Source organism: Petromyzon marinus, unplaced genomic scaffold, assembly GCF_048934315.1.
Source record: "Petromyzon marinus isolate PM22_M1 ecotype Great Lakes invasive population unplaced genomic scaffold, UKy_Petmar_22M1.pri1.0 PM_Scaffold_7, whole genome shotgun sequence".
In the NCBI taxonomy this organism is placed as follows: Eukaryota; Metazoa; Chordata; class Hyperoartia; order Petromyzontiformes; family Petromyzontidae; genus Petromyzon; species Petromyzon marinus.
Window position 1 is genome coordinate 3,209,405 of NW_027423677.1, and position 69,524 is coordinate 3,278,928.

At 46.4% G+C, this 69,524-nt stretch overlaps 1 long non-coding RNA gene across 1 annotated transcript; it reads right to left on the reverse strand.

Moving 5' to 3' along the window:
• Positions 1 to 3,250: 3,250 nt before the first annotated feature.
• Positions 3,251 to 52,217, reverse strand: LOC142923764 (uncharacterized). The gene is made up of 3 exons (XR_012940827.1): positions 52,142 to 52,217; positions 40,984 to 41,089; positions 3,251 to 4,348 (listed from the first exon to the last, which is right to left on the reverse strand). It is a non-coding gene; the product is annotated as an uncharacterized LOC142923764 (long non-coding RNA).
• Between the last annotated feature and the right edge of the window lie 17,307 nt (positions 52,218 to 69,524).

Consider the following 69,524-nt stretch of genomic DNA (forward strand, 5'->3'; position numbering starts at 1 on the left):
TTTATCTCAGAGCAGTACGGCCATCCGTGTTAGAGAACGTTCCACAAAAGCGGATATCATAGAGCTACCTCTAGAGTTTCACCCTTCCGTCTCTGCTTTTTGGTAAATATGCCACGTTATAAATCTAGGATTTATTTGATTGATTGACCATTGATGGTGAGGATGAGACGTTCTAAACGGGAGCTGTTTAACACGTGTTCTTTTGCGACCAATATTATCCATAATAAAGGTTTTTTGGGTAAGAGCGCGTAAATGTGCGTAGTTAACCCGGCACAGACAATTAGTAAGGTTTGTTACGTAAAACAAAACGTGTCAATTAGTTACTACTGCAGCACGCCAGTGTATTGGAGAGTAAACCCACAACACTTACAAATCGAGTATATCGTTTCCCTGGCGATTACAACCAGCGAAACGTCGTACTCAGCGCAAGGCAAGTGTCCCTTTCTTCAGTGAGGCAGCTGGATGCAACGCGGAAGTGAGGGGTCGGACAAGGGTACAGGCCCGCACCATAAATATGAGGGGGGGGCAGAGCTGATGCATGCATACGGAGTCTCACCTGCTCCGAGGCCAGTGCCAGACGGTCAATCAACTCAGGGTTGTCCAGCAAGCTGCGCACGTATTCCTCCACTGGGGGTACACAGACACGCGCAGATAAACGCAGAAATTATAATTGGCGACACGATTTACCGGACGATTTAGAGTGCCACCCAAAATGTAAATTTGTTACTTTTCAAGTCATGCCTGCTGGATTTATTAATTTTCCTGTTTAACTGAAGCACTGTTTAACAAGAGGCACTACAGACTTGATTCAAAGCTTTCGTGACTGCAGGAATTACTCTGTTTTTTTTCGGTAAAGTCACGTATAAATAAGAAATAATAAAATAACATAATAGCGTACGACGTTTCGGTTGCAACACAAGCAGCCATCATCAGGTACAGAAGAGCTAAATTTACGAGAGAGAGGAAACACATAACCCCAGATGTATATACAGACACCCAAGTAGGGGGGAACTAACACAGATACAACAGGGGACACAGAGACAGAAGCATACCAAACAAACAGGGTTTAGGAAAATTTGGAAACCATATAAAGCAACAGATGGTCGGTCAAAACACAATTAACGCATATTATTGGAAACAGACACATTTTGTGAACGTAACACTTAACATTTAAGGGTGAAAACGTATTCATTGCAAGTGTTCAGATCATCTCCCCATGTAAAGGGCCAGGAGTCAGTGCCAAGTCTTTTTTTTATTGCTGAGAGTGAGGGCCAGAAATGAAAGAGGCTTAATTTAAACAAGATAAGCAGCAGCAGTCAAGCAACAACATCTATTTTTTATCTGTATATATATTTTAAAATATATATTGGTAAATAAAGTCATGGTTTGTCAGTAGAGCAGAAAACAATAAGATCTATTTATATCTGCCAACCGTACACTCGTTGAGCACACGTTTGGCTGATTTATACACCAGTTCTCTTCATTGCAATTTAACTAAATCACCGAGGCGATACAAAATTTAGATAACAGCATATGAGGATCTATGCACTTGATGTTGCCCATTAAAGTGAATTGTTCTCGTCTTCAAATGAGCAATGAGTGTCAGCCTCCGATCAGTAGAACTACAGGTAGGCATCACCTCAACTGAGCATATCAACAAGATTATGGAGGAGTGTGATATCACCTGGCTATGGGGTCAGCCTACAGCTGCGTGCCAGCTCATCTGGCTGGACATCCACGTTTATATGGGGCATTGTTCCCGAGCATGTCCAGTCACATTATAATCGAGCTGAATTTGTTTCACCACAATGCCAAATGACACGTGTGTACGACACCATCTGGCCAGCCACAAATCTCTTACATGCTCTTCGTTGTGGTCGTGAGGTCATGGGTGTTTGCAAAGAGATAGCCCTCACCCTAATAGAGAGCGGGGATCACAACACCTTCACGTGGCCTTATCAAATGCACAGTCATTTATTCTAGGACTGTATATCGTTTCCCTGGCGATTACAACCAGCGATTTTGCTAAACCCTGTTTGTTTGGTATGCTTCTCTCTGTGTCCCCTGTTGTATCTGTGTTAGTTCCCCCCTACTTGGGTGTCTGTATATACATCTGGGGTTATGTGTTTCTTCTCTCTCGTAAATTTAGCTCTTCTGTACCTGATGATGGCTGCTTGTGTTGCAACCGAAACGTCGTACGCTATTATGTTATTTTATTATTTCTTATTTATACGTGACTTTACCGAAAAAAAACAAAGAGTAAGAGGCACTACATTTACCACTGTTAAAGAGAGGGATCCTTAAATGGGATCACGGCCCCGAGCCGTGGTATTCATTTAATCGTGAAGCTGGGGGGCAAATCGTTCTTTCCGAGGCTCCCATCTACTCGGATATTATCATCGTATTGTTGTCATGCCATTGGAGTATTATAAAGCAGCCTTTGGTAAAGTCGACCGCAGCAGATTGTTATAGGCTGTGGTGGGCAGCATATGGCGGTGAAGCAATGTCCATTGTTTTGTTCCGCGCTATCATCGTCACCAACCCGCACTGACCAAAGGTTGTGAGATACAGCAAGTCCTCGCTTAACACGGGGGTTGCGTTCCTGACAATTGCTAAGTGAAACTAATCTGCGTTCAGCGGGAGTAATGTTCCCATAACAAATAACGGTAAAGGTGGGGGTGCCGTTCCAGCCCGCAATTTAATTGTTTTTGATAGCACAGTACACTGTTTTACATGTTTATTTTAAAATGTGTTGTGTTTATATAGTATCTCTATCAATATGCTAAGTATGACACTCCTTTAATTAAATCTCAAGTGAGAGATATGGTGAGTGAAAAATATAATGGAGCAAGATGATGCTCCGCGCACAAAGATCCTGCTGGAACAAAGACCGAGGAAGAGGAAGGTACGCTGGGTATCACAGCATACATCAGTACTACAGCTTCTAGCATCATCCAACAACACTGCTAACACCGACGCCGCTCAGAAAAGTAGTCCGTGACCACGCGCTATACTTGCAATGTAGCGAGCGCGGTTGAGCGTTAAAATCTAGAAACTTTCCATAAAAAGGTAAAACCGTGTTAAAGCCAAAACGCGTAGTGTGAACGCGCATTCAACGGGGATCTACCGTACGGTCAAACAACCTTGCACAACCTCGCACAGAACGAGGCCCACACCCAGCAGTGGATTCAAAAAGAGGGCTGTTACATGTGAAAAGCAGTGTGACAAGATTTGAAGCTTTCGTGACTGCAAGGATTCATACTCTTTGGTTTTATTCGGTAAAGTCACGTAGATAAAATAAAAAATAAAAGAAAACAATTCAATCACGACGTTTTGGAGGCAACACAAGCTTCCGTCTTCAGGTGGAATAGTCAACGCAGAATATCGGATGGCTCGGTCGTTACGGTCATTGGAAGGATCCCCCTTCTTCTGCTCCACGTACGTGTCTCTGAGACACACGACAATCAAGTTACGGCGCTGTTAGACAATCACACTGGGCGTTGCTGTGTAATCACTTGCACGCGAGTCACAGTAACAAAGTTGTGGAGTTGAAATGGTGCTTAAGAGGTCGACTAGGAAATTTGTACCTCTTCTGGGGCAGTAAAATCAGCACAGCTCTGCGAGAAGTGTAAATCATGTAGTCCTGTGAGTTGTTAGGCATAATGTCAGAGGTTTCCCTCCGAGTGCTGCAAACGCCTTCAGGAATCCAGTTTTAATGACAAGAAATGTATTTAATAATCATGAATTACATTTATAAAACGCCTTTCTGCTCAGTAACTCAAGCCACGGGGGCGTTCAGTCCCACGAGCCGAATCAGATGCACAGTTTATTATCTCAACTGTACGTAGCACAGTTGGCTATGTACTGTGTGAAGGAAGTTCAACATACATACAATTCAAACCCCACCCCACAGAGTGCCAAAATTCAATAAAGGGAGTGCAATTAATTTCAGCCCTGGCGAAAAAATCAGCTACCAATCCTTGGCCATCTGGACAGGGGCAGCCTTATGCACAACGCCACTACGCCACCAACTCTGCTGGCCCTCATGGCACTGGGAAACAGTCCCAACGAGACTTTGCGCCACCAACCGCCACCGTGTGCCACAGTTCAGAAGTAAAGAGGCGTCAATTCGTGTGCCGTGCACACTGGATTGGCGAGATGGCTAGGACCGTTTGGAGAGCTGCGCCTACCGATGGTGCTCATTGGTGAAGGCGTAGAAGTGTTTCTGCGGAGTGGAGATGATGTCGCGAAGTCTCTTGTAGACAGGAGCGGAGCGATGGCGGATCTCCTGCAACACCGTCTATAGAATCACCACGTTAAGCAGGCACGGGTCCTCCAGCAGGTCAATCTGAGAAGCAAGCACACACGCAAACATACACACGAGGGGAGCATTCATTAGCCGGGCGGCGGTAGTGCACGCCTGTAATCCAGCACCGTTGAGGCGAGGATTCATGGATCACGCAAATGTTGCGAAACTTCTTTCCCGTGAGCATGCAGGAAGTGCCATACCCTGGATATGCCAAAAGGCAGCAGAGCAAAATGTGGACTAATATTATCTGTCCCTTGTGTATGGGATAAAGTGTTGCCCCCCCACGTGAATAAACACGCATACATTGGCTGGAATATATTGGTATATAGAGCTTGGGCAATTGTTGGTGCTGGCTCACCGCTTGGCTGCAGTGACATTGTTCATGCAATTTGCATGAACGGCGCTCCACCTAAAACGAAACATTATATCATATGATCGTAATGTGGGTATGTGTCTCAAGAGGTCTGAGCGCTGAGCTGGTACAGCTTTGCCTGTCAGTCGACACAACTCCCCACATTCGGCTTGCAGCTGAAGAAAACACTCAGCACTGCCATCCCCTGGTCACCTGACAGTCACACGTCTGTAGCTCAGGGCAAGCCCAGGCTTAACTCTGCTTAGCATCGGAGATCAGATGAGAACTAAGGTGATAAAGTTGTAGCAGGGGTATAACGCATTGTGGTGGGTCCACACACTAATCATAATAATAATAGGTAACAGTAGAAATGAGTAACACTGGTCAGGTATAGTGGCTGCTGTAATAGATGTGACCTTGGTAAATAAATAAAAAATACATTTTGATTTAAAGCTTTCGTGACTGCAGGGATTCATATTCTTGGTTCTTTCGGTAAAGTCATGTAGAAGCGATGATGATTGCTTGTGTTGCAGTCGAAACGTCGTGATAATTGTATTGTTTTATATTTTTATCATTTCCCTTCTTCTATTTTTAAATAAAAAATAGTTTAGTATTTTTTTTTATCATTGGTGTGGTCCCCTTATGCACCACAGGTCACACCTGATTGGGCTCTCACCTAGTTAAGGAGCAATGATTTTCCTACCTTATCAGTTGAGGTGAGGAAGGTGAAGTGAGAAGTAAAATTGCCCGACCTCACCTGGTAGAGGAGGACAAATCTGTCTCTCACCTGATTCAGGAACCCCTCATCCAAATGATGAAGTGGTGCTGGACACCTGTGAAAAAGAGCTTTATAGCTCATCGGATTGATCCAGGAAAAATATTCAGATTATGATGCTGCCATAATGTGACGGTTATCACACTGGGCTTGGCAACCCAAATGCCGCCGGTTCATCCTCCAAGCGCGGCAGGTGATTGAACCGTTTCTTAAATCCCCCCTCACTGGCCCTGCCGTTGTCCACTCAGCACTGTCAATGGGTAGTCCATCGGCAGGTCGTGTGTGGTGGGGTAAAATGTGGGTTACTCCCAACTCTTCCAAACGTCTGGCTCAACAACATATCCTCCAAAAGGGAGCTTGCAGTGGCGCGAGCCAATATATTTTCAGGGCTGCCTGCACCTTAACCTTCAACCTTTTAGAGTGAGATGGTGGTTTGAGTGAGATGGTGGTTTGAGTGAGATGGTGGTTTGAGTGAGATGGTGGTTTGAGTGAGTTTGGTGGTTTGAGTGAGTTGGTGGTTTGAGTGAGTTTGGTGGTTTGAGTGAGTTGGTGGTTTGAGTGAGATGGTGGTTTGAGTGAGATGGTGGTTTGAGTGAGATGGTGGTGGTTTGAGTGAGTTGGTGGTTTGAGTGAGTTGGTGGTTTGAGTGAGTTGGTGGTTTGAGAGAGTTGGTGGTTTGAGTGAGATGGTGGTTTGAGTGAGTTGGTGGTTTGAGTGAGTTGGTGATTTGAGTGAGATGGTGGTGGTTTGAGTGAAATGGTGGTTTGAGTGAGTTGGTGGTTTGAGTGAGATCGTGGTTTGAATGAGATGGTGGTTTGAGTGACATGGTGGTTTGAATGAGATGGTGGTTTGAGTGAGTTGGTGGTTTGAGTGAGTTGGTGGTTTGAGTGAGTTGGTGGTTTGAGTGAGATGGTGGTTTGAGTGAGTTGATGGTTTGAGTGAGATGGTGGTTTGAATGAGATGGTGGTTTGAGTGAGATGGTGGTTTGAGTGAGTTGGTGGTTTGAGTGAGATGGTGGTGGTTTGAGTGAGTTGGTGGTTTGAGTGAGTTGGTGGTTTGAGTGAGATGGTGGTGGTTTGAGTGAGATGGTGGTTTGAGTGAGTTGGTGGTTTGAGTGAGTTGGAGGTTTGAGTGAGATGGTGGTGGTTTGAGTGAGATGGTGGTTTGAGTGAGTTGGTGGTTTGAGTGAGTTGGAGGTTTGAGTGAGATGGTGGTGGTTTGAGTGAGATGGTGGTTTGAGTGAGTTGGTGGTTTGAGTGAGTTGGAGGTTTGAGTGAGATGGTGGTTGAGTGAGATGGTGGTTGAGTGAGATGGTGATTTGAGTGAGTTGGTGGTTTGAGTGAGATGGTGGTTTGAGTGAGTTGATGGTTCGAGTGAGATGGTGGTTTGAGTGAGATGGTGGTTTGAGTGAGATGGTGGTTGAGTGAGTTGGTGGTTTGAGTGAGTTGGTGGTTGAGTGAGTTGGTGGTTTGAGTGAGATGGTGGTTTGAGTGAGTTGGTGGTTTGAGTGAGTTGGTGGTTTGAGTGAGATGGTGGTTTGAGTGAGTTGGTGGTTTGAGTGAGTTGATGGTTTGAGTGAGTTCGTGGTTTGAGTGAGTTGGTGGTTTGAGTGAGATGGTGGTTTTAGTGAGTTGGTGGTTTGAGTGAGTTGATGGTTTGAGTGAGTTGGTGGTTTGAGTGAGTTGGTGGTTTGAGTGAGATGGTGGTTTGAGTGAGTTGGTGGTTTGAGTGAGATGGTGGTTTGAGTGAGTTGATGGTTTGAGTGAGTTGGTGGTTTCAGTGAGTTGATGGTTGAGTGAGATGGTGGTTTGAGTGAGTTGGTGGTTTGAGTGAGTTGGTGGTTTGAGTGAGATGGTGGGTTGAGTGAGTTGATGGTTGAGTGAGTTGGTGGTTTGAGTGAGAGTGAGTTGGTGGTTTGAGTGAGTTGGTAGTTTGAGTGAGTTGGTGGTTTGAGTGAGAGTGAGTTGGTGGTTTGAGTGAGTTGATGGTTTGAGTGAGATGGTGGTTTGAGTGAGATGGTGGTTTGAGTGAGATGGTGGTTTGAGTGAGATGGTGGTTTGAGTGAGATGGTGGTTTGAGTGAGATGGTGGTTTGAGTGAGTTGGTGGTTTGAGTGAGATGGTGGTTTGAGTGAGTTGATGGTTTGAGTGAGATGGTGGTTTGAATGAGATGGTGGTTTGAGTGAGATGGTGGTTTGAGTGAGTTGGTGGTTTGAGTGAGATGGTGGTGGTTTGAGTGAGTTGGTGGTTTGAGTGAGTTGGTGGTTTGAGTGAGATGGTGGTGGTTTGAGTGAGATGGTGGTTTGAGTGAGTTGGTGGTTTGAGTGAGTTGGAGGTTTGAGTGAGATGGTGGTGGTTTGAGTGAGATGGTGGTTTGAGTGAGTTGGTGGTTTGAGTGAGTTGGAGGTTTGAGTGAGATGGTGGTTGAGTGAGATGGTGGTTGAGTGAGATGGTGATTTGAGTGAGTTGGTGGTTTGAGTGAGATGGTGGTTTGAGTGAGTTGATGGTTCGAGTGAGATGGTGGTTTGAGTGAGATGGTGGTTTGAGTGAGATGGTGGTTGAGTGAGTTGGTGGTTTGAGTGAGTTGGTGGTTGAGTGAGTTGGTGGTTTGAGTGAGATGGTGGTTTGAGTGAGTTGGTGGTTTGAGTGAGTTGGTGGTTTGAGTGAGTTGGTGGTTTGAGTGAGTTGGTGGTTTGAGTGAGTTGATGGTTTGAGTGAGTTCGTGGTTTGAGTGAGTTGGTGGTTTGAGTGAGATGGTGGTTTTAGTGAGTTGGTGGTTTGAGTGAGATGGTGGTTTGAGTGAGTTGGTGGTTTGAGTGAGATGGTGGTTTGAGTGAGTTGATGGTTTGAGTGAGTTGGTGGTTTGAGTGAGTTGGTGGTTTGAGTGAGATGGTGGTTTGAGTGAGTTGGTGGTTTGAGTGAGATGGTGGTTTGAGTGAGTTGGTGGTTTGAGTGAGATGGTGGTTTGAGTGAGTTGATGGTTTGAGTGAGTTGGTGTTTTCAGTGAGTTGATGGTTGAGTGAGATGGTGGTTTGAGTGAGTTGGTGGTTTGAGTGAGTTGGTGGTTTGAGTGAGATGGTGGGTTGAGTGAGTTGATGGTTGAGTGAGTTGGTGGTTTGAGTGAGTTGGTGGTTTGAGTGAGTTGGTAGTTTGAGTGAGTTGGTGGTTTGAGTGAGAGTGAGTTGGTGGTTTGAGTGAGTTGATGGTTTGAGTGAGATGGTGGTTTGAGTGAGATGGTGGTTTGAGTGAGATGGTGGTTTGAGTGAGATGGTGGTTTGAGTGAGATGGTGGTTTGAGTGAGATGGTGGTTTGAGTGAGTTGGTGGTTTGAGTGAGATGGTGGTTTGAGTGAGATGGTGGTTTGAGTGAGTTGGTGGTTTGAGTGAGATGGTGGTTTGAGTGAGTTGTTGGTTTGAGTGAGATGGTGGTTTGAGTGAGTTGATGGTTCGAGTGAGATGGTGGTTTGAGTGAAATGGTGGTTTGAGTGAGTTGGTGGCTTGAGTGAGTTGGTGGTTGAGTGAGTTGGTGGTTTGAGTGAGTTGGAGGTTTGAGTGAGATGGTGGTTGAGTGAGATGGTGGTTGAGTGAGATGGTGATTTGAGTGAGTTGGTGGTTTGAGTGAGATGGTGGTTTGAGTGAGTTGATGGTTCGAGTGAGATGGTGGTTTGAGTGAGATGGTGGTTTCAGTGAGTTGGTGGTTTGAGTGAGTTGGTGGTTTGAGTGAGTTGATGGTTCGAGTGAGATGGTGGTTTGAGTGAGATGGTGGTTTGAGTGAGTTGGTGGTTTGAGTGAGTTGGTGGTTTGAGTGAGTTGATGGTTTGAGTGAGTTCGTGGTTTGAGTGAGTTGGTGGTTTGAGTGAGATGGTGGTTTTAGTGAGTTGGTGGTTTGAGTGAGATGGTGGTTTGAGTGAGTTGGTGGTTTGAGTGAGATGGTGGTTTGAGTGAGTTGATGGTTTGAGTGAGTTGGTGGTTTGAGTGAGTTGGTGGTTTGAGTGAGATGGTGGTTTGAGTGAGTTGGTGGTTTGAGTGAGATGGTGGTTTGAGTGAGTTGATGGTTTGAGTGAGTTGGTGGTTTCAGTGAGTTGATGGTTGAGTGAGATGGTGGTTTGAGTGAGTTGGTGGTTTGAGTGAGTTGGTGGTTTGAGTGAGATGGTGGGTTGAGTGAGTTGATGGTTGAGTGAGTTGGTGGTTTGAGTGAGAGTGAGTTGGTGGTTTGAGTGAGTTGGTAGTTTGAGTGAGTTGGTGGTTTGAGTGAGAGTGGGTTGGTGGTTTGAGTGAGTTGATGGTTTGAGTGAGATGGTGGTTTGAGTGAGATGGTGGTTTGAGTGAGATGGTGGTTTGAATGAGATGGTGGTTTGAGTGAGATGGTGGTTTGAGTGAGATGGTGGTTTGAGTGAGTTGGTGGTTTGAGTTAGATGGTGGTTTGAGTGAGATGGTGGTTTGAGTGAGTTGGTGGTTTGAGTGAGATGGTGGTTTGAGTGAGTTGTTGGTTTGAGTGAGATGGTGGTTTGAGTGAGTTGATGGTTCGAGTGAGATGTGGTTTGAGTGAGATGGTGGTTTGAGTGAGTTGGTGGCTTGAGTGAGTTGGTGGTTGAGTGAGTTGGTGGTTTGAGTGAGTTGGAGGTTTGAGTGAGATGGTGGTTGAGTGAGATGGTGGTTGAGTGAGATGGTGATTTGAGTGAGTTGGTGGTTTGAGTGAGATGGTGGTTTGAGTGAGTTGATGGTTCGAGTGAGATGGTGGTTTGAGTGAGATGGTGGCTTGAGTGAGTTGGTGGTTTGAGTGAGTTGGTGGTTTGAGTGAGTTGATGGTTCGAGTGAGATGGTGGTTTGAGTGAGATGGTGGTTTGAGTGAGATGGTGGTTGAGTGAGTTGGTGGTTTGAGTGAGTTGGTGGTTGAGTGAGTTGGTGGTTTGAGTGAGATGGTGGTTTGAGTGAGTTGGTGGTTTGAGTGAGTTGGTGGTTTGAGTGAGATGGTGGTTTGAGTGAGTTGGTGGTTTGAGTGAGTTGATGGTTTGAGTGAGTTCGTGGTTTGAGTGAGTTGGTGGTTTGAGTGAGATGGTGGTTTTAGTGAGTTGGTGGTTTGAGTGAGTTGATGGTTTGAGTGAGTTGGTGGTTTGAGTGAGTTGGTGGTTTGAGTGAGTTGATGGTTTGAGTGAGTTGGTGGTTTCAGTGAGTTGATGGTTGAGTGAGATGGTGGTTTGAGTGAGTTGGTGGTTTGAGTGAGTTGGTGGTTTGAGTGAGATGGTGGGTTGAGTGAGTTGATGGTTGAGTGAGTTGGTGGTTTGAGTGAGAGTGAGTTGGTGGTTTGAGTGAGTTGGTAGTTTGAGTGAGTTGGTGGTTTGAGTGAGAGTGAGTTGGTGGTTTGAGTGAGTTGATGGTTTGAGTGAGATGGTGGTTTGAGTGAGTTGGTGGTTTGAGTGAGATGATGGTTTGAGTGAGATGGTGGTTTGAGTGAGATGGTGGTTTGAGTGAGATGGTGGTTTGAGTGAGATGTTGGTTTGAGTGAGATGGTGGTTTGAGTGAGTTGGTGGTTTGAGTGAGATGGTGGTTTGAGTGAGATGGTGGTTTGAGTGAGTTGGTGGTTTGAGTGAGATGGTGGTTTGAGTGAGTTGTTGGTTTGAGTGAGATGGTGGTTTGAGTGAGTTGATGGTTCGAGTGAGATGATGGTTTGAGTGAGATGGTGGTTTGAGTGAGATGGTGGTTTGAGTGAGTTGGTGGCTTGAGTGAGTTGGTGGTTGAGTGAGTTGGTGGTTTGAGTGAGATGGTGGTTTGAGTGAGTTGGTGGTTTGAGTGAGTTGGTGGTTTGAGTGAGATGGTGGTTTGAGTGAGTTGGTGGTTTGAGTGAGTTGATGGTTTGAGTGAGTTGGTGGTTTGAGTGAGTTGGTGGTTTGAGTGAGTTGGTGGTTTGAGTGAGTTGGAGGTTTGAGTGAGATGGTGGTGGTTTGAGTGAGATGGTGGTTTGAGTGAGTTGGTGGTTTGAGTGAGTTGGTGGTTTGAGTGAGATGGTGGTGGTTTGAGTGAGATGGTGGTTTGAGTGAGTTGGTGGTTTGAGTGAGTTGGAGGTTTGAGTGAGATGGTGGTGGTTTGAGTGAGATGGTGGTTTGAGTGAGTTGGTGGTTTGAGTGAGATGGTGGTTTGAGTGAGTTGTTGGTTTGAGTGAGATGGTGGTTTGAGTGAGTTGATGGTTCGAGTGAGATGGTGGTTTGAGTGAGATGGTGGTTTGAGTGAGTTGGTGGCTTGAGTGAGTTGGTGGTTGAGTGAGTTGGTGGTTTGAGTGAGTTGGAGGTTTGAGTGAGATGGTGGTTGAGTGAGATGGTGGTTGAGTGAGATGGTGATTTGAGTGAGTTGGTGGTTTGAGTGAGATGGTGGTTTGAGTGAGTTGATGGTTCGAGTGAGATGGTGGTTTGAGTGAGATGGTGGTTTGAGTGAGTTGGTGGTTTGAGTGAGTTGGTGGTTTGAGTGAGTTGATGGTTCGAGTGAGATGGTGGTTTGAGTGAGATGGTGGTTTGAGTGAGATGGTGGTTGAGTGAGTTGGTGGTTTGAGTGAGTTGGTGGTTGAGTGAGTTGGTGGTTTGAGTGAGATGGTGGTTTGAGTGAGTTGGTGGTTTGAGTGAGTTGGTGGTTTGAGTGAGATGGTGGTTTGAGTGAGTTGGTGGTTTGAGTGAGTTGATGGTTTGAGTGAGTTCGTGGTTTGAGTGAGTTGGTGGTTTGAGTGAGATGGTGGTTTTAGTGAGTTGGTGGTTTGAGTGAGTTGATGGTTTGAGTGAGTTGGTGGTTTGAGTGAGTTGGTGGTTTGAGTGAGATGGTGGTTTGAGTGAGTTGGTGGTTTGAGTGAGATGGTGGTTTGAGTGAGTTGATGGTTTGAGTGAGTTGGTGGTTTCAGTGAGTTGATGGTTGAGTGAGATGGTGGTTTGAGTGAGTTGGTGGTTTGAGTGAGTTGGTGGTTTGAGTGAGATGGTGGGTTGAGTGAGTTGATGGTTGAGTGAGTTGGTGGTTTGAGTGAGAGTGAGTTGGTGGTTTGAGTGAGTTGGTAGTTTGAGTGAGTTGGTGGTTTGAGTGAGAGTGAGTTGGTGGTTTGAGTGAGCTGATGGTTTGAGTGAGATGGTGGTTTGAGTGAGTTGGTGGTTTGAGTGAGATGATGGTTTGAGTGAGATGGTGGTTTGAGTGAGATGGTGGTTTGAGTGAGATGGTGGTTTGAGTGAGATGGTGGTTTGAGTGAGATGGTGGTTTGAGTGAGATGGTGGTTTGAGTGAGATGGTGGTTTGAGTGAGATGGTGGTTTCAGTGAGTTGGTGGTTTGAGTGAGATGGTGGTTTGAGTGAGTTGTTGGTTTGAGTGAGATGGTGGTTTGAGTGAGTTGATGGTTCGAGTGAGATGGTGGTTTGAGTGAGATGGTGGTTTGAGTGAGTTGGTGGCTTGAATGAGTTGGTGGTTGAGTGAGTTGGTGGTTTGAGTGAGATGGTGGTTTGAGTGAGTTGGTGGTTTGAGTGATTTGGTGGTTTGAGTGAGATGGTGGTTTGAGTGAGTTGGTGGTTTGAGTGAGTTGATGGTTTGAGTGAGTTGGTGGTTTGAGTGAGTTGGTGGTTTGAGTAAGTTGGTGGTTTGAGTGAGTTGGAGGTTTGAGTGAGATGGTGGTGGTTTGAGTGAGATGGTGGTTTGAGTGAGTTGGTAGTTTGAGTGAGTTGGTGGTTTGAGTGAGATGGTGGTGGTTTGAGTGAGATGGTGGTTTGAGTGAGTTGGTGGTTTGAGTGAGTTGGAGGTTTGAGTGAGATGGTGGTGGTTTGAGTGAGATGGTGGTTTGAGTGAGTTGGTGGTTTGAGTGAGTTGGTGGTTTGAGTGAGTTGGTGGTTTGAGTGAGATGGTGGGTTGAGTGAGTTGATGGTTGAGTGAGTTGGTGGTTTGAGTGAGAGTGAGTTGGTGGTTTGAGTGAGTTGGTAGTTTGAGTGAGTTGGTGGTTTGAGTGAGAGTGAGTTGGTGGTTTGAGTGAGTTGATGGTTTGAGTGAGATGGTGGTTTGAGTGAGATGGTGGTTTGAGTGAGATGGTGGTTTGAGTGAGATGGTGGTTTGAGTGAGATGGTGGTTTGAGTGAGATGGTGGTTTGAGTGAGTTGGTGGTTTGAGTGAGATGGTGGTTTGAGTGAGATGGTGGTTTGAGTGAGTTGGTGGTTTGAGTGAGATGGTGGTTTGAGTGAGTTGTTGGTTTGAGTGAGATGGTGGTTTGAGTGAGTTGATGGTTCGAGTGAGATGGTGGTTTGAGTGAAATGGTGGTTTGAGTGAGTTGGTGGCTTGAGTGAGTTGGTGGTTGAGTGAGTTGGTGGTTTGAGTGAGTTGGAGGTTTGAGTGAGATGGTGGTTGAGTGAGATGGTGGTTGAGTGAGATGGTGATTTGAGTGAGTTGGTGGTTTGAGTGAGATGGTGGTTTGAGTGAGTTGATGGTTCGAGTGAGATGGTGGTTTGAGTGAGATGGTGGTTTGAGTGAGATGGTGGCTTGAGTGAGTTGGTGGTTTGAGTGAGATGGTGGTTTGAGTGAGTTGATGGTTTGAGTGAGTTGGTGGTTTCAGTGAGTTGATGGTTGAGTGAGATGGTGGTTTGAGTGAGTTGGTGGTTTGAGTGAGTTGGTGGTTTGAGTGAGATGGTGGGTTGAGTGAGTTGATGGTTGAGTGAGTTGGTGGTTTGAGTGAGTTGGTGGTTTGAGTGAGTTGGTAGTTTGAGTGAGTTGGTGGTTTGAGTGAGAGTGAGTTGGTGGTTTGAGTGAGTTGATGGTTTGAGTGAGATGGTGGTTTGAGTGAGATGGTGGTTTGAGTGAGATGGTGGTTTGAGTGAGATGGTGGTTTGAGTGAGATGGTGGTTTGAGTGAGATGGTGGTTTGAGTGAGATGGTGGTTTGAGTGAGTTGGTGGTTTGAGTGAGATGGTGGTTTGAGTGAGATGGTGGTTTGAGTGAGTTGGTGGTTTGAGTGAGATGGTGGTTTGAGTGAGTTGTTGGTTTGAGTGAGATGGTGGTTTGAGTGAGTTGATGGATCGAGTGAGATGGTGGTTTGAGTGAGATGGTGGTTTGAGTGAGTTGGTGGCTTGAGTGAGTTGGTGGTTGAGTGAGTTGGTGGTTTGAGTGAGTTGGAGGTTTGAGTGAGATGGTGGTTGAGTGAGATGGTGGTTGAGTGAGATGGTGATTTGAGTGAGTTGGTGGTTTGAGTGAGATGGTGGTTTGAGTGAGTTGATGGTTCGAGTGAGATGGTGGTTTGAGTGAGATGGTGGTTTGAGTGAGTTGGTGGTTTGAGTGAGTTGGTGGTTTGAGTGAGTTGATGGTTCGAGTGAGATGGTGGTTTGAGTGAGATGGTGGTTTGAGTGAGATGGTGGTTGAGTGAGTTGGTGGTTTGAGTGAGTTGGTGGTTGAGTGAGTTGGTGGTTTGAGTGAGATGGTGGTTTGAGTGAGTTGGTGGTTTGAGTGAGTTGGTGGTTTGAGTGAGATGGTGGTTTGAGTGAGTTGGTGGTTTGAGTGAGTTGATGGTTTGAGTGAGTTCGTGGTTTGAGTGAGTTGGTGGTTTGAGTGAGATGGTGGTTTTAGTGAGTTGGTGGTTTGAGTGAGTTGATGGTTTGAGTGAGTTGGTGGTTTGAGTGAGTTGGTGGTTTGAGTGAGATGGTGGTTTGAGTGAGTTGGTGGTTTGAGTGAGATGGTGGTTTGAGTGAGTTGATGGTTTGAGTGAGTTGGTGGTTTCAGTGAGTTGATGGTTGAGTGAGATGGTGGTTTGAGTGAGTTGGTGGTTTGAGTGAGTTGGTGGTTTGAGTGAGATGGTGGGTTGAGTGAGTTGATGGTTGAGTGAGTTGGTGGTTTGAGTGAGAGTGAGTTGGTGGTTTGAGTGAGTTGGTAGTTTGAGTGAGTTGGTGGTTTGAGTGAGAGTGAGTTGGTGGTTTGAGTGAGTTGATGGTTTGAGTGAGATGGTGGTTTGAGTGAGTTGGTGGTTTGAGTGAGATGATGGTTTGAGTGAGATGGTGGTTTGAGTGAGATGGTGGTTTGAGTGAGATGGTGGTTTGAGTGAGATGTTGGTTTGAGTGAGATGGTGGTTTGAGTGAGTTGGTGGTTTGAGTGAGATGGTGGTTTGAGTGAGATGGTGGTTTGAGTGAGTTGGTGGTTTGAGTGAGATGGTGGTTTGAGTGAGTTGTTGGTTTGAGTGAGATGGTGGTTTGAGTGAGTTGATGGTTCGAGTGAGATGGTGGTTTGAGTGAGATGGTGGTTTGAGTGAGTTGGTGGCTTGAGTGAGTTGGTGGTTGAGTGAGTTGGTGGTTTGAGTGAGATGGTGGTTTGAGTGAGTTGGTGGTTTGAGTGAGTTGGTGGTTTGAGTGAGGTGGTGGTTTGAGTGAGTTGGTGGTTTGAGTGAGTTGATGGTTTGAGTGAGTTGGTGGTTTGAGTGAGTTGGTGGTTTGAGTGAGTTGGTGGTTTGAGTGAGTTGGAGGTTTGAGTGAGTTGGTGGTTTGAGTGAGATGGTGGTTTGAGTGAGTTGGTGGTTTGAGTGAGATGGTGGTTTGAGTGAGTTGATGGTTTGAGTGAGTTGGTGGTTCGAGTGAGATGGTGGTTTGAGTGAGATGGTGGTTTGAGTGAGATGGTGGTTGAGTGAGTTGGTGGTTTGAGTGAGTTGGTGGTTGAGTGAGTTGGTGGTTTGAGTGAGATGGTGGTTTGAGTGAGTTGGTGGTTTGAGTGAGTTGGTGGTTTGAGTGAGATGGTGGTTTGAGTGAGTTGGTGGTTTGAGTGAGTTGATGGTTTGAGTGAGTTCGTGGTTTGAGTGAGTTGGTGGTTTGAGTGAGATGGTGGTTTGAGTGAGTTGGTGGTTTGAGTGAGTTGGTGGTTTGAGTGAGATGGTGGTTTGAGTGAGTTGGTGGTTTGAGTGAGTTGATGGTTTGAGTGAGTTCGTGGTTTGAGTGAGATGGTGGTTTGAGTGAGTTGATGGTTTGAGTGAGTTGGTGGTTTCAGTGAGTTGATGGTTGAGTGAGATGGTGGTTTGAGTGAGTTGGTGGTTTGAGTGAGTTGGTGGTTTGAGTGAGATGGTGGGTTGAGTGAGTTGATGGTTGAGTGAGTTGGTGGTTTGAGTGAGAGTGAGTTGGTGGTTTGAGTGAGTTGGTAGTTTGAGTGAGTTGGTGGTTTGAGTGAGAGTGAGTTGGTGGTTTGAGTGAGTTGATGGTTTGAGTGAGATGGTGGTTTGAGTGAGTTGGTGGTTTGAGTGAGATGATGGTTTGAGTGAGATGGTGGTTTGAGTGAGATGGTGGTTTGAGTGAGATGGTGGTTTGAGTGAGATGGTGGTTTGAGTGAGATGGTGGTTTGAGTGAGTTGGTGGTTTGAGTGAGATGGTGGTTGAGTGAGATGGTGGTTTGAGTGAGTTGGTGGTTTGAGTGAGTTGGTGGTTTGAGTGAGATGGTGGGTTGAGTGAGTTGATGGTTGAGTGAGTTGGTGGTTTGAGTGAGTTGGTGGTTTGAGTGAGTTGGTAGTTTGAGTGAGTTGGTGGTTTGAGTGAGAGTGAGTTGGTGGTTTGAGTGAGTTGATGGTTTGAGTGAGATGGTGGTTTGAGTGAGATGGTGGTTTGAGTGAGATGGTGGTTTGAGTGAGTTGGTGGTTTGAGTGAGATGGTGGTTTGAGTGAGTTGGTGGTTTGAGTGAGTTGATGGTTTGAGTGAGTTGGTGGTTTGAGTGAGTTGGTGGTTTGAGTGAGTTGGTGGTTTGAGTGAGTTGGAGGTTTGAGTGAGATGGTGGTGGTTTGAGTGAGATGGTGGTTTGAGTGAGTTGGTGGTTTGAGTGAGTTGGTGGTTTGAGTGAGATGGTGGTGGTTTGAGTGAGATGGTGGTTTGAGTGAGTTGGTGGTTTGAGTGAGTTGGAGGTTTGAGTGAGATGGTGGTGGTTTGAGTGAGATGGTGGTTTGAGTGAGTTGGTGGTTTGAGTGAGATGGTGGTTTGAGTGAGTTGTTGGTTTGAGTGAGATGGTGGTTTGAGTGAGTTGATGGTTCGAGTGAGATGGTGGTTTGAGTGAGATGGTGGTTTGAGTGAGTTGGTGGCTTGAGTGAGTTGGTGGTTGAGTGAGTTGGTGGTTTGAGTGAGTTGGAGGTTTGAGTGAGATGGTGGTTGAGTGAGATGGTGGTTGAGTGAGATGGTGATTTGAGTGAGTTGGTGGTTTGAGTGAGATGGTGGTTTGAGTGAGTTGATGGTTTGAGTGAGATGGTGGTTTGAGTGAGATGGTGGTTTGAGTGAGTTGGTGGTTTGAGTGAGTTGGTGGTTTGAGTGAGTTGATGGTCGAGTGAGATGGTGGTTTGAGTGAGATGGTGGTTTGAGTGAGATGGTGGTTGAGTGAGTTGGTGGTTTGAGTGAGTTGGTGGTTGAGTGAGTTGGTGGTTTGAGTGAGATGGTGGTTTGAGTGAGTTGGTGGTTTGAGTGAGTTGGTGGTTTGAGTGAGATGGTGGTTTGAGTGAGTTGGTGGTTTGAGTGAGTTGATGGTTTGAGTGAGTTCGTGGTTTGAGTGAGTTGGTGGTTTGAGTGAGATGGTGGTTTTAGTGAGTTGGTGGTTTGAGTGAGTTGATGGTTTGAGTGAGTTGGTGGTTTGAGTGAGTTGGTGGTTTGAGTGAGATGGTGGTTTGAGTGAGTTGGTGGTTTGAGTGAGATGGTGGTTTGAGTGAGTTGATGGTTTGAGTGAGTTGGTGGTTTCAGTGAGTTGATGGTTGAGTGAGATGGTGGTTTGAGTGAGTTGGTGGTTTGAGTGAGTTGGTGGTTTGAGTGAGATGGTGGGTTGAGTGAGTTGATGGTTGAGTGAGTTGGTGGTTTGAGTGAGAGTGAGTTGGTGGTTTGAGTGAGTTGGTAGTTTGAGTGAGTTGGTGGTTTGAGTGAGAGTGAGTTGGTGGTTTGAGTGAGCTGATGGTTTGAGTGAGATGGTGGTTTGAGTGAGTTGGTGGTTTGAGTGAGATGATGGTTTGAGTGAGATGGTGGTTTGAGTGAGATGGTGGTTTGAGTGAGATGGTGGTTTGAGTGAGATGGTGGTTTGAGTGAGATGGTGGTTTGAGTGAGATGGTGGTTTGAGTGAGATGGTGGTTTGAGTGAGATGGTGGTTTGAGTGAGTTGGTGGTTTGAGTGAGATGGTGGTTTGAGTGAGTTGTTGGTTTGAGTGAGATGGTGGTTTGAGTGAGTTGATGGTTCGAGTGAGATGGTGGTTTGAGTGAGATGGTGGTTTGAGTGAGTTGGTGGCTTGAGTGAGTTGGTGGTTGAGTGAGTTGGTGGTTTGAGTGAGATGGTGGTTTGAGTGAGTTGGTGGTTTGAGTGATTTGGTGGTTTGAGTGAGATGGTGGTTTGAGTGAGTTGGTGGTTTGAGTGAGTTGATGGTTTGAGTGAGTTGGTGGTTTGAGTGAGTTGGTGGTTTGAGTAAGTTGGTGGTTTGAGTGAGTTGGAGGTTTGAGTGAGATGGTGGTGGTTTGAGTGAGATGGTGGTTTGAGTGAGTTGGTAGTTTGAGTGAGTTGGTGGTTTGAGTGAGATGGTGGTGGTTTGAGTGAGATGGTGGTTTGAGTGAGTTGGTGGTTTGAGTGAGTTGGAGGTTTGAGTGAGATGGTGGTGGTTTGAGTGAGATGGTGGTTTGAGTGAGTTGGTGGTTTGAGTGAGTTGGTGGTTTGAGTGAGTTGGTGGTTTGAGTGAGATGGTGGGTTGAGTGAGTTGATGGTTGAGTGAGTTGGTGGTTTGAGTGAGAGTGAGTTGGTGGTTTGAGTGAGTTGATGGTTTGAGTGAGATGGTGGTTTGAGTGAGATGGTGGTTTGAGTGAGATGGTGGTTTGAGTGAGATGGTGGTTTGAGTGAGATGGTGGTTTGAGTGAGATGGTGGTTTGAGTGAGTCTGGTGGTTTGAGTGAGATGGTGGTTTGAGTGAGATGGTGGTTTGAGTGAGTTGGTGGTTTGAGTGAGATGGTGGTTTGAGTGAGTTGTTGGTTTGAGTGAGATGGTGGTTTGAGTGAGTTGATGGTTCGAGTGAGATGGTGGTTTGAGTGAAATGGTGGTTTGAGTGAGTTGGTGGCTTGAGTGAGTTGGTGGTTGAGTGAGTTGGTGGTTTGAGTGAGTTGGAGGTTTGAGTGAGATGGTGGTTGAGTGAGATGGTGGTTGAGTGAGATGGTGATTTGAGTGAGTTGGTGGTTTGAGTGAGATGGTGGTTTGAGTGAGTTGATGGTTCGAGTGAGATGGTGGTTTGAGTGAGATGGTGGTTTGAGTGAGATGGTGGCTTGAGTGAGTTGGTGGTTTGAGTGAGATGGTGGTTTGAGTGAGTTGATGGTTTGAGTGAGTTGGTGGTTTCAGTGAGTTGATGGTTGAGTGAGATGGTGGTTTGAGTGAGTTGGTGGTTTGAGTGAGTTGGTGGTTTGAGTGAGATGGTGGGTTGAGTGAGTTGATGGTTGAGTGAGTTGGTGGTTTGAGTGAGTTGGTGGTTTGAGTGAGTTGGTAGTTTGAGTGAGTTGGTGGTTTGAGTGAGAGTGAGTTGGTGGTTTGAGTGAGTTGATGGTTTGAGTGAGATGGTGGTTTGAGTGAGATGGTGGTTTGAGTGAGATGGTGGTTTGAGTGAGATGGTGGTTTGAGTGAGATGGTGGTTTGAGTGAGATGGTGGTTTGAGTGAGATGGTGGTTTGAGTGAGTTGGTGGTTTGAGTGAGATGGTGGTTTGAGTGAGATGGTGGTTTGAGTGAGTTGGTGGTTTGAGTGAGATGGTGGTTTGAGTGAGTTGTTGGTTTGAGTGAGATGGTGGTTTGAGTGAGTTGATGGATCGAGTGAGATGGTGGTTTGAGTGAGATGGTGGTTTGAGTGAGTTGGTGGCTTGAGTGAGTTGGTGGTTGAGTGAGTTGGTGGTTTGAGTGAGTTGGAGGTTTGAGTGAGATGGTGGTTGAGTGAGATGGTGGTTGAGTGAGATGGTGATTTGAGTGAGTTGGTGGTTTGAGTGAGATGGTGGTTTGAGTGAGTTGATGGTTCGAGTGAGATGGTGGTTTGAGTGAGATGGTGGTTTGAGTGAGTTGGTGGTTTGAGTGAGTTGGTGGTTTGAGTGAGTTGATGGTTCGAGTGAGATGGTGGTTTGAGTGAGATGGTGGTTTGAGTGAGATGGTGGTTGAGTGAGTTGGTGGTTTGAGTGAGTTGGTGGTTGAGTGAGTTGGTGGTTTGAGTGAGATGGTGGTTTGAGTGAGTTGGTGGTTTGAGTGAGTTGGTGGTTTGAGTGAGATGGTGGATTGAGTGAGTTGGTGGTTTGAGTGAGTTGATGGTTTGAGTGAGTTCGTGGTTTGAGTGAGTTGGTGGTTTGAGTGAGATGGTGGTTTTAGTGAGTTGGTGGTTTGAGTGAGTTGATGGTTTGAGTGAGTTGGTGGTTTGAGTGAGTTGGTGGTTTGAGTGAGATGGTGGTTTGAGTGAGTTGGTGGTTTGAGTGAGATGGTGGTTTGAGTGAGTTGATGGTTTGAGTGAGTTGGTGGTTTCAGTGAGTTGATGGTTGAGTGAGATGGTGGTTTGAGTGAGTTGGTGGTTTGAGTGAGTTGGTGGTTTGAGTGAGATGGTGGGTTGAGTGAGTTGATGGTTGAGTGAGTTGGTGGTTTGAGTGAGAGTGAGTTGGTGGTTTGAGTGAGTTGGTAGTTTGAGTGAGTTGGTGGTTTGAGTGAGAGTGAGTTGGTGGTTTGAGTGAGTTGATGGTTTGAGTGAGATGGTGGTTTGAGTGAGTTGGTGGTTTGAGTGAGATGATGGTTTGAGTGAGATGGTGGTTTGAGTGAGATGGTGGTTTGAGTGAGATGGTGGTTTGGGTGAGATGTTGGTTTGAGTGAGATGGTGGTTTGAGTGAGTTGGTGGTTTGAGTGAGATGGTGGTTTGAGTGAGATGGTGGTTTGAGTGAGTTGGTGGTTTGAGTGAGATGGTGGTTTGAGTGAGTTGTTGGTTTTGAGTGAGATGGTGGTTTGAGTGAGTTGATGGTTCGAGTGAGATGGTGGTTTGAGTGAGATGGTGGTTTGAGTGAGTTGGTGGCTTGAGTGAGTTGGTGGTTGAGTGAGTTGGTGGTTTGAGTGAGATGGTGGTTTGAGTGAGTTGGTGGTTTGAGTGAGTTGGTGGTTTGAGTGAGGTGGTGGTTTGAGTGAGTTGGTGGTTTGAGTGAGTTGATGGTTTGAGTGAGTTGGTGGTTTGAGTGAGTTGGTGGTTTGAGTGAGTTGGTGGTTTGAGTGAGTTGGAGGTTTGAGTGAGTTGGTGGTTTGAGTGAGATGGTGGTTTGAGTGAGTTGGTGGTTTGAGTGAGATGGTGGTTTGAGTGAGTTGATGGTTTGAGTGAGTTGGTGGTTCGAGTGAGATGGTGGTTTGAGTGAGATGGTGGTTTGAGTGAGATGGTGGATGAGTTGGTGGTTTGAGTGAGTTGGTGGTTGAGTGAGTTGGTGGTTTGAGTGAGATGGTGGTTTGAGTGAGTTGGTGGTTTGAGTGAGTTGGTGGTTTGAGTGAGATGGTGGTTTGAGTGAGTTGGTGGTTTGAGTGAGTTGATGGTTTGAGTGAGTTCGTGGTTTGAGTGAGTTGGTGGTTTGAGTGAGATGGTGGTTTGAGTGAGTTGGTGGTTTGAGTGAGTTGGTGGTTTGAGTGAGATGGTGGTTTGAGTGAGTTGGTGGTTTGAGTGAGTTGATGGTTTGAGTGAGTTCGTGGTTTGAGTGAGATGGTGGTTTGAGTGAGTTGATGGTTTGAGTGAGTTGGTGGTTTCAGTGAGTTGATGGTTGAGTGAGATGGTGGTTTGAGTGAGTTGGTGGTTTGAGTGAGTTGGTGGTTTTGAGTGAGATGGTGGGTTGAGTGAGTTGATGGTTGAGTGAGTTGGTGGTTTGAGTGAGAGTGAGTTGGTGGTTTGAGTGAGTTGGTAGTTTGAGTGAGTTGGTGGTTTGAGTGAGAGTGAGTTGGTGGTTTGAGTGAGTTGATGGTTTGAGTGAGATGGTGGTTTGAGTGAGTTGGTGGTTTGAGTGAGATGATGGTTTGAGTGAGATGGTGGTTTGAGTGAGATGGTGGTTTGAGTGAGATGGTGGTTTGAGTGAGATGGTGGTTTGAGTGAGATGGTGGTTTGAGTGAGTTGGTGGTTTGAGTGAGATGGTGGTTGAGTGAGATGGTGGTTTGAGTGAGTTGGTGGTTTGAGTGAGTTGGTGGTTTGAGTGAGATGGTGGGTTGAGTGAGTTGATGGTTGAGTGAGTTGGTGGTTTGAGTGAGTTGGTGGTTTGAGTGAGTTGGTAGTTTGAGTGAGTTGGTGGTTTGAGTGAGAGTGAGTTGGTGGTTTGAGTGAGTTGATGGTTTGAGTGAGATGGTGGTTTGAGTGAGATGGTGGTTTGAGTGAGATGGTGGTTTGAGTGAGATGGTGGTTTGAGTGAGATGGTGGTTTGAGTGAGATGGTGGTTTGAGTGAGATGGTGGTTTGAGTGAGTTGGTGGTTTGAGTGAGATGGTGGTTTGAGTGAGATGGTGGTTTGAGTGAGTTGGTGGTTTGAGTGAGATGGTGGTTTGAGTGAGTTGTTGGTTTGAGTGAGATGGTGGTTTGAGTGAGTTGATGGATCGAGTGAGATGGTGGTTTGAGTGAGATGGTGGTTTGAGTGAGTTGGTGGCTTGAGTGAGTTGGTGGTTGAGTGAGTTGGTGGTTTGAGTGAGTTGGAGGTTTGAGTGAGATGGTGGTTGAGTGAGATGGTGGTTGAGTGAGATGGTGATTTGAGTGAGTTGGTGGTTTGAGTGAGATGGTGGTTTGAGTGAGTTGATGGTTCGAGTGAGATGGTGGTTTGAGTGAGATGGTGGTTTGAGTGAGTTGGTGGTTTGAGTGAGTTGGTGGTTTGAGTGAGTTGATGGTTCGAGTGAGATGGTGGTTTGAGTGAGATGGTGGTTTGAGTGAGATGGTGGTTGAGTGAGTTGGTGGTTTGAGTGAGTTGGTGGTTGAGTGAGTTGGTGGTTTGAGTGAGATGGTGGTTTGAGTGAGTTGGTGGTTTGAGTGAGTTGGTGGTTTGAGTGAGATGGTGGTTTGAGTGAGTTGGTGGTTTGAGTGAGTTGATGGTTTGAGTGAGTTCGTGGTTTGAGTGAGTTGGTGGTTTGAGTGAGATGGTGGTTTTAGTGAGTTGGTGGTTTGAGTGAGTTGATGGTTTGAGTGAGTTGGTGGTTTGAGTGAGTTGGTGGTTTGAGTGAGATGGTGGTTTGAGTGAGTTGGTGGTTTGAGTGAGATGGTGGTTTGAGTGAGTTGATGGTTTGAGTGAGTTGGTGGTTTCAGTGAGTTGATGGTTGAGTGAGATGGTGGTTTGAGTGAGTTGGTGGTTTGAGTGAGTTGGTGGTTTGAGTGAGATGGTGGGTTGAGTGAGTTGATGGTTGAGTGAGTTGGTGGTTTGAGTGAGAGTGAGTTGGTGGTTTGAGTGAGTTGGTAGTTTGAGTGAGTTGGTGGTTTGAGTGAGAGTGAGTTGGTGGTTTGAGTGAGTTGATGGTTTGAGTGAGATGGTGGTTTGAGTGAGTTGGTGGTTTGAGTGAGATGATGGTTTGAGTGAGATGGTGGTTTGAGTGAGATGGTGGTTTGAGTGAGATGGTGGTTTGAGTGAGATGGTGGTTTGAGTGAGATGGTGGTTTGAGTGAGTTGGTGGTTTGAGTGAGATGGTGGTTTGAGTGAGATGGTGGTTTGAGTGAGTTGGTGGTTTGAGTGAGATGGTGGTTTGAGTGAGTTGTTGGTTTGAGTGAGATGGTGGTTTGAGTGAGTTGATGGTTCGAGTGAGATGGTGGTTTGAGTGAGATGGTGGTTTGAGTGAGTTGGTGGCTTGAGTGAGTTGGTGGTTGAGTGAGTTGGTGGTTTGAGTGAGATGGTGGTTTGAGTGAGTTGGTGGTTTGAGTGAGTTGGTGGTTTGAGTGAGGTGGTGGTTTGAGTGAGTTGGTGGTTTGAGTGAGTTGATGGTTTGAGTGAGTTGGTGGTTTGAGTGAGTTGGTGGTTTGAGTGAGTTGGTGGTTTGAGTGAGTTGGAGGTTTGAGTGAGTTGGTGGTTTGAGTGAGATGGTGGTTTGAGTGAGTTGGTGGTTTGAGTGAGATGGTGGTTTGAGTGAGTTGATGGTTTGAGTGAGTTGGTGGTTCGAGTGAGATGGTGGTTTGAGTGAGATGGTGGTTTGAGTGAGATGGTGGTTGAGTGAGTTGGTGGTTTGAGTGAGTTGGTGGTTGAGTGAGTTGGTGGTTTGAGTGAGATGGTGGTTTGAGTGAGTTGGTGGTTTGAGTGAGTTGGTGGTTTGAGTGAGATAGTGGTTTGAGTGAGTTGGTGGTTTGAGTGAGTTGATGGTTTGAGTGAGTTCGTGGTTTGAGTGAGTTGGTGGTTTGAGTGAGATGGTGGTTTGAGTGAGTTGGTGGTTTGAGTGAGTTGGTGGTTTGAGTGAGATGGTGGTTTGAGTGAGTTGGTGGTTTGAGTGAGTTGATGGTTTGAGTGAGTTCGTGGTTTGAGTGAGATGGTGGTTTGAGTGAGTTGATGGTTTGAGTGAGTTGGTGGTTTCAGTGAGTTGATGGTTGAGTGAGATGGTGGTTTGAGTGAGTTGGTGGTTTGAGTGAGTTGGTGGTTTGAGTGAGATGGTGGGTTGAGTGAGTTGATGGTTGAGTGAGTTGGTGGTTTGAGTGAGAGTGAGTTGGTGGTTTGAGTGAGTTGGTAGTTTGAGTGAGTTGGTGGTTTGAGTGAGAGTGAGTTGGTGGTTTGAGTGAGTTGATGGTTTGAGTGAGATGGTGGTTTGAGTGAGTTGGTGGTTTGAGTGAGATGATGGTTTGAGTGAGATGGTGGTTTGAGTGAGATGGTGGTTTGAGTGAGATGGTGGTTTGAGTGAGATGGTGGTTTGAGTGAGATGGTGGTTTGAGTGAGTTGGTGGTTTGAGTGAGATGGTGGTTTGAGTGAGATGGTGGTTTGAGTGAGTTGGTGGTTTGAGTGAGATGGTGGTTTGAGTGAGTTGTTGGTTTGAGTGAGATGGTGGTTTGAGTGAGTTGATGGTTCGAGTGAGATGGTGGTTTGAGTGAGATGGTGGTTTGAGTGAGTTGGTGGCTTGAGTGAGTTGGTGGTTGAGTGAGTTGGAGGTTTGAGTGAGATGGTGGTTTGAGTGAGTTGGTGGTTTGAGTGAGTTGGTGGTTTGAGTGAGATGGTGGTTTGAGTGAGTTGGTGGTTTGAGTGAGTTGATGGTTTGAGTGAGTTGGTGGTTTGAGTGAGTTGGTGGTTTGAGTGAGTTGGTGGTTTGAGTGAGTTGGAGGTTTGAGTGAGATGGTGGTGGTTTGAGTGAGATGGTGGCTTGAGTGAGTTGGTGGTTTGAGTGAGTTGGTGGTTTGAGTGAGATGGTGGTGGTTTGAGTGAGATGGTGGTTTGAGTGAGTTGGTGGTTTGAGTGAGTTGGAGGTTTGAGTGAGATGGTGGTGGTTTGAGTGAGATGGTGGTTTGAGTGAGTTGGTGGTTTGAGTGAGTTGGAGGTTTGAGTGAGATGGTGGTTGAGTGAGATGGTGGTTGAGTGAGATGGTGATTTGAGTGAGTTGGTGGTTTGAGTGAGATGGTGGTTTGAGTGAGTTGATGGTTGAGTGAGATGGTGGTTTGAGTGAGTTGGTGGTTTGAGTGAGTTGGTGGTTTGAGTGAGATGGTGGGTTGAGTGAGTTGATGGTTGAGTGAGTTGGTGGTTTGAGTGAGAGTGAGTTGGTGGTTTGAGTGAGTTGGTAGTTTGAGTGAGTTGGTGGTTTGAGTGAGAGTGAGTTGGTGGTTTGAGTGAGTTGATGGTTTGAGTGAGATGGTGGTTTGAGTGAGATGGTGGTTTGAGTGAGATGGTGGTTTGAGTGAGATGGTGGTTTGAGTGAGATGGTGGTTTGAGTGAGATGGTGGTTTGAGTGAGTTGGTGGTTTGAGTGAGTTGGTGGTTTGAGTGAGTTGGTGGTTTGAGTGAGTTGGAGGTTTGAGTGAGTTGGTGGTTTGAGTGAGATGGTGGTTTGAGTGAGTTGGTGGTTTGAGTGAGATGGTGGTTTGAGTGAGTTGATGGTTTGAGTGAGTTGGTGGTTCGAGTGAGATGGTGGTTTGAGTGAGATGGTGGTTTGAGTGAGATGGTGGTTGAGTGAGTTGGTGGTTTGAGTGAGTTGGTGGTTGAGTGAGTTGGTGGTTTGAGTGAGATGGTGGTTTGAGTGAGTTGGTGGTTTGAGTGAGTTGGTGGTTTGAGTGAGATGGTGGTTTGAGTGAGCTGGTGGTTTGAGTGAGTTGATGGTTTGAGTGAGTTCGTGGTTTGAGTGAGTTGGTGGTTTGAGTGAGATGGTGGTTTGAGTGAGTTGGTGGTTTGAGTGAGTTGGTGGTTTGAGTGAGATGGTGGTTTGAGTGAGTTGGTGGTTTGAGTGAGTTGATGGTTTGAGTGAGTTCGTGGTTTGAGTGAGATGGTGGTTTGAGTGAGTTGATGGTTTGAGTGAGTTGGTGGTTTCAGTGAGTTGATGGTTGAGTGAGATGGTGGTTTGAGTGAGTTGGTGGTTTGAGTGAGTTGGTGGTTTGAGTGAGATGGTGGGTTGAGTGAGTTGATGGTTGAGTGAGTTGGTGGTTTGAGTGAGAGTGAGTTGGTGGTTTGAGTGAGTTGGTAGTTTGAGTGAGTTGGTGGTTTGAGTGAGAGTGAGTTGGTGGTTTGAGTGAGTTGATGGTTTGAGTGAGATGGTGGTTTGAGTGAGTTGGTGGTTTGAGTGAGATGATGGTTTGAGTGAGATGGTGGTTTGAGTGAGATGGTGGTTTGAGTGAGATGGTGGTTTGAGTGAGATGGTGGTTTGAGTGAGATGGTGGTTTGAGTGAGTTGGTGGTTTGAGTGAGATGGTGGTTTGAGTGAGATGGTGGTTTGAGTGAGTTGGTGGTTTGAGTGAGATGGTGGTTTGAGTGAGTTGTTGGTTTGAGTGAGATGGTGGTTTGAGTGAGTTGATGGTTCGAGTGAGATGGTGGTTTGAGTGAGATGGTGGTTTGAGTGAGTTGGTGGCTTGAGTGAGTTGGTGGTTGAGTGAGTTGGAGGTTTGAGTGAGATGGTGGTTTGAGTGAGTTGGTGGTTTGAGTGAGTTGGTGGTTTGAGTGAGATGATGGTTTGAGTGAGTTGGTGGTTTGAGTGAGTTGGTGGTTTGAGTGAGTTGGTGGTTTGAGTGAGTTGGAGGTTTGAGTGAGATGGTGGTGGTTTGAGTGAGATGGTGGCTTGAGTGAGTTGGTGGTTTGAGTGAGTTGGTGGTTTGAGTGAGATGATGGTTTGAGTGAGTTGGTGGTTTGAGTGAGTTGGTGGTTTGAGTGAGTTGGTGGTTTGAGTGAGTTGGAGGTTTGAGTGAGATGGTGGTGGTTTGAGTGAGATGGTGGCTTGAGTGAGTTGGTGGTTTGAGTGAGTTGGTGGTTTGAGTGAGATGGTGGTGGTTTGAGTGAGATGGTGGTTTGAGTGAGTTGGTGGTTTGAGTGAGTTGGAGGTTTGAGTGAGATGGTGGTGGTTTGAGTGAGATGGTGGTTTGAGTGAGTTGGTGGTTTGAGTGAGTTGGAGGTTTGAGTGAGATGGTGGTTGAGTGAGATGGTGGTTGAGTGAGATGGTGATTTGAGTGAGTTAGTGGTTTGAGTGAGATGGTGGTTTGAGTGAGTTGATGGTTGAGTGAGATGGTGGTTTGAGTGAGTTGGTGGTTTGAGTGAGTTGGTGGTTTGAGTGAGATGGTGGGTTGAGTGAGTTGATGGTTGAGTGAGTTGGTGGTTTGAGTGAGAGTGAGTTGGTGGTTTGAGTGAGTTGGTAGTTTGAGTGAGTTGGTGGTTTGAGTGAGAGTGAGTTGGTGGTGTGAGTGAGTTGATGGTTTGAGTGAGATGGTGGTTTGAGTGAGATGGTGGTTTGAGTGAGATGGTGGTTTGAGTGAGATGGTGGTTTGAGTGAGATGGTGGTTTGAGTGAGATGGTGGTTTGAGTGAGTTGGTGGTTTGAGTGAGATGGTGGTTTGAGTGAGATGGTGGTTTGAGTGAGTTGGTGGTTTGAGTGAGATGATGGTTTGAGTGAGTTGTTGGTTTGAGTGAGATGGTGGTTTTAGTGAGTTGATGGTTCGAGTGAGATGGTGGTTTGAGTGAAATGGTGGTTTGAGTGAGTTGGTGGCTTGAGTGAGTTGGTGGTTGAGTGAGTTGGTGGTTTGAGTGAGTTGGAGGTTTGAGTGAGATGGTGGTTGAGTGAGATGGTGGTTGAGTGAGATGGTGATTTGAGTGAGTTGGTGGTTTGAGTGAGATGGTGGTTTGAGTGAGTTGATGGTTCGAGTGAGATGGTGGTTTGAGTGAGATGGTGGTTTGAGTGAGATGGTGGTTTGAGTGAGTTGGTGGTTTGAGTGAGATGGTGGTTTGAGTGAGTTGATGGTTTGAGTGAGTTGGTGGTTTCAGTGAGTTGATGGTTGAGTGAGATGGTGGTTTGAGTGAGTTGGTGGTTTGAGTGAGTTGGTGGTTTGAGTGAGATGGTGGGTTGAGTGAGTTGATGGTTGAGTGAGTTGGTGGTTTGAGTGAGAGTGAGTTGGTGGTTTGAGTGAGTTGGTAGTTTGAGTGAGTTGGTGGTTTGAGTGAGAGTGAGTTGGTGGTTTGAGTGAGTTGATGGTTTGAGTGAGATGGTGGTTTGAGTGAGATGGTGGTTTGAGTGAGATGGTGGTTTGAGTGAGTTGATGGTTTGAGTGAGTTCGTGGTTTGAGTCAGTTGGTGGTTTGAGTGAGATGGTGGTTTGAGTGAGTTGGTGGTTTGAGTGAGATGGTGGTTTGAGTGAGATGGTGGTTTGAGTGAGTTGGTGGTTTGAGTGAGATGGTGGTTTGAGTGAGTTGTTGGTTTGAGTGAGATGGTGGTTTGAGTGAGTTGATGGTTCGAGTGAGATGGTGGTTTGAGTGAGATGGTGGTTTGAGTGAGTTGGTGGCTTGAGTGAGTTGGTGGTTGAGTGAGTTGGTGGTTTGAGTGAGTTGGAGGTTTGAGTGAGATGGTGGTTGAGTGAGATGGTGGTTGAGTGAGATGGTGATTTGAGTGAGTTGGTGGTTTGAGTGAGATGGTGGTTTGAGTGAGTTGATGGTTCGAGTGAGATGGTGGTTTGAGTGAGATGGTGGTTTGAGTGAGTTGGTGGTTTGAGTGAGTTGGTGGTTTGAGTGAGTTGATGGTTCGAGTGAGATGGTGGTTTGAGTGAGATGGTGGTTTGAGTGAGATGGTGGTTGAGTGAGTTGGTGGTTTGAGTGAGTTGGTGGTTGAGTGAGTTGGTGGTTTGAGTGAGATGGTGGTTTGAGTGAGTTGGTGGTTTGAGTGAGTTGGTGGTTTGAGTGAGATGGTGGTTTGAGTGAGAGTGAGTTGGTGGTTTGAGTGAGTTGATGGTTTGAGTGAGATGGTGGTTTGAGTGAGATGGTGGTTTGAGTGAGATGGTGGTTTGAGTGAGTTGATGGTTTGAGTGAGTTCGTGGTTTGAGTGAGTTGGTGGTTTGAGTGAGATGGTGGTTTGAGTGAGTTGGTGGTTTGAGTGAGATGGTGGTTTGAGTGAGATGGTGGTTTGAGTGAGTTGGTGGTTTGAGTGAGATGGTGGTTTGAGTGAGTTGTTGGTTTGAGTGAGATGGTGGTTTGAGTGAGTTGATGGTTCGAGTGAGATGGTGGTTTGAGTGAGATGGTGGTTTGAGTGAGTTGGTGGCTTGAGTGAGTTGGTGGTTGAGTGAGTTGGTGGTTTGAGTGAGTTGGAGGTTTGAGTGAGATGGTGGTTGAGTGAGATGGTGGTTGAGTGAGATGGTGATTTGAGTGAGTTGGTGGTTTGAGTGAGATGGTGGTTTGAGTGAGTTGATGGTTCGAGTGAGATGGTGGTTTGAGTGAGATGGTGGTTTGAGTGAGTTGGTGGTTTGAGTGAGTTGGTGGTTTGAGTGAGTTGATGGTTCGAGTGAGATGGTGGTTTGAGTGAGATGGTGGTTTGAGTGAGATGGTGGTTGAGTGAGTTGGTGGTTTGAGTGAGTTGGTGGTTGAGTGAGTTGGTGGTTTGAGTGAGATGGTGGTTTGAGTGAGTTGGTGGTTTGAGTGAGTTGGTGGTTTGAGTGAGATGGTGGTTTGAGTGAGTTGGTGGTTTGAGTGAGTTGATGGTTTGAGTGAGTTCGTGGTTTGAGTGAGTTGGTGGTTTGAGTGAGATGGTGGTTTTAGTGAGTTGGTGGTTTGAGTGAGTTGATGGTTTGAGTGAGTTGGTGGTTTGAGTGAGTTGGTGGTTTGAGTGAGATGGTGGTTTGAGTGAGTTGGTGGTTTGAGTGAGATGGTGGTTTGAGTGAGTTGATGGTTTGAGTGAGTTGGTGGTTTCAGTGAGTTGATGGTTGAGTGAGATGGTGGTTTGAGTGAGTTGGTGGTTTGAGTGAGTTGGTGGTTTGAGTGAGGTGGTGGGTTGAGTGAGTTGATGGTTGAGTGAGTTGGTGGTTTGAGTGAGAGTGAGTTGGTGGTTTGAGTGAGTTGGTAGTTTGAGTGAGTTGGTGGTTTGAGTGAGAGTGAGTTGGTGGTTTGAGTGAGTTGATGGTTTGAGTGAGATGGTGGTTTGAGTGAGTTGGTGGTTTGAGTGAGATGGTGGTTTGAGTGAGATGGTGGTTTGAGTGAGTTGGTGGCTTGAGTGAGTTGGTGGTTGAGTGAGTTGGTGGTTTGAGTGAGTTGGAGGTTTGAGTGAGATGGTGGTTGAGTGAGATGGTGGTTGAGTGAGATGGTGATTTGAGTGAGTTGGTGGTTTGAGTGAGATGGTGGTTTGAGTGAGTTGATGGTTCGAGTGAGATGGTGGTTTGAGTGAGATGGTGGTTTGAGTGAGTTGGTGGTTTGAGTGAGTTGGTGGTTTGAGTGAGTTGATGGTTCGAGTGAGATGGTGGTTTGAGTGAGATGGTGGTTTGAGTGAGATGGTGGTTGAGTGAGTTGGTGGTTTGAGTGAGTTGGTGGTTGAGTGAGTTGGTGGTTTGAGTGAGATGGTGGTTTGAGTGAGTTGGTGGTTTGAGTGAGTTGGTGGTTTGAGTGAGATGGTGGTTTGAGTGAGAGTGAGTTGGTGGTTTGAGTGAGTTGATGGTTTGAGTGAGATGGTGGTTTGAGTGAGATGGTGGTTTGAGTGAGATGGTGGTTTGAGTGAGTTGATGGTTTGAGTGAGTTCGTGGTTTGAGTGAGTTGGTGGTTTGAGTGAGATGGTGGTTTGAGTGAGTTGGTGGTTTGAGTGAGATGGTGGTTTGAGTGAGATGGTGGTTTGAGTGAGTTGGTGGTTTGAGTGAGATGGTGGTTTGAGTGAGTTGTTGGTTTGAGTGAGATGGTGGTTTGAGTGAGTTGATGGTTCGAGTGAGATGGTGGTTTGAGTGAGATGGTGGTTTGAGTGAGTTGGTGGCTTGAGTGAGTTGGTGGTTGAGTGAGTTGGTGGTTTGAGTGAGTTGGAGGTTTGAGTGAGATGGTGGTTGAGTGAGATGGTGGTTGAGTGAGATGGTGATTTGAGTGAGTTGGTGGTTTGAGTGAGATGGTGGTTTGAGTGAGTTGATGGTTCGAGTGAGATGGTGGTTTGAGTGAGATGGTGGTTTGAGTGAGTTGGTGGTTTGAGTGAGTTGGTGGTTTGAGTGAGTTGATGGTTCGAGTGAGATGGTGGTTTGAGTGAGATGGTGGTTTGAGTGAGATGGTGGTTGAGTGAGTTGGTGGTTTGAGTGAGTTGGTGGTTGAGTGAGTTGGTGGTTTGAGTGAGATGGTGGTTTGAGTGAGTTGGTGGTTTGAGTGAGTTGGTGGTTTGAGTGAGATGGTGGTTTGAGTGAGTTGGTGGTTTGAGTGAGTTGATGGTTTGAGTGAGTTCGTGGTTTGAGTGAGTTGGTGGTTTGAGTGAGATGGTGGTTTTAGTGAGTTGGTGGTTTGAGTGAGTTGATGGTTTGAGTGAGTTGGTGGTTTGAGTGAGTTGGTGGTTTGAGTGAGATGGTGGTTTGAGTGAGTTGGTGGTTTGAGTGAGATGGTGGTTTGAGTGAGTTGATGGTTTGAGTGAGTTGGTGGTTTCAGTGAGTTGATGGTTGAGTGAGATGGTGGTTTGAGTGAGTTGGTGGTTTGAGTGAGTTGGTGGTTTGAGTGAGGTGGTGGGTTGAGTGAGTTGATGGTTGAGTGAGTTGGTGGTTTGAGTGAGAGTGAGTTGGTGGTTTGAGTGAGTTGGTAGTTTGAGTGAGTTGGTGGTTTGAGTGAGAGTGAGTTGGTGGTTTGAGTGAGTTGATGGTTTGAGTGAGATGGTGGTTTGAGTGAGTTGGTGGTTTGAGTGAGATGATGGTTTGAGTGAGATGGTGGTTTGAGTGAGATGGTGGTTTGAGTGAGATGGTGGTTTGAGTGAGATGGTGGTTTGAGTGAGATGGTGGTTTGAGTGAGTTGGTGGTTTGAGTGAGATGGTGGTTTGAGTGAGATGGTGGTTTGAGTGAGTTGGTGGTTTGAGTGAGTTGGTAGTTTGAGTGAGTTGTTGGTTTGAGTGAGATGGTGGTTTGAGTGAGTTGATGGTTCGAGTGAGATGGTGGTTTGAGTGAGATGGTGGTTTGAGTGAGTTGGTGGCTTGAGTGAGTTGGTGGTTGAGTGAGTTGGTGGTTTGAGTGAGATGGTGGTTTGAGTGAGTTGGTGGTTTGAGTGAGTTGGTGGTTTGTGTGAGATGGTGATTTGAGTGAGTTGGTGGTTTGAGTGAGTTGATGGTTTGAGTGAGTTGGTGGTTTGAGTGAGTTGGAGGTTTGAGTTAGTTGGTGGTTTGAGTGAGTTGGAGGTTTGAGTGAGATGGTGGTGGTTTGAGTAAGATGGAGGTTTGAGTGAGTTGGTGGTTTGAGTGAGTTGGTGGTTTGAGTGAGATGGTGGTGGTTTGAGTGAGATGGTGGTTTGAGTGAGTTGGTGGTTTGAGTGAGTTGGTGGTTTGAGTGAGATGGTGGTTTGAGTGAGATGGTGGTTTGAGTGAGTTGGTGGTTTGAGTGAGATGGTGGTTTGAGTGAGTTGTTGGTTTGAGTGAGATGGTGGTTTGAGTGAGATGGTGGTTGAGTGAGATGGTGATTTGAGTGAGTTGGTGGTTTGAGTGAGATGGTGGTTTGAGTGAGTTGATGGTTCGAGTGAGATGGTGGTTTGAGTGAGATGGTGGTTTGAGTGAGTTGGTGGTTTGAGTGAGTTGGTGGTTGAGTGAGTTGGTGGTTTGAGTGAGATGGTGGTTTGAGTGAGTTGGTGGTTTGAGTGAGTTGGTGGTTTGAGTGAGATGGTGGTTTGAGTGAGTTGGTGGTTTGAGTGAGTTGATGGTTTGAGTGAGTTCGTGGTTTGAGTGAGTTGGTGGTTTGAGTGAGATGGTGGTTTTAGTGAGTTGGTGGTTTGAGTGAGTTGATGGTTTGAGTGAGTTGGTGGTTTGAGTGAGTTGGTGGTTTGAGTGAGATGGTGGTTTGAGTGAGTTGGTGGTTTGAGTGAGATGGTGGTTTGAGTGAGTTGATGGTTTGAGTGAGTTGGTGGTTTCAGTGAGTTGATGGTTGAGTGAGATGGTGGTTTGAGTGAGTTGGTGGTTTGAGTGAGTTGGTGGTTTGAGTGAGGTGGTGGGTTGAGTGAGTTGATGGTTGAGTGAGTTGGTGGTTTGAGTGAGAGTGAGTTGGTGGTTTGAGTGAGTTGGTAGTTTGAGTGAGTTGGTGGTTTGAGTGAGAGTGAGTTGGTGGTTTGAGTGAGTTGATGGTTTGAGTGAGATGGTGGTTTGAGTGAGATGGTGGTTTGAGTGAGATGGTGGTTTGAGTGAGATGGTGGTTTGAGTGAGATGGTGGTTTGAGTGAGTTGGTGGTTTGAGTGAGATGGTGGTTTGAGTGAGATGGTGGTTTGAGTGAGTTGGTGGTTTGAGTGAGTTGGTGGTTTGAGTGAGTTGTTGGTTTGAGTGAGATGGTGGTTTGAGTGAGTTGATGGTTCGAGTGAGATGGTGGTTTGAGTGAGATGGTGGTTTGAGTGAGTTGGTGGCTTGAGTGAGTTGGTGGTTGAGTGAGTTGGTGGTTTGAGTGAGATGGTGGTTTGAGTGAGTTGGTGGTTTGAGTGAGTTGGTGGTTTGTGTGAGATGGTGATTTGAGTGAGTTGGTGGTTTGAGTGAGTTGATGGTTTGAGTGAGTTGGTGGTTTGAGTGAGTTGGTGGTTTGAGTGAGTTGGTGGTTTGAGTGAGTTGGAGGTTTGAGTGAGATGGTGGTGGTTTGAGTAAGATGGTGGTTTGAGTGAGTTGGTGGTTTGAGTGAGTTGCTGGTTTGAGTGAGATGGTGGTGGTTTGAGTGAGATGGTGGTTTGAGTGAGTTGGTGGTTTGAGTGAGTTGGAGGTTTGAGTGAGATGGTGGTGGTTTGAGTGAGATGGTGGTTTGAGTGAGTTGATGGTTTGAGTGAGTTGGTGGTTTCAGTGAGTTGATGGTTGAGTGAGATGGTGGTTTGAGTGAGTTGGTGGTTTGAGTGAGTTGGTGGTTTGAGTGAGTTGGTGGTTTGAGTGAGATGGTGGGTTGAGTGAGTTGATGGTTGAGTGAGTTGGTGGTTTGAGTGAGAGTGAGTTGGTGGTTTGAGTGAGTTGGTAGTTTGAGTGAGTTGGTGGTTTGAGTGAGAGTGAGTTGGTGGTTTGAGTGAGTTGATGGTTTGAGTGAGATGGTGGTTTGAGTGAGTTGGTGGTTTGAGTGAGATGATGGTTTGAGTGAGATGGTGGTTTGAGTGAGATGGTGGTTTGAGTGAGATGGTGGTTTGAGTGAGATGGTGGTTTGAGTGAGATGGTGGTTTGAGTGAGTTGGTGGTTTGAGTGAGATGGTGGTTTGAGTGAGATGGTGGTTTGAGTGAGTTGGTGGTTTGAGTGAGTTGGTGGTTTGAGTGAGTTGTTGGTTTGAGTGAGATGGTGGTTTGAGTGAGTTGATGGTTCGAGTGAGATGGTGGTTTGAGTGAGATGGTGGTTTGAGTGAGTTGGTGGCTTGAGTGAGTTGGTGGTTGAGTGAGTTGGTGGTTTGAGTGAGATGGTGGTTTGAGTGAGTTGGTGGTTTGAGTGAGTTGGTGGTTTGTGTGAGATGGTGGTTTGAGTGAGTTGGTGGTTTGAGTGAGTTGATGGTTTGAGTGAGTTGGTGGTTTGAGTGAGTTGGTGGTTTGAGTGAGTTGGTGATTTGAGTGAGTTGGAGGTTTGAGTGAGATGGTGGTGGTTTGAGTGAGATGGTGGTTTGAGTGAGTTGGTGGTTTGAGTGAGTTGGTGGTTTGAGTGAGATGGTGGTGGTTTGAGTGAGATGGTGGTTTGAGTGAGTTGGTGGTTTGAGTGAGTTGGAGGTTTGAGTGAGATGGTGGTGGTTTGAGTGAGATGGTGGTTTGAGTGAGTTGGTGGTTTGAGTGAGTTGGAGGTTTGAGTGAGATGGTGGTTGAGTGAGATGGTGGTTGAGTGAGATGGTGATTTGAGTGAGTTGGTGGTTTGAGTGAGATGGTGGTTTGAGTGAGTTGATGGTTCGAGTGAAATGGTGGTTTGAGTGAGATGGTGGTTTGAGTGAGATGGTGGTTGAGTGAGTTGGTGGTTTGAGTGAGTTGGTGGTTGAGTGAGTTGGTGGTTTGAGTGAGATGGTGGTTTGAGTGAGTTGGTGGTTTGAGTGAGTTGGTGGTTTGAGTGAGTTGGTGGTTTGAGTGAGTTGGTGGTTTGAGTGAGTTGATGGTTTGAGTGAGTTCGTGGTTTGAGTGAGTTGGTGGTTTGAGTGAGATGGTGGTTTTAGTGAGTTGGTGGTTTGAGTGAGATGGTGGTTTGAGTGAGTTGGTGGTTTGAGTGAGATGGTGGTTTGAGTGAGTTGATGGTTTGAGTGAGTTGGTGGTTTGAGTGAGTTGGTGGTTTGAGTGAGATGGTGGTTTGAGTGAGTTGGTGGTTTGAGTGAGATGGTGGTTTGAGTGAGTTGATGGTTTGAGTGAGTTGGTGGTTTCAGTGAGTTGATGGTTGAGTGAGATGGTGGTTTGAGTGAGTTGGTGGTTTGAGTGAGTTGGTGGTTTGAGTGAGATGGTGGGTTGAGTGAGTTGATGGTTGAGTGAGTTGGTGGTTTGAGTGAGAGTGAGTTGGTGGTTTGAGTGAGTTGGTAGTTTGAGTGAGTTGGTGGTTTGAGTGAGAGTGAGTTGGTGGTTTGAGTGAGTTGATGGTTTGAGTGAGATGGTGGTTTGAGTGAGATGGTGGTTTGAGTGAGATGGTGGTTTGAGTGAGATGGTGGTTTGAGTGAGATGGTGGTTTGAGTGAGATGGTGGTTTGAGTGAGTTGGTGGTTTGAGTGAGATGGTGGTTTGAGTGAGATGGTGGTTTGAGTGAGTTGGTGGTTTGAGTGAGATGGTGGTTTGAGCGAGTTGTTGGTTTGAGTGAGATGGTGGTTTGAGTGAGTTGATGGTTCGAGTGAGATGGTGGTTTGAGTGAAATGGTGGTTTGAGTGAGTTGGTGGCTTGAGTGAGTTGGTGGTTGAGTGAGTTGGTGGTTTGAGTGAGTTGGAGGTTTGAGTGAGATGGTGGTTGAGTGAGATGGTGGTTGAGTGAGATGGTGATTTGAGTGAGTTGGTGGTTTGAGTGAGATGGTGGTTTGAGTGAGTTGATGGTTCGAGTGAGATGGTGGTTTGAGTGAGATGGTGGTTTGAGTGAGTTGGTGGTTTGAGTGAGTTGGTGGTTTGAGTGAGTTGATGGTTCGAGTGAGATGGTGGTTTGAGTGAGATGGTGGTTTGAGTGAGTTGGTGGTTTGAGTGAGTTGGTGGTTTGAGTGAGTTGATGGTTTGAGTGAGTTCGTGGTTTGAGTGAGTTGGTGGTTTGAGTGAGATGGTGGTTTTAGTGAGTTGGTGGTTTGAGTGAGATGGTGGTTTGAGTGAGTTGGTGGTTTGAGTGAGATGGTGGTTTGAGTGAGTTGATGGTTTGAGTGAGTTGGTGGTTTGAGTGAGTTGGTGGTTTGAGTGAGATGGTGGTTTGAGTGAGTTGGTGGTTTGAGTGAGATGGTGGTTTGAGTGAGTTGATGGTTTGAGTGAGTTGGTGGTTTCAGTGAGTTGATGGTTGAGTGAGATGGTGGTTTGAGTGAGTTGGTGGTTTGAGTGAGTTGGTGGTTTGAGTGAGATGGTGGGTTGAGTGAGTTGATGGTTGAGTGAGTTGGTGGTTTGAGTGAGAGTGAGTTGGTGGTTTGAGTGAGTTGGTAGTTTGAGTGAGTTGGTGGTTTGAGTGAGAGTGAGTTGGTGGTTTGAGTGAGTTGATGGTTTGAGTGAGATGGTGGTTTGAGTGAGATGGTGGTTTGAGTGAGATGGTGGTTTGAGTGAGATGGTGGTTTGAGTGAGATGGTGGTTTGAGTGAGATGGTGGTTTGAGTGAGTTGGTGGTTTGAGTGAGATGGTGGTTTGAGTGAGATGGTGGTTTGAGTGAGTTGGTGGTTTGAGTGAGATGGTGGTTTGAGTGAGTTGTTGGTTTGAGTGAGATGGTGGTTTGAGTGAGTTGATGGTTCGAGTGAGATGGTGGTTTGAGTGAGATGGTGGTTTGAGTGAGTTGGTGGCTTGAGTGAGTTGGTGGTTGAGTGAGTTGGTGGTTTGAGTGAGTTGGAGGTTTGAGTGAGATGGTGGTTGAGTGAGATGGTGGTTGAGTGAGATGGTGATTTGAGTGAGTTGGTGGTTTGAGTGAGATGGTGGTTTGAGTGAGTTGATGGTTCGAGTGAGATGGTGGTTTGAGTGAGATGGTGGTTTGAGTGAGTTGGTGGTTTGAGTGAGTTGGTGGTTTGAGTGAGTTGATGGTTCGAGTGAGATGGTGGTTGAGTGAGTTGGTGGTTTGAGTGAGTTGGTGGTTGAGTGAGTTGGTGGTTTGAGTGAGATGGTGGTTTGAGTGAGTTGGTGGTTTGAGTGAGATGGTGGTTTGAGTGAGATGGTGGTTGAGTGAGTTGGTGGTTTGAGTGAGTTGGTGGTTGAGTGAGTTGGTGGTTTGAGTGAGATGGTGGTTTGAGTGAGTTGGTGGTTTGAGTGAGTTGGTGGTTTGAGTGAGATGGTGGTTTGAGTGAGTTGGTGGTTTGAGTGAGTTGATGGTTTGAGTGAGTTCGTGGTTTGAGTGAGTTGGTGGTTTGAGTGAGATGGTGGTTTTAGTGAGTTGGTGGTTTGAGTGAGTTGATGGTTTGAGTGAGTTGGTGGTTTGAGTGAGTTGGTGGTTTGAGTGAGATGGTGGTTTGAGTGAGTTGGTGGTTTGAGTGAGATGGTGGTTTGAGTGAGTTGGTGGTTTGAGTGAGATGGTGGGTTGAGTGAGTTGATGGTTGAGTGAGTTGGTGGTTTGAGTGAGAGTGAGTTGGTGGTTTGAGTGAGTTGGTAGTTTGAGTGAGTTGGTGGTTTGAGTGAGAGTGAGTTGGTGGTTTGAGTGAGTTGATGGTTTGAGTGAGATGGTGGTTTGAGTGAGATGGTGGTTTGAGTGAGATGGTGGTTTGAGTGAGATGGTGGTTTGAGTGAGATGGTGGTTTGAGTGAGATGGTGGTTTGAGTGAGTTGGTGGTTTGAGTGAGATGGTGGTTTGAGTGAGATGGTGGTTTGAGTGAGTTGGTGGTTTGAGTGAGATGGTGGTTTGAGTGAGTTGTTGGTTTGAGTGAGATGGTGGTTTGAGTGAGTTGATGGTTCGAGTGAGATGGTGGTTTGAGTGAGATGGTGGTTTGAGTGAGTTGGTGGCTTGAGTGAGTTGGTGGTTGAGTGAGTTGGTGGTTTGAGTGAGTTGGTGGCTTGAGTGAGTTGGTGGTTGAGTGAGTTGGTGGTTTGAGTGAGTTGGAGGTTTGAGTGAGATGGTGGTTTGAGTGAGATGGTGGTTTGAGTGAGTTGATGGTTCGAGTGAGATGGTGGTTTGAGTGAGATGGTGGTTTGAGTGAGTTGGTGGTTTGAGTGAGTTGGTGGTTTGAGTGAGTTGATGGTTCGAGTGAGTTGGTGGTTTGAGTGAGTTGGTGGTTTGAGTGAGTTGATGGTTCGAGTGAGATGGTGGTTTGAGTGAGATGGTGGTTTGAGTGAGATGGTGGTTGAGTGAGTTGGTGGTTTGAGTGAGTTGGTGGTTGAGTGAGTTGGTGGTTTGAGTGAGATGGTGGTTTGAGTGAGTTGGTGGTTTGAGTGAGTTGGTGGTTTGAGTGAGATGGTGGTTTGAGTGAGTTGGTGGTTTGAGTGAGATGGTGGTTTGAGTGAGTTGGTGGTTTGATTGAGTTGGTGGTTTGAGTGAGATGGTGGTTTGAGTGAGTTGGTGGTTTGAGTGAGATGGTGGTTTGAGTGAGTTGGTGGTTTGAGTGAGATGGTGGTTTGAGTGAGTTGATGGTTTGAGTGAGTTGGTGGTTTCAGTGAGTTGATGGTTGAGTGAGATGGTGGTTTGAGTGAGTTGGTGGTTTGAGTGAGTTGGTGGTTTGAGTGAGATGGTGGGTTGAGTGAGTTGATGGTTGAGTGAGTTGGTGGTTTGAGTGAGAGTGAGTTGGTGGTTTGAGTGAGTTGGTAGTTTGAGTGAGTTGGTGGTTTGAGTGAGAGTGAGTTGGTGGTTTGAGTGAGTTGATGGTTTGAGTGAGATGGTGGTTTGAGTGAGTTGGTGGTTTGAGTGAGATGGTGGTTTGAGTGAGATGGTGGTTTGAGTGAGATGGTGGTTTGAGTGAGATGGTGGTTTGAGTGAGATGGTGGTTTGAGTGAGATGGTGGTTTGAGTGAGTTGGTGGTTTGAGTGAGATGGTGGTTTGAGTGAGATAGGGTTTGAGTGAGTTGGTGGTTTGAGTGAGATGGTGGTTTGAGTGAGTTGTTGGTTTGAGTGAGATGGTGGTTTGAGTGAGTTGATGGTTCGAGTGAGATGGTGGTTTGAGTGAGATGGTGGTTTGAGTGAGTTGGTGGCTTGAGTGAGTTGGTGGTTGAGTGAGTTGGTGGTTTGAGTGAGATGGTGGTTTGAGTGAGTTGGTGGTTTGAGTGAGTTGGTGGTTTGAGTGAGATGGTGGTTTGAGTGAGTTGGTGGTTTGAGTGAGTTGATGGTTTGAGTGAGTTGGTGGTTTGAGTGAGTTGGTGGTTTGAGTGAGATGGTGGTTTGAGTGAGTTGGTGGTTTGAGTGAGATGGTGGTTTGAGTGAGTTGATGGTTTGAGTGAGTTGATGGTTTGAGGGAGATTGTGGTTTGAGTGAGTTGGTGGTTTGAGTGAGATGGTGGTTTGAGTGAGTTGATGGTTTGAGTGAGTTGGTGGTTGAGTGAGTTGGTGGTTTGAGTGAGTTGGTGGTTGAGTGAGTTGGTGGTTTGAGTGAGATGGTGGTTTGAGTGAGATGGTGGGTTGAGTGAGTTGATGATTGAGTGAGTTGGTGATTTGAGTGAGAGTGAGTTGGTGGTTTGAGTGAGATTGAGTTGGTGGTTGAGTGCGTGAACGGGTGAGTTGGTGAGCATAAGATGTCCTAAACTATTCATACATAGTGACGCTTATACACCTCACCTGGCTGTTTGTACTGTTTGGCAAGGTAAAAATTGTAAATTTAAGAAAATTGCGCCACTGTTTCAAACGCTGCGATGGGAAAACGAACCAGTAATTTCTGGATTGCAAGTTAAGAGTGCAAACCGCCCATTACTTCAGGGTAGCGTTTCTCAAAACCGCCACTGATTTTTTTTATTGTTCACCTCTGCTTGCGAGCACACTGTACACTTAACTAACTCTGCAGATGTAAAACCCAGAGTGTGTGCCCACTCATGCACCTCTTACCTCTTGTTGACACCGCATGCATGATGCACGAGTACTGTCTGGGTTTTTTAGAACGGGGAGAAGGGGAGCCCATTGGGGTGGACTCCGGAGGGTTGTAGCCTGGAATCTGTGACAGCGGACATACAAGATGGCACAAGCGTACAACAAAGATGAAGATCACCCAAATAAGCCTTAACAGACTGTGCTGCTGTTAGGCGGCATGGCCCACGAGGAGGTGGGTGGCCAGCACCACGCGCATGCAGCCACCTCTGTCTCCCCAGTGCTCATGTCTACACACTGCACCAGGTACTCATTTAAGACAGAGTTTACCTAGGATAGGCACAACACCGGTTCAGATAAGGCAGACTGTCTGCCTCAGCAGCTGTCCCCCTCTCTTTTTTTCTTCCTGATGACGAAGGCTTGTGTTGCGATCGAAACGTCGTAGTTTTTTGTTATTTTTGGTTATTTCATTTGAACCTATCTACGTGACGTTACCAAAAGACCCAAAGAATATGTCTTCCTGCAGTCACAAAAGCTTTAAGTCAAGATTTATTATTACATTTGTTTACTGTGCAAAAACTCAAGACTTCTTCATGAGGGTCCTGCGAAGTTTTTGCCGTCACTGTGTAGTCCCAATTGAGTAATTTGCAGGTGATTTTTCAGTATTGGGATGTTTTGCCCAATGCCAGACTCGTTGTATTGGGTATTTTTTACTATGGGAGGAAACGCGAGAACGCGGAGGAGAACATACAATCTTCACACACTCACACATTCACGCTAACTCACTCGCTCACATACTCACTCAAACACTCCATTGCACTTACACACTCTGACGAACAGGGGGAGAGAAGATGACAACTCCACGCCGAAACGCGCCCAAGTCGGGAATCAAACCCAGCTTTCTTGCTGCAAGACGCAAGGGTTACTTACCCATGTGCCACCTTGCCGCCCATGGCGATTCGTAAACTACATCAATACCAGTTTCCATGGACTGGGGGCAGCTGCCCCTTTGCAGCCACAGCCTTGCAAGCGGGCTTTACCCTGCCAAGTGGGTTTGTGATGTTATTAGGCAGCTTCCCCGATGGAATAATTCGCGAGTAAATTTCTCAAATTTGGATAATTACACCACACAACACTTGGCCGACTCTCTTTTTCGAATCATGTACGTGTTCTCTCTAACTGTGTCTACTGCGAAGTAGACCGTGGTATTAACCAGAGCGACCACCGACTTGATTTCAGTGTTAAATATTATAGACGATACATTATACACCTCATACAACTTAAAAAATGACAATACTGCACGTATATACATCACTCCATTCAGAGTCTTCGAGATTGGATTGGTAAGCACGGTACAGTAAATACCGTTACATTTTACAGTAGGATATTTTTTCGTGTATTTGTATGTCTATTCATACCAATTTCCCATATTAAACTAATTTTAAACACAAAAAAACATTCACAACATTAAAAAACATAATGCTATGCAAGAATGTGCAAAAAAATATCTATTTAAAATTATTATGTTGTGAATATCCGGCGATGTTAAAAAAAATTCGGCGTCCCCTTCTCCCCCCCCCCCCCTGAAGCCACCGAATAATCGATGATCTACTATAGATACTCTATAGTTAGGGCATTTCTGAGTCGTCCGGGCTTCCTTGTGCGCCGCAGGCTGGGACGCGTCGTCGTCGGAGAGAGAAGCGATCGCGAGCGACTCTACTCCATCCGGGGTGGACAACCTTCCTCGCTCACAAGAACATAAGTCGTGAGAGGAGTGGCTCAGCAGTCAGTCTTTCTCCTGGGTTAAACGAGTGGTGGAACAATGATAATACGTGATGATTTTAACCTGTCTCTGTCTCTCGGTATGTGTCTCCGTGCCTGTCTGCCTCTATCCCTACAGGGCCTTGACCATCTTTAAGAACCTCCGGAAATTCACCTCTGTGTTTCAATTTGACCATGTGTGACTGCGCGTGTTTAACTGTCTTGCTTTGAAGCCCTCGTCGAGGAGGCCGCTCTCCGATCTTACATTTACATGCTAATTTCTCACATTAACATCACTAGCCCCGCCCACTTCTTTATGACCCTTGGGCTACACCCATTTCAAACCTTTTAAAACAGTCTGCCTCAGCAGCAGATCATGCTTTCCCACCTGATGAGGGACCGTTGTGTTGCGCCCGAAACATCGTGATTTGTTATATTTTATACCTACGTTATTTTACCGAAAGAACCAAAGAGTATAAATTTCGATTTAAAGCTTTCGTGACTGCAATGATTCATCTTCTTTGGTTCTTTCGGTAAAGTCACGTAGAATGAGAATAAAATAATAAATTGATAAAATAAAATAACACAATAATATTCTCACGACGTTTCGGCCACAACACAAGCGGCCTTCATCAGGTGAAGGGACCACTCCAGCGCTGTCCTACCAGACAGTCTCGCTCCCTTCACCTGATGAAGGCCGCTTGTGTTGTGGCCGAAACGTCGTGAGAATATTATTGTGTTATTTTATTTTATCAATTTATTATTTTATTCTCATTCTACGTGACTTTACCGAAAGAACCAAAGAAGATGAACCAAAGAGTATGTTTAACTGTCCCTGTGACTGTGCATGTTTAACTGTGTCTTTGTAAGTGACTGTGTCTGTGGTGCACGTCTTTGTTGCCCTTAATATGTCTGTCTGGGTGGCGAGTGGTCGCTCAGTGGTTAGTTCACTGTGCTACGAACCCAATGGCCAGAGTTCTATTCCCGCTCACGGCCAACACCAGTGACATGTATCTGAACCGGTCTTGGGCCTCCCCAGGTGGACTCAGTCTCAAATGAGTACCTGGTGCAGTGTGTAAACATCTACACTGGGGAGACAAAGGCGGCCGAGCGTGGTGCTGGGCACCCACCCCGCCGTGTACCGTGGCCGACCTTCACAGAAGTTGCCCCAAGTTTGTTGAAGGCCACAAAGGGAATTTTTTTCTTTTTTTTAGTGCATCCACTGCGACCTGGCTGCGAGGAAATTGCTGGTAACGCATGGACACATCGCCAAGATTTGCGACTTTGGGCTGGCACGGGACGTCCAGACTGACCCCAACTACGTGGTGAAGGGCAATGTGAGTCCTGAACCTTACTTAGCATCATCAACATCATTATCAGTATCGCCAATGTCATCACCATCATCGGGATAGAAGGCCCATCACTTTAATTGTACTCAATGTTTTTATTTTATTTTGCACAGCCCCTAAGAAAAAAAAGAGTGGGGGGTGCTGCCACACACGGTGGTGCAATGGCCCCCCCACCCTAGACTTGCAATCCAGAGGTCGGTAATTGGATTCAATCTCTCTGCTCTGCCGACAGTTTAAAATATGGGGCAATTTCACAAATCGCCATCCTCCTCCCCCCCCCACCATGTGGTACACGGTTAACTCTGGCCCAGAATAACCTGTGGTGGTGACCACCAGGCTAACTACACTAATTACAACATGACTAGCTACGACAGACCGGGACCACAGCTCGGGTCCAGGTCCACGTGTTGGAGACTCGGTAGAACGTAGACGCAGACAAAGGTTTCTTCAAGGTGAACAACAACGCCAGTCCCTCTGGGGGACCCGGCTTATATTCTCTGTGGTGTGGCTGGCTCCGCCCTTGGCCACGACCACCTTCTAGAATCCTCGAGCAGCAGGATCTGGACCCCGACCACGTGACCACCCCTAGCCCCCACTTGGGGCCCCTTTGTAGACTTAACCGGTCACGTGTTCTCTCGGGTCAACCAGAGTGCCATGGCCTTTAGTAACCCCTTTCCTACGGCCGGCATTCCCACACCCTATCCTGTCGGGCTGGCACTGCACGCCAAGCGTGATGCCATCCAGCTGATCAATCAGCGCTGACCGAGCCCCTCTAGGGCCGGTACTACGCATTGACATCCCGTGATGTCATTACACATTTAACCCTTCAGGGTAGTGGAGGGCTAGATGACGCTAAGTTGGCCAGATGAATATGTGGCCTCACGCAAAAAACGTATGACGAATCGCGAAGCATCGCCCTGAACTGAATTTACTGAACGTATTGTTGTTGTGCTTGTGGCCATGCGGTCATGTCCGTTAGGTGCCTCTGCCTGTAAAGTGGATGTCTCCAAAAAGCATGTTCCATGGGCTCTACAAGGTGCAGAGCGACGTGTGGTCATACGGCGTGCTACTGTTAGAAATCTTATATTTTGCTGAGACAAACTTTCACTTGCCACAAACATTTGGGGCACTGAGTACAGAACATACTCACAGCAGACAACAATTATAGTCTTAGCTTACACTATTAGTTTTAATTGCATAAAGTTGTTGCGTGCGTGGACTCCAGATGCCGAAATTACCTTTTAAAAAACGGCTACCAGTCTCATCAGATCTCAGAAGCTAAGCTTGCAGCGCCCAGCCCTGATGGCAACCAGGGGATACAAATTAATGTGGAGAAACAAATGTTCGCTTGTGACGACCAAGAATACGCCTGTCCTCGCAAGGACAGGCCTCACTGATTCCAAAGACTTTTTTTTTCAGGAGGGTCCTGCCGAGTTTTTTGCAGTAGGGAGGCGATGTTGTGCTGTACAGTGCCGGAGAGTAAGCTCATGTAGCCGGTCCACCCTGTCCTCTCTCCTCCCGTTGGGACAGGATGGTCGCAATAGCGATCAGAAACACCCTCCACATCACAACACAATTCAATTTCTCAATCTGGAGGTCAGCTCAAATCTGTATTGTGGGCGTTCCCTTGTACTCTACTGTGTACGTGGGGCTCTGGGTCCAATCCCCTGATCACCATTGCATTCACTTAAATAAACAATTATCCTGGCTACCCATAGAAAATAAGAGTGCACAATTATACGTGTGATTCATCACAGGCGAGCTCACACCGGCTACACTTATAGCTTAGGGCCTCGCATTAAGAGATGGGGGGGGGCTCTAAATACGAAAGAAGAAATGGACACGAGGTTTAGAGTTATAACATAATTGTTTAAAAAATAAAGATCGGTAAGAAAAAAGACTCTCCAAAGCAGTTATTTTCATTCTGCTGACAAAAATATACAGGCATTCATAGAAGGGGCCTCTTAAGCTTAACAATGGCATAGGGCCCCAGCAATGCCATCATCTGGCTCTGCTGCCGAGTGTCATCCCAATGAAGTAATTTGCAGGTAACTTTAGCATTGGGATGCTTGGCCAATACCCAGTTACATTGTGATTGTGTGTTTTCAAGCTATGTCAGCAAACTGGATAACCCATACAGAACAAAGGGGAGAACGTAGAAAACTCCGCAAAGTGCCAGTCGGATAATTAACCAAGGCCCTTCTTGTTGCGAGGGTCAAAGATCACCGCTCCACCATCCTGCCACCTGAAACAATAATAGTTCGCTTATAATTTTATTTTTATTTTAGTGTGCACATTTACACGCGGTAATCACATCTCATCTCAAGCATTTGAAAAGGGCACCCTCAGTGGCAACTGTTCTCTGTGTGACACACGGTTATTCAGCACCTAACCTGCAAGCAGGTCAAGTGCTGTTTGCTGCGAGCAATCCCAATTGAGTGTTTCGCAGTGAAGTTTTTTTTTTACATGCCAATTTTCGCGTGTGATGCTGACACACGATGGCCATACATTATTTTAAATAATGTCTTGGGATCGTTTTTACTTTTTTACGTTGAATTGTATTGAGTAAATCACGAGCCTGTTACAGTGTGCCACGGGACTGCACGTCATTCGAGTGGTGCATTCACAATGCAACCGGACCATTTATTAGTAGGGGCTGACGCGAAGGGGGGAGTGAGGCCCGCGCCCCCCCATAAACTGGGGGGGGGGGGGAGAGGGGGGCATTGTGACAGGCGTAGAAGAGTTGTAGTTGTAATCTGCTCCACGTTTGTCTTGATAAAGGAGACCTGTGCAACCTGCTCGGTGTGTGATGTGCGTGCTCCTTGGTGTGACGTGTGTGCTCCTCGGTGTGTGATGTGTGTGGGTGTAGGAAAGGCCCCTTACCCTGGTGCATGGCAGTCGATGACAAGTTCTACCGCTTGATCTGCGATGACTACTGCATGCAGCCACCACCCGGCTGTCCACCGCAAGTGTAAGCCGCCCCCCCATACCTCCCACACCAGGTTTTATCCACTGCTGGACTGATGCGTTTCTATTGTCGATGCAGGTGGCTGATGGAGGAGAGTGCGAAGTGTTTGTTCTGGGAGATTCTTTGGTTTTAATTGTAGTGATTCAATTAATTGATTGAACAATTTCTTAAGGGTGAATTATGTGATATGTGTTATTGGCAGTGAGTTGTGCAGGCTGGTTCAGTGTCGTTGACACGGCCATTATGAACCCTCTTAGTCTGGAATGTCCTACTTCCAGCTGTACGTGCTGTTGCGACCCACAGACTCCTCACATAGAGACCCACAGACTGCTTCTCTCTCTACGAGATAAACATGACCAGTGTTTCTGCACTACGTATGGAGATGCGGTGGCATTTAGACGCCGCTGTGTGAATCCATACTGTAGGAATTTTATGCCTTCATGACCCTCTCCCTACTCACCCCCCCCTCACCCCCCTCGCCACCTGACCCCCTTCATCCCCCTCCGTGACGTCATTAACATCATCGGCACTCATTCAACCATTCTGAGAACGAACGCGCACTGGAAGAGGTGAAAGCGCAGTCCGAGCTTGTGCACGATTCGCCTTCCTCGCACCCTCACCGCACCCTCCCCTCGCCCCACAGCCGCAAGGTGATGCACCACTGCTGGAGCCACGCGCCGTTAGAGCGCCCCACGTTTGAGGCGATCCTCGCAGAGCTGAGACCGGCCTCCAACGATGACAAGACCGACAAAGGCGAAGAGGTCGGCTGGGAGCCGTCGTCCGTTCCGTCCCACTACAGCTCCCTCGCTTGCTAGGATCACCCTCGTTACCCTGTCCACTCTAGGGGTGAATAGTTTTTTTTTTTATTATTTCAAAGATTACCGTGCTACATTTGTTTATTCAGGGAAGTCTCACTCTTTTGCAGGAGGGTCCTGTCCAGCTTTCATAGAAGGGGGCGATGTTGCCACGGTGTGTAATCCCTGTTTAAGTAATTTGCAAGTAAAATCTCACTGTTAGAATTGGTTGTTCTTTTTTTAAAGCTGAGAACCCTGAGAAAACGCGTGCACAACAGGGGAATCACATGCAAAGTCCACAAACTCTCACTTACACGCCAAGACTAAGATCCCCCCATGTAACAGACTGTTGGGTAAGTGCCGTTATGAGCACTTATGCAGGCCAGCACAGCATATGGGGTTTGTCTCTACCAGTGCTGATGTTTTCGCAATGCACCAAGTACTCATTTGAGGCCGAGGGTAGGTCCAAAAATGGTTCAGATAATTGCCACTGGTGTTGGCCATGAGCAGGAATTATACCAGGATTTATGGCTTCATAGTACAGCTCGCTAACCCGCTGCACTAACGCTCCCCGTAAACATCGGTAACATAAACAAACAACAGCTCGTACAAATACAAGAACAAATACAAGAACCCCCCCCCCCCCCATAAGGTACATCGTGTTGTTTTGATTTCACGACTCGGCGCGACTCGCGAATACTCAAAGCGAGATGCTCGTGGTTAGTAAGCAGGTGTCCAGTAGTCAATCCGTGTTTACTAAAATCTCGTGGTTGGAAAATTAGCGGTTGGCCATGGATTCCTGTACATGTATGCCTCTACTTACGAAAGGGATGCGTTCTTCGAAAAACGCACGTAAAACAAAATGTCGTAAATCGGAATGGCTTTTCCCATTAATTGAATACGAAAAACTTGCGATGTGTTTCAGACAGTCATTTCTACTATAAACCCAAAATAAACACCAACATTTCACAATGCAAAAAATAATAAAGAACAAATATTACAACGGTTGAATAATAATCAATTTAAAACAAAAATAATTAACATCTTCAAGGAACTCACCAAAAGATCTGCATGTTGGAATGACTGGAGAGGTGACGAGGCGTTACTTTTGCACTATGGGGATACCGTGACACTGTCGTGGATGGATGACAGCTTCTTGCTTGATGATCTCATGGTGCGTGCCATGTGATATATTGTTTCCGCTGAAATCCTATTTCGTAAGTCGAAAAGTATCCTTAATTTGTCAATTTCGTTTTCACTAAATTTCGTGAATGGAACATTCATGAATCAAAACACAAAGATTTCCTGTACAACCAATATAGACTGTTGGGCCAAGTGCTGTCGTCAAGCACCTAATACAGAAAATAAAAAACACGTGCATTCATGCACAACCACGTACAAATACACGTGACAATTAAAAGCACATGCTTTCAACAGAAATCACAAATGTTATATATTGTGCTTTAATGATTACATTTTATATTAGTGTCTTAATATTACACGGTAAATATCCTCAAGGACCACTCTTACAGTCCCATCATCACCACCATCATCACCAAATGTATCATTATCATCATCCTAACCATCTGTATAATCAATCACCATCTGTATCATCACCATCAAAGCAAAGACTCCCCGTATAGCACGAATAGACTGTTGGGGCAAGTGCTGTTAGCAAGTACCTGTGAAGGCCAGCATGGCACACGAGGGGTGGGTGGCCAACACCACGCCCGGCCGCCTTTGTCTCCCCAGTAGTGATGTTTACACCACACCAGGTACTCATTTGAGGCTGAGTCGACCTAGGGGAGGCCCATGGCCGGTTCAGAGAGTCGTTACCTGCGTTGGGCATGAGCGATAATTTAACTCGGGTCGCCGGGTTCGTATCGCAGCGTGCTAAACGCTACACTACCGCTACCCACCACTTGTAGTACCATCATCTTCCAGAGTTAATACATTTCATGTCAATAGCTGGAAATGCTTGTATTTGTAATAAAAAATGCATAAGTAGTTGTCACTCACTCACCCACACTCAAACGGTCAGAAAGGACTGAAAGATGAAATATCTTCAGAACCCTACATCCTGAAACTAAATTAATTATTTCAATTTTACCAAGTAAGGCCCACTGAGCTATATCGCACACTCAGGAGTCCTGATTCCACTTCTGGGAGTCTCAAGTCCAACGCCATGGAATTGTATATGTTTAAACATGTGCGTGCATGTGTGTTTGTGTGCACGTATGTGTGCATGCATGCCTTCATATGCGCATGCGTGTATGCACGTGCGTGTGTATGCACGTGCGTGTGTAAAATAACTTTAGCCATGACATTTGGGATATATTAGTTTTAGGGTTAAGAGCTTTGCACACGCAAACAGGTGGGTGTGTTAACTCACCAGTGTGTAGCTCACCTCACTGGTGAGCTGGTGTTAAAGCTATCTAATCTGTAAGCTTACGTCTGTGTGTGCGCACACTAGTGTGTAAGCTCACTGATGTGTAAACCTGCTGGTGTGTGGCCTCACTAATGTGCAGCACATTTTGTGGAAGCTCACTAGTGTGCTTGCACACGAGTGTGCCGGTGAGTGTGAGTGTGTGCGGTGTGTGTAAGTGAGTGTGTGTGAGTGTGCGGTGAGTGTGTGTAAATGTGTGTGAGTGTGTGTGAGTGAGTGTGTGTGAGTGAATGAGTGTGGTGTGAGTGTGTGTGAGTGTGTGTGAATGCGGTGTGAGTGCGGTGTGTGTGAATGTGCACTCAGAGTGCCGGTAAGTGAGGGCGTGGTGAGTGTGCGGTGAGTGTGTGTGAAAGTGCAGTCAGTGTGCCGGTAAGTGAGTGCATGGTGAGTGTGCAGTGAGTGTGTGTGAATGTGCAGTCAGAGTGCCGGTAAGTGAGTGCGTGGTGAGTGTGCTGTGAGTGTGTGTGAATGTGCAGTCAGAGTGCCGGTAAGTGAGTGCGTGGTGAGTGTTCGGTGTGTGTGAAAGTGTAGTCAGTGTGCCGGTAAGTGAGTGCGTGGTGAGTGTGCGGTGAGTGTGCGGTGAGTGTGTGTGAATGTGCAGTCAGTGTGCCGGTAAGTGAGTGCGTGGTGAGAACGGTGTGTGAATGTGCAGTCATTGTGCCGGTAAGTGAGTGCGTGGTGAGTGTGGTGTGTGTGGGTATGCAGTGAGTGCCAGTGTGCGAGTGTGCCGGTAAGTGAGTGTGCGGTGAATGTGGTGTGTGTGGGTGTGCCGGTGAGTGTGTGGTGAGTGTGTGGCTTGACGTGCCTCCGTATCAGTCTTACTCAGCCACCCCCTTACTTGCCCACGCGTAGATCCGTCCTGCCCACCAGACAGCTACATGCGATTCAAATGTCCAAGTACACATGACATCACATTGCGATGCGCATGTGTGACATACATGTGCCACGTGTTGCACACACTACGCACGTCCCATGCACAAAGGGCATGCCTTACAAGTGATGACCACGCGATGCAGGTGCTTGCCTTGTAGATGTCACGTACCCGTGACGCACGTGGCCCGTGCGCGTGACGCGCGTGCTCCGCGCTGCCGTGTGCTTTGACCAGGGCCGTCCATAGGGGGTGCGTGGGCCCCCCCCCGATGCCTTCAAACTAAACCGGAAGCATTACATGTGACACTGATGTCTACACGTGGGGCCTCCCCCGAAGCGCGGGGCCCGGGATAGTCGGTCCAATTTGCCGGACACTCGGGGACGACTCATGATTTGGCATACGCGACGCGCACGTTGTGTGCGCTGTGCGTGGGGTGACTGGGCCGATGTGCGTGCCAGGCAGGGCAAGGGGGACTGCCATTGATTGTGTCGAGACCTTTTGTATGGGTGACGAGATGAACGCCCAAATTCAACGCAGGCCGCCACACAAGGGTTGCACATTTCAATGTTGAGCAGGCCCCTGTGTGTCCGTGCATGTGGGTCCCTGTGTGTTGTTTCTGTGTGCGTTATGTGAGGGTAGCAGTGACGCAGTGGATAGTACGCTACGCTCCGAACCCCGCAAACATCCGAGTTGGAGTCCCGCTCATGGCCAACACCAATAACGATTATTTATCTGAACTGGTCCTGGGTCGACTCAACCTCAAATGAATACCTGGAGCAGTGTGTGTATACGTCACCACTTGGGAGACAAAAGCGGCCGGTTGTGGTGTTGGCCACCTACCCCCTGGTATACCATGCCGACCTTCATTGGTGCTTGCGAACAGCACTTGCCACAACAGTCTGTTAAGGCTATATGGGGGATCTTCGTCTCTGTAGTGGGAAACTCGTAGGTGTGTGCATGTGTGGAGGGAAACCTGTACTGCTGTCGTACGTTGTGACCGGGCGAGGCCAATTTCCGTCCTCATGGTCGGCCACGGCGTCCTGGTCTTCGTACTGCTGCTTGTTTTTGCCTGTAATGACACCCAACATGGACAACCCCATCACCTGCGTTCAAACAAGTGTTACACAGTATGAACAACATGCGCAATAAAGCAACCACAAAGCACATATACTTTTAAATATAAAAGCACTGGGGGTCTAGTACTGTAGTCACCAATCCGTGTATTATTTATTTATTTGTTGGTCATTCTGATGGCAGCACAAACAGAAGCTGCATCCATAACTTCTCAATCCGCACAGTCCCAGGCCAAGGTCCATTCGTGGAATTAATACAAATATTTACTTATTAGAGGGTGTTTTTGTTTGTTTGAGTTAGATCGCGTAAATCTTAGTCAAGTTTGTCACGTAAACAAAACATGCCAATTAGTGACTATTTCAGCACATCGGTGTGTTGGAGAGTAAACCCAAAACATTTACAATTCAAGTACCGTGACGTTTCGCCTGTAACTACAACAACAACCCGCCTCGTCAGGTGACAGCCAGAGTTGTGGTGAAATCCTTCCCCTGTTTCGGTCTTTAATAGACGTAGACGGGGGATAAATGTGACGTCGTCGCTTGTAAGCAGATCCGATACGAAGACGGGGGGGGGGTAATGTATTGATGTAAATTACAATGGATATCTGTTATTGATTGGGTTATTCGCAGTTAATCAACATACATAATTGTTACTCCTGCTATTATGGATTGACTCAAGCAGCTAGCGAAGGATGCTAGGTTTAGTAATGTTATATATGTCGCTATTGTTAACTTTCAATCACATTTCTTATGATCACTGTTGCATTGTTTTTATAGCATTATTTTAGTAACTTCTAGAAAGGTTTAGTTTAGCCTGATTTTTAAATAGTGGACACTGTGTGTGTGTGTGCTGCGAGCTGAGTGGTGGAGGTACCTGGCAACAGTTGAACCGAGCCCGCTCGGCCTCTTCATCCGTGGCGACCAGGGTACAATCGTTACTATATTCTTGGTTCTTTCAGGTAAAGTCACGTAGATAGAAAATAATAACAATAAAATAAAAATAAATTAAAATAAAAGCAAAAAACCCACGACGTTTCGATCGCAACACGTGATGAAGACCGCTTGTGTTGCCACCGAAACCTCGTGGGTTTTTTCCTTCACTTAAAATGTTATTTTCTATCTACGTGACTTTACCGAAAGAACCAAAAATTATGAATTCCTGCAAGTTACGAAAGTTTAAAGTAAAAATTTGACAGTCGTGTAACTAATCAGGCCTGGAGGATACAGTGGACCACGTGGTTTCCGGGGTTTGCTACCTTAACAAGTGACGTCACTTCCTAGCAACGGTCGATCGTTACAGACGGAGGTGGACGCGCGCTCTGTGTGCTTAAAGATCGCATTCGGGAGCACACTTCGACAACGTCGTCAGTGAACATCGATAACGCGGTTAAATTACTTGGTAAACCTCATTGACAAACATCCGTGAGGTTGAACACTTCATTAACACAGTTAACGAAATCTATTAACAAAACGTGACCATCCGTGACTTCTCGTTCTGCCTTCAAGGCGATATCTTCCGTGAGTACATCCACACGCGCGCTGTATCAGGATAACATTAATCTGAGAGAACATCTATATGTGAATGTGTGTCTGTTCGAAATGTTTAATGATGAGGACGGTAATGATGATGGTGGTGGTGGTTGTAAGCTGTGATATGATTAGAGTCTCACGTGCGCTGCTGTGATTTTGTTGCAGGGTGGAGAGATGAGTAAGCCGACGGGAAGTGAGTACTGTAATTCCACACACAGACATACACACAGACACATGCACCTGTATACAAAGACAGATCCCCGTATAGCCTTAACAGACTATTGAGTCAAGTGCTGTTAGCGAGTTAGCACCTATGATGGGGTGGGTGGTCAGCACCGCATCCGGATGCCTTTGTCTCCCCAGTGTTGATGTTTATACGTTGCACGAGGTACTATTTTAAGTTTGAGTAGATGTAGGGGAGGCACACGACCGGTTTTATTTATTAGTCACTGATGGTTGTGAATGGGAATCGAACTCAGGTCGATCCCCACAGACACAACTGCTCCCAACCACTCATACAGACACTGCACATAGACACAAACAAAGACAGAAATCTTGTGTATAGCCTTGAAACACTGTTGGAGCAAGTGCTGTTAGTGAGCACCTATGACGGCCGGCACTGCACACGAGGGGTGGGTTGCCAGCACCACACTTGTCCGTCTTTGTCTCCCAAGTGGCGATGTTTACACACCGTATCAGATTCTTATTTGAGGCTGAGAGGACCTAGGGGAGGCCCCTAACCGACTCAGATAACAACAGCCCTCATTTGCCACTAAGTGACGGAGACGTCACCATGGCGCTTGTGCCAGGCCTGGTGCACTCCGAGGCCAGTTGAAGTGTCGAAGGCTTGCCGACAGGAGATCAGGGGACAGACCCCAGTGCGATGGGTTGACTGACTGAGATGACTGGCAGACGCACCACCTTTGCATCCTACTGTGCCAACTTGCTGCGTTTTAGTCATCCAGTGCACCATCTGTTGTTGTGAGCGTCACTCCTCTCACCCTCCTTTTTTGCTTGAGGGCAACTGCCACCAACTTCCCATAAGCATCCTTCACGAGCTTCCTCCATAGAGGCAGATCTTGACACCAGTGGTACCAGTCTTTGGCAAGTCCACTTAGTTCCGTATCCTCCTGTACTGCATCAGTCCATCTCTTCTCCAGGCCGTGCCACGCCCATTTAGCCCCCTCTTTCTGGAAAAACAGAGGCTGCTTGGGCATGCGGTGGCTGAGCAAGCAGGCTACATGACCCAGGCAATGCAGCCCTGCCCACCAGTGGAGCTCACTGTGAGCTCTTCACACATTCCAGCCTAGTTAAACCCAGGGTGGATCGTAGGCAGGCCAGTCTGAAAGTGTAAAGCTGGTTCAGATTTTTTATTTATTCTATCATTGGCCAAGAAGACCCAGCGTTTTGTGTCGAGTGACAGACCAGGTAGATACCCCAAAGTGTTACGAAGCTGATGAAAATGTCACTTGACCGATTCGGAGTGAGACCTCTGCTGCCAAACCAGAATTTTTGCATAAGCACACTATCCAGGTACGTAAACTTCTCTCTACAATTACCCCATCACTCAAGAGTAGTTGAGGGGGCGGAGTATTAAATTACACAAAATACTCAGGCGGGTGCTTAGTTTTGGTGGGGCTGATGGTAAGGCACCACCTCTTTGTCACACGCTCCAGGCTTAGCAGCAGAACCTCCAACTATTTTTCAGTGTGAGCATCAACTTCCAAATGATCAGTGTACATAACATGGTTGACCAGTAGGGAGCCATCCCTTGACCTCACCCAGGCATCAATCAGCCTCCCATTGTATCTGTAGCAAATATTAAAAAAATCCACCGGTACAGCCATAAAAAAACTTCTCGAACTATGTGGTCGAAGATGATGCTAAATAATGTGTCAGCCAGAGTAGATCCCTGTCGCACCCCACTGTAAACAGGAAATTGCTCTGACTCCCGGGCACGCAACTTTATCCGGGCCTGCCCACCATCGTGAAGGTCCTTAATGATTGTGAGCAGAGGGTTAGGGACTCCGGAAATGCGAGTAACAATCCAGAGCCCTGGCCTACTGATTGTATCATAGGCCTTGACCAAGTCGGCGCTGCAACACTACACATGTAACGCATGGATTTGTTACACCGTTCAACCACACACACAGACACATTTTAATTAAAACAAGTCCCTGATTTGTAAAAAAAAAGAATCAGAGTACCAGTCATCAAATAGGCAATTGACACTTGGTCCAAAGAATATGTGATACTGTAATAGAAATACATGAATAGCTAAATTCAGAATTTAGGTTAATAAGGCATAACCCAGTGCACAATATGACATTCATGAAAAGACAAACAGTGCAACAAAGGAAATAAGCTTTCAGTCTGTATCAGACGGTCTCAGACGCTAGTGTTGAGAAGGTGACATGGCAGGCGTTTAGAAACCCGCAGTGCCGGCGGATGTAAAGTCGTTACACACAGTGTCTTTTGAACAATACAACAGTCAGGTGCTTGATGCAGCTGGTGACTTTCCAGATGTGGTGGGGTATTGACGATGTGTAGAACGATGCAATTGTACTTATTTCTCGAATGTCAGGTGTTGTCGGGCTTTGACGATGTGTAGCACGATGGATTTCCTTCAGTATCCAACGTATAGAGGTGTCTTCACCATGATAATTATTCACAGGCTTGTTGGTTTACAGTCACGTTTTTTCTAAACTCATGTGATTCATGGCACGTGACCTTGCAGCACAGTTTTGAGCAATGCCTTTCCTTCTCCAAGAGACACACATGTATCCTCTCTTTCTGCAAAACTCACTTTAAGTCTTCTTAATTTCACTTGCCATATGTATCGGCTCAATATAAATTGACAAATTCAAATCTTAAACTTTGCTTTTAAAATCTCCACTGTTTTACCACTATACCGTCTCCACTGCTTCTGAGTGGTTACTCAGCGTTTCAGCCATTCTCGTGCAAGGAATGACTTCTGTTGAGAGCAACCTCACATGCACGGGAGCACATGCTATCCAGCCAACATAAACATTAGGGTTGCCCCTGGCTCTCTGGCCCCTTTGGGCACTCTCCTCTTCTCCTCTCCTCCCTTTATCTTCTCTAACGTAGCCCACTAATATACTAATTGTATGAATGGACCAGTGTATAAGAATTAATAGTGTATTTCTTATCCAATTCATGTTCTCTCTTGTGAAACAATGGACATCTTATAAATTTAGCCAGACCTCCACAGCTTGCCCATCAATCCATCTTACTTTTTCTGAGATAACGGAAGTTTATCTATGTTTGGCCTGGAGTTTACAGACCTCGCAAACTTAATATGGCCTCCCCAACCAGCCCATAATCCTAATGAAGTTATTTGGAGGAGGAGGTGTCTCCGGCACATGAATCAACCTCCAGACCTCCCTACAGTGTTATCATTGTTACATCGGTCTCAAGTTAAGTTAGATTCCTGTCAATGGTGCCAAGTTTCTTTACCAAAATAACATACAGGAAATACGCCTTTTGGCGTCCTCTGGTCTAACACCGTTTGAGACGAGGCTCAAAAGAAAGCTGTCCCTGGTGTGGACCAATCAGTTTCAAGGACAATGCATATATTATCAGAGTATGTTTTTTGTTTGCATTCTGACCACAAGCATCATGGTTAATGCAGACATGATTCCTTGTAAAAGGTTTCAGTTTGGTGTTTTAACATCTTAACACCTGTTTTGTTGCCAGTAAAAACGGGAAAAACCTATTATCATACAGGAAATACTCAAATACCCATTAACGAATCAATTGTGGTGCTGCTCTCTCCTCCCCATGTGACTCCCCAGACCGTCGCTCGAAGGGGCAGCGAAAGAGGTTCCTCGTTGACACAAGACTAGAAGCTAAGCGCCAGATTCTGGAGCTTGAGATGATCCTGCTGGATCATTGTGCACAGCAGCAGGCCAAATATCAGCGGGAGCTGCTGCAATTCCAGAACAGCACCGAGCTGAAGCGCTTCATCATCCACCACCAGCAGCAGCAGCAGCAGCAAAAGGCAGAAGAGCAGCAGCAGGCAGGAGTCAGCACCAATAATGAGGATGTGAAGCAGACATGTCAGAATAGCAACAAGGTTGAGAACGAGATTGAAGAGATGGAGAAAGTGGGGGAGAGAAATGGTATGAAGAGAAAACGTGGGAATAGGAAGAAACATAAGAACAAGAAGAAAGTTCTGGAGGAGACAGTGAAAGAAGAGGTGGCTGAGAGAGAGGGGAGTGAGGGAAAGCCCATGCAGGAAGTGGTGGAGGTTGGGACGATTGAGGTAGAGATGATTGAGGCAGTGGCTTTGGAGGATATGATGAATGAGGTAGAGTTGAATAAGGTAGAGGTGTTAGAAGGAGATGGCAAGCGGGAATTAGCGAATGAGGCAGAAGTAGCGGTGATTGAGGTAGAAGCAGTGGCCAAGCAGGAAGTGGTGAAAGATATAGTGGCCAATGTCATAGAGGGGATTGAGAGAGATGCAAAACAGGTATTAGCAGAAGAGGTAGAGCCAAATGAGGTCGATGGGAATGAGGGAATGGTCAAACAGGAAGTGGCGGAGAAAGTTGAGAATGTTGTGGAGACAAAGAAAGAGGGACAGGATTGTGTTAAGAGGAAACATAGGAATGGGAAGCTACGAAGGACTGAGATGAAAGTTCGGGAAGTAGAAGAGATGAAGGTAAACGAGATTGAGGGAGAGGGGAATGATGGAGAGCCCAAGAAGGAAGTGGCGAGTGAGGTAGAGGCAAATGAGGTAGAGGTAGCGGTGATTGAGGTAGATGCAGTGGCCACACAGGAATTTGTGAAAGAGGTAGTGTCCCATGTCGTAGAAGTGATTGAGAGAGATGCCAAGGAGAACTTAGGGAAAGAGGTAGAGGCAAGTGAGGTAAATGGGAATGAGGGAATAGCCAAACAGGAAGTGGCTAAGAAAGTTGATAATGTTGTGGAGACAAAGAAAGAGGGAGAGGATGGTGTTCAGAGGAAACGTAGGAATAGGAAGAAACACAAGAACAAGAAGAAAGTCCTGGAGACAGTGAAAGAAGAGGTGGCTGAGAGAGAGGGGAGTGAGGGAGAGCCCATGCAGGAAGTGGTGGAGGTTGGGACGATTGAGGTAGAGATGATTGAGGCAGTGGCTTTGGAGGATGTGATGAATGAGGTAGAGTTGAATAAGGTAGAGGTATTAGAAGGAGATGACAAGTGGGAATTAGCGAATGAGGCAGAGGTAGCAGTGATTGAGGTAGAAGCAGTGGCCAAGCAGGAAGTGGTGAAAGATATAGCAGCCAATGTCATAGAGGGGATTGAGAGAGATGCAAAACAGGTATTAGCAGAAGAGGTAGAGCCAAATGAGGTCGATCGGAATGAGGGAATGGCCAAACAGGAAGTGGCGGAGAAAGTTGAGAATATTGTGGAGACAAAGAAAGAGGGAGACGATTGTGTTCAGAGGAAACGTAGGAATAGGAAGCTACGAAGGATTGAGATGAAAGTTCGGGAAGTAGAAGAGATGAAGGAAAACGAGATTGAGAGAGAGGGGAATGATGGAGAACCCAAGAAGGAAGTGGCGAGTGAGGTAGAGGCAAATGAGGTAGAGGTAGCGGTGATTGAGGTAGATGCAGTGGCCACACAGGAATTTGTGAAAGAGGTAGTGTCCCATGTCGTAGAAGTGATTGAGAGAGATGCCAAGGAGAACTTAGGGAAAGAGGTAGAGGCAAGTGAGGTAAATGGGAATGAGGGAATAGCCAAACAGGAAGTGGCTAAGAAAGTTGATAATGTTGTGGAGACAAAGAAAGAGGGAGAGGATGGTGTTCAGAGGAAACGTAGGAATAGGAAGAAACACAAGAACAAGAAGAAAGTCCTGGAGACAGTGAAAGAAGAGGTGGCTGAGAGAGAGGGGAGTGAGGGAGAACCCATGCAGGAAGTGGTGGAGGTTGGGACGATTGAGGTAGAGATGATTGAGGCAGTGGCTTTGGAGGATGTGATGAATGAGGTAGAGTTGAATAAGGTAGAGGTATTAGAAGAAGATGACAAGCGGGAATTAGCGAATGAGGCAGAGGTAGCGGTGATTGAGGTAGAAGCAGTGGCCAAGCAGGAAGTGGTGAAAGATATAGCAGCCAATGTCATAGAGGGGATTGAGAGAGATGCAAAACAGGTATTAGCAGAAGAGGTAGAGCCAAATGAGATCGATCGGAATGAGGGAATGGCCAAACAGGAAGTGGCGGAGAAAGTTGAGAATATTGTGGAGACAAAGAAAGAGGGAGAGGATTGTGTTCAGAGGAAACGTAGGAATAGGAAGCTACGAAGGATTGAGATGAAAGTTCGGGAAGTAGAAGAGATGAAGGAAAATGAGATTGAGAGAGAGGGGAATGATGGAGAACCCAAGAAGGAAGTGGCGAGTGAGGTAGAGGCAAATGAGTTAGAGGTAGCGGTGATTGAGGTAGATGCAGTGGCCACACAGGAATTTGTGAAAGAGGTAGTGGCCAATGTCGGAGAAGTGATTGAGAGAGATGCCAAGGAGAACTTAGGGAAAGAGTTAGAGGCAAGTAAGGTAAATGGGAATAAGGGAATAGCCAAACAGGAAGTGGCTAAGAAAGTTGATAATGTTGTGGAGACAAAGAAAGAGGGAGAGGATGGTGTTCAGAGGAAACGTAGGAATAGGAATAAACACAAGAACAAGGAGAAAGTTCTGGAGACAGTGAAAGAAGAGGTGGCTGAGAGAGAGGGGAGTGAGGGAGAGCCCATGCAGGAAGTGGTGGAGGTTGGGACGATTGAGGTAGAGATGATTGAGGCAGTGGCTTTGGAGGATGTGATGAATGAGGTAGAGTTGAATAAGGTAGAGGTATTAGAAGGAGATGACAAGCGGGAATTAGCGAATGAGGCAGAGGTAGCGGTGATTGAGGTAGAAGCAGTGGCCAAGCAGGAAGTGGTGAAAGATATAGCAGCCAATGTCATAGAGGGGATTGAGAGAGATGCAAAACAGGTATTAGCAGAAGAGGTAGAGACAAATGAGGTCGATCGGAATGAGGGAATGGCCAAACAGGAAGTGGCGGAGAAAGTTGAGAATATTGTGGAGACAAAGAAAGAGGGAGAGGATTGTGTTCAGAGGAAACGTAGGAATAGGAAGCTACGAAGGATTGAGATGAAAGTTCGGGAAGTAGAAGAGATGAAGGAAAACGAGATTGAGAGAGAGGGGAATGATGGAGAACCCAAAAAGGAAGTGGCGAGTGAGGTAGAGGCAAATGAGGTAGAGGTAGCGGTGATTGAGGTAGATGCAGTAGCCACACGGGAATTTGTGAAAGAGGTAGTGGCCAATGTCGTAGAAGGGATTGAGAGAGATGCCAAGGAGAACTTAGGGAAAGAGGTAGAGGCAAGTGAGGTAAATGAGAATGAGGGAATAGCCAAACAGGAAGTGGCTAAGAAAGTTGATAATGTTGTGGAGACAAAGAAAGAGGGAGAGGATGGTGTTCAGAGGAAACGTAGGAATAGGAAGAAACACAAGAACAAGAAGAAAGTTCTTGAGACAGTGAAAGAAGAGGTGGCTGAGAGAGGGAGGAGTGAGGGAGAGCCCATGCAGGAAGTGGTGGAGGTTGGGACGATTGAGGTAGAGATGATTGAGGCAGTGGCTTTGGAGGATGTGATGAATGAGGTAGAGTTGAATAAGGTAGAGGTGTTAGAAGATGGCAAGCGGGAATTAGCGAATGAGGCAGAGGTAGCGGTGATTGAGGTAGAAGCAGTGGCCAAGCAGGAAGTGGTGAAAGATATAGCGGCCAATGTCATAGAGGGGATTGAGAGAGATGCAAAACAGGTATTAGCAGAAGAGGTAGAGCCAAATGAGGTCGATGGGAATGAGGGAATGGCCAAACAGGAAGTGGCGGAGAAAGTTGAGAATGTTGTGGAGACAAAGAAAGAGGGAGAGGATGGTGTTCAGAGGAAACGTAGGAATAGGAAGCTACGAAGGACTGAGATGAAAGTGCGGGAAGTAGAAGAGATGAAGGTAAATGAGATTGAGGGAGAGGGGAATGATGGAGAGCCCAAGAAGGAAGTGGCGAGTGAGGTAGAGGTAGCGGTGATTGAGGTAGATGCAGTGGCCACACAGGAATTTGTGAAAGAGGTAGTGGCCAATGTCGTAGAAGGGATTGAGAGAGATGCCAAGGAGAACTTAGGGAAAGAGGTAGAGGCAAGTGAGGTAAATGGGAATGAGGGAATAGCCAAACAGGAAGTGGCTAAGAAAGTCGATAATGTTGTGGAGACAAAGAAAGAGGGAGAGGATGGTGTTCAGAGGAAACGTAGGAATAGGAAGAAACACAAGAACAAGAAGAAAGTTCTTGAGACAGTGAAAGAAGAGGTGGCTGAGAGAGGGAGGAGTGAGGGAGAGCCCATGCAGGAAGTGGTGGAGGTTGGGACAATTGAGGTAGAGATGATTGAAGCAGTGGCTTTGGAGGATGTGATGAATGAGGTAGAGTTGAATAAGGTAGAGGTATTAGAAGGAGTTGGCAAGCGGGAATTAGCGAATGAGGCAGAGGTAGCGGTGATTGAGGTAGAAGCAGTGGCCAAGCAGGAAGTGGTGAAAGATATAGCAGCCAATGTCATAGAGGGTATTGAGAGAGATGCAAAACAGGTATTAGCAGAAGAGGTAGAGCCAAATGAGGTCGATCGGAATGAGGGAATGGCCAAACAGGAAGTAGCGGAGAAAGTTGAGAATATTGTGGAGACAAAGAAAGAGGGAGAGGATTGTGTTCAGAGGAAACGTAGGAATAGGAAGCTACGAAAGATTGAGATGAAAGTTCGGGAAGTAGAAGAGATGAAGGAAAATGAGATTGAGAGAGAGGGGAATGATGGAGAACCCAAGAAGGAAGTCGCGAGTGAGGTAGAGGCAAATGAGGTAGCGGTGATTGAGGTAGATGCAGTGGCCACACAGGAATTTGTGAAAGAGGTAGTGGCCAATGTCATAGAAGGGATTGAGAGAGATGCCAAGGAGGACTTAGGGAAAGAGGTAGAGGCAAGTGAGGTAGATGGGAATGAGGGAATAGCCAAACTGGAAGTGGCTAAGAAAGTTGATAATGTTGTGGAGACAAAGAAAGAGGGAGAGGATGGTGTTCAGAGGAAGCATAGGAATAGGAAGCTACGAAGTACTGAGATGAAAGTTCGGGAAGTAGAAGAGATGAAGGAAAACGAGATTGAGGGAGAGGGGAATGATGTAGAGCCCAAGAAGGAAGTGGCGAGTGAGGTAGAGGTAGCGGTAATTGAGGTAGATGCAGTGGCCAAGCAGGAAGTGGTGAAAGAGGTTGTGGCCAATGTCGTAGAAGGGATTGAGAGAGATACAAAGCAGGAATTGGTGAAACAGGTCAAGGCAATTCAGGTCGACACGATCGAAGAAAAGGCCATGCAGGTGTTGATCAATGAGGTAGACACAAATGAGCTAAAGGCCAAACAGGAAATGGCAAAAAAAGTTGAGAACGTGGTGGAGGAGATAAAGCGGGAAGGGGCAAATGAGGTTGAGGCATATGAAGTAGATGCCATCCAGGAAGTGGCAAAAGAGGTAGAGGAGATTGAGGGAGAGGCCAAGCAGGAGGTGGTTATGGAGGTAGAGTCGAATGAGTTAGAGGTGAATGACGTAGAGGTGATTGAGGTAGAAGTGGAGGTAGGGGCTATTGAGGTGGAGGAGAGTGAGGCGATTTTGGTAGAGGCGAATGATGTAGAGGCAATAGAGGTAGAGGCAAAAGAAGTAGGAGCTATTGAGTTAGAGGCAAATGAGGTAGAGCTGAAGGAGGTCGACACGATTGAAGACGATACAAAGCAGGAAGTGGTGAATGAGGAAGGAAGATGTGAGCAACCTTGGAGGGCAGAGAGTGTTCAGGAAGAGAAGAAAGAGATTAAGCACATCCCATCTACTAAGGGAGAGAGAAAGAACAGTTTCTGGCATTGGGCAATTTGGAGCTTCATGTGCTGCACACGGCAGCTGGAGAAAGATGAAGAGGAGAATAAACGAGGAGGAGACAGAGGGAAGGAGCACCAAGACGAGGAGCTGGGAAACAAGAAGAAAGAAAAGTGGTGGAGACTCCACAGAGGGAGAAACTAGCGTGTTCTCCCAGACATAGACATTGAGACGTGGTTGTATGGACATGTATATTTATATATGTATATACACATTTCAGTTGAAATAAAAACGTACTTATGTTTCTTGAACTCGACTTCTGGTATAAAATATGTATTACCTAAGCTATCAACAGAAGGTTTGTACAGGATTAACTGCACTTGTGGCAAATGTTATGTTGGGCAAACAGGACGAATGATCAGCACGAGACTAAAAGAACATCAGAGAAATATTAAATACGTTTCAACGAGAACACTCAATCCACTGCTGGATGAAGCCCTCTCCATGCTGCGATTCCTCACATCCCTGTGATGTGGCAATCCATTCAACTCCTGTAAGCAACCTATTTTTATTTGACGAGGTAAGGCCCACTGAGATATATAGCTCTTTTCCAGAAGCAGCCTGGCCACATATGATTGCTCAACGAGGTGGCTTATGTGAAAATTCATAGCAGTCATCTCAACGTATGTTTTTAGATGTCGAGAAAAAAACCGGAGGACCTGGAGAAAAGGATACGTGACCATGGGGAGAACATGCAAACTCCAAATACGGGAGACCCTTGAATATCACGAGTTCATAGTTCGTGGTTTAGACCTATCGCCGGCAAGCTCTATGTATATCAATTTACCTATCATGGGGATTAGATTTGGTCTTTATTGGGTATACTGTACAAGGAAGTACTATATCATTGTGTGATATCGTGGTGGGGAGCGGGCGAGGGGATTATTTGTTTACTAGCCTTTTGCCCGTCCAAGCATGGGTGTATTGCAGTAAATCTGAAACTTGCAAGCGCAAAGCAGACCGCGAAGTGATATTCATTGCATCCATTTGTGTGCAATTTGTAAGGCCGCGGTGACAGACCTATTTCATTTAAAGGTTATAATCCCTTGTTCATCATGACGTCCTTTTTACTTAGATGTCTCAATAGCGTTATGGAGATCGCGTTACGTGAGGGTTCTGCCTTTGTAGTGAGTTTATAAGTTGACGCTTAGGAGGGGAGAGGAGGCACCTCACCCCTCCCATGTGGAGTGATGTCACCCGCTAATTATTATCAATGGAGGGGGGTGTCCATTTGGAGGACGTCACCTGCTCATGATTAATAATGGGGGGGGGTCCATGTAGAGGACGTAACCTGTTTATGATTATATTCTATGGGTCCTTTGGTGAAGCCACGTAGATGAAAAATAATAAAAATATCACGACGTTTCGATCGCAACACAAGCAATCGTCTTCAGATCAGGTGAGAGAGAAAGTTGCTGAGACAAGGTCTTATATAGGCCTGAGATAGGTGCATCAAGGTAGGTGGGTGGAGCTAGAGATGGTCCAACCACAGAGGCTGGGACAGTGGCCTTTGTATTGTGAGTTTAGCAAACTCATCCGCCATCTCAGTTGAGTACTCTCTATTAACTTATTAAATATTTAAACTTGTTATATACAATAGAACCCCTCTTAACGACCACAACCCCATGTTAACGAGTAATTCCTTAACGACAGGCCTCCAAAGAGCCCAATGTGTACTGTAGAGTAGTGGTGTATAATAGTGGAGTGCCTCTGTAGAGCCCAATGTGTTCCCTTACCGATCATTCCCATTGTTAACGAAGGTCTGCTGGTTGATTCTCCTTGACACGAGATCAGCAAGGTATTATGGTTCATGTGTGGCAGTTTCACCGCCTGTACGCGATCACGGCAGTCGACGCGGCCCACCAGGCCCCACGTTTGTGGTGAGGCACCACGGGGGCCAGGGGGCCTCCCCGATGGCCAGGGCCTCCGCACGGTCGAAGTGGGCAGAGGCCAGCCTTCAACTGGTGGTTTGAAGAGAACACGGACAAACATTCGAGCTCGCGCTTTGCTTTGGAAACAATTTGCTTTAATTGCTCCTCTGAGTGACTCAACAAGCCTGGAAGCCGGCGGATTCAATCACCTCCGAGATCTTAACGTGGCAAATCGAATGTTAATGAGGAGCAAGTTGGCCCAGGGATTGAGAATCGATTTTGCATGTGAAACGGCGGTACATAACTCTCTATTCGAGAGCGAGCGAATACCATGCGGTGGCGCGTTACAAGTGGATATTATTATCATCCAACAATGACCAGCATGGTGAAGTATGGTCAAACTAAACCTGACGTCCAACAACACAACGTGGCGAGATGTTCATCCAGCACTGGTACACGTAACGACTTACAGTAACCAAGACAACAGAGCATGCATGGAAAATAAATCGGTTTAATTTTGTATGTAAATGCGTAGAACTAATTACATGTTTATGCTTGTATATATACGATTCAGCTAAAAAAGTTGAAAGACATTTACAAAGTGTCGAAGACGTCAACTCGCTTAAATTTTTACCACTGTTGAGAATTATTGCCCAAGTATATACGTGAGCAAAGTTACGACCATTCACGAAACAATTTGCAAACGTGTCAATGTTTTTGTCATAAATTATCTTTGCACGTCTAAAGGAAAATAGTAGCTCTAACGAAATTGAACTGCGCATTTGAAAACAAACCTTTCAATTTTCTGACAACCCGACATTTTTCTTAACAAAAACACTCCTTGTGTGTTCACACAGAGGCCGATGGGGGTCTGCTGCGTAAAACACCTCGTGTCTCCTTTAAACCCACCACGGTTTAAACAGCAACAGCTCGGGGAATTTCATATTCACTTTGCTCTATGCAGCTGATCCCTACCCCTTCATAACGTAAACGGCTCCTCACAAGAAAAAGTAAACCTAACATGCCTTGCAGGAAATCCTCTCGCGATGTAAACATTCAATTGGCTATCCATCACGTGACCCGTGCAGGTATCACCATGTACAATTACACTTTGTGACTGTGAGAGTGGAGAAACAGCCTACGAAGCTGTTGCTTGTATTCCCCACAGAGTTTTGCCCTCTGAGTGGCCGCCCTAAAGGCCCATTCCTGCAGGCCAAGTCTGGCACAATTGCAGGTTTTGAACTTTAGATAAGTGGTGGCCGATATGTTGATCGCGATTCAGAGGTGGATGATCGCAAAAAATGGTGGTTGTGGATCTCAGGACAAATAAGAACAAACACCTCTAATATAAAGTAATAATCCTCATAGTCGATGGCAAATAAGAATCCCTGACTAAGAATTCATGGATTAAAAACATAACTTTTCTACCAATAGATCGCACTAGCACTTGGCATGTCTGTCGTGTTGTATTACTCAGTTAAATCCATCCGGGTAACTGTTGTTCATAGCTTTCTGGTGGATCACGGGACATCTTGAGATATACCAGAATGGATCACAGTGTTTTGTGGTTAGTCAATAAACACCATCGAGTCAGTAACCAATATTTTTGTGAAATCACCTTCGTCACAAGGGGGTCAGTGTTTTGGCTGGTTAAGAAGTGGGCATAAGATGTCCTAAACTATTCATACATAGTGACGCTTATACACCTCACCTGGCTGTTTGTACTGGTTGGAAAGGTACAAATTGTAAATTTAAGAAAATTGCAATACTGTTTCAAACGCTGCGATGGGAAAACGAACCAGTAACTTCTGGATTGCAAGTTCAGAGTGCAAACCGCCCGTTACTTCAGGGTAGCGTTTCTCACCGCATGCATGATGCACGAGTACTGTCTGGGTTTTTTGGGCCGGGGAGAAGGGGAGCCCCATGGGGTGGACTCCGGAGGGTTGTAGCCTGGAATCTGTGACAGCGGACACACAAGATGGCACAAGCGTACAACAAAGATGAAGATCACCCAAATAAGCCTTAACAGACTGTGCTGCTGTTAGGCGGCATGGCCCACGAGGAGGTGGGTGGCCAGCACCACGCGCATGCAGCCACCTCTGTCTCCCCAGTGCTCATGCCTACACACTGCACCAGGTACTCATTTAAGACAGAGTTTACCTAGGATAGGCACAACACCGGTTCAGATAAGGCAGACTGTCTGCCTCAGCAGCTGTCCCCCTCTCTTTTTTTCTTCCTGATGACGAAGGCTTCTGTTGCGATCGAAACGTCGTAGTTTTTTGTTATTTTTGGTTATTTTATTTGAACCTATCTACGTGACGTTACCGAAAGACCCAAAGAATATCTTCCTGCAGTCACAAAAGCTTTAAGTCAAGATTTATTATTACATTTGTTTACTGTGCAAAAACTCAAGACTTCTTCATGAGGGTCCTGAGAAGTTTTTGCCATCACTGTGTAGTCCCAATTGAGTAATTTGCAGGTGATTTTTCAGTATTTGGATGTTTTGCCCAATGCCAGACTCGTTGTATTGGGTATTTTTTTTTTACTATGGGAGGAAACTCGAGAACGCGGAGGAGACCCAGAAGAGGGGGAGAACATACAATCTTCACACACTCACACATTCACGCTAACTCACTCGCTCACACACTCACTCAAACACTCCATTGCACTTACACACTCTGACGAACAGGGGGAGAGAAGATGACAACTCCACGCCGAAACGCGCCGGAGTCGGGAATCAAACCCAGCTTTCTTGCTGCAAGGCGCAAGGGTTACTTACCAATGTGCCACCATGCCGCCCATGGCGATTCGTAAACTACATCAGTACCAGTTTCCATGGACTGGGGGCAGCTGCCCCTGTGCAGCCACAGCCTTGCAAGCGGGCTTTACCCTGCCAAGTGGGTTTGTGATGTTATTAGGCAGCTTCCCCGATGGAATAATTTGCGAGTAAATTTCTCAAATTTGGATAACTACACCACACAACACTTGGCCGACTATCTTTTTCGAATCATGTACGTGTTCGCTCTAACAGTGTCTACTGCGAAGTAGACCGTGGTATTAACCAGAGCGACCATCGACTTGATTTCAGTGTTAAATATTATAGACGATACATTATACACCTCATACAACTTAAAATATGACAATACTGCACGTATATACATCACTCCATTCAGAGTCTTCGAGATTGGATTGGTAAGCACGGTACAGTAAATACCGTTATATTTTACAGTAGGATATTTTTTGTGTATTTGTATGTTTATTCATATCAATTTCACATATGAAACTAATTTAAAACACAAAAAAACATTCACAACATTAAAAAACATAATGCTATGCAAGAATGTGCAAAAAATGAGCTATTTAAAATTATTATATAGTGAATATCCGGCGTTGTTAAAAGATTCGGCGTCCCCTTCCCCCCCCCGAAGCCGCCAAATAATCGATGATCTACTATAGATACTCTATAGTTAGGGCATTTCTGAGTCGTCCGGGCTTCCTTGTGCGCCGCAGGCTGGGACGCGTCGTCGTCGAAGAGAGAAGCGATCGTGAGCGACTCTACTCCATCCGGGGTGGACAACCTTCCTCGCTCACAAGAACATGAGTCGTGAGAGGAGTGACTCAGCATTCAGCCTTTCTCCTGGGTTAAACGAGTGGTGGAACAATGATAATACGTGATGATTTTAACCTGTCTCTGTCTCTCGGTATGTATCTCAGTGCCTGTCTGCCTCTATCCCTACAGGGCCTTGACCATCTTTAAGAACCTCCGGAAATTCACCTCTGTGTTTCAATTTGACCATGTGTGACTGCGCGTGTTTAACTGTCTTGATTTGAAGCCCTCGTCGAGGAGGCCGCTCTCCGATCTTACATTTACATGCTAATTTCTCACATTAACATCACTAGCCCCGCCCACTTCTTTATGACCCTTGGGCTACACCCATTTCAAACCTTTTAAAACAGTCTGCCTCAGC